Source organism: Nicotiana tabacum, chromosome 6, assembly GCF_000715075.1.
Source record: "Nicotiana tabacum cultivar K326 chromosome 6, ASM71507v2, whole genome shotgun sequence".
Lineage (NCBI taxonomy): Eukaryota > Viridiplantae > Streptophyta > Magnoliopsida > Solanales > Solanaceae > Nicotiana > Nicotiana tabacum.
Genome location: NC_134085.1, coordinates 217901313 through 217973401, shown reverse-complemented (window position 1 = coordinate 217973401; position 72089 = coordinate 217901313). Strand labels below are relative to the sequence as shown.

Below are 72089 nucleotides of genomic sequence, written 5' to 3'. Positions count from 1 at the left end.
TTAAAGGGTCAAGACGAAAAAGACAGACTTAAAAGCACATTCTCGAATCCTTTGAACTCAAAACCTGTGGAGCAGAAGCCGAGAAAACTTGAACCTAAAAACTGTTAATGGCCGCAGGTAAATTGTAGCAACAAAAACAGGAGAATTATATAGTTATTGTAGAGCCAAATCCAAATCCAAATCCAAATCCAAGAAGAAGTAGGATTACTTAGTTCGCTAACTTGGGAGAAAAGAATGAAGAAATGAAGCCACAGGGGGAATTTATTTTATTTTATTTTATTAATAAGAAAGAAGCCAACAGTAAACACCGCCACAAGTTTACTACTTGGGGTATTAAGTGGGCGGTGAAGTTGGTTTCCTTTTCTTTACAATTTTGGGAAACCACAGCACTCTGTTTTTAGGAGCCGACTTTTGTTTCTTTTCCAAATTACTTGCGTGGGAAGTTGTTGCAGGGCGAAAGGTCGTGAATTCGAGTCACCCCAAACAGGATGTCGATGGTCTATTTAGAAATAGCCGTTCTATTTTAGGGTAGGGTAAAGTCTGCGTACACACTATCCTCTTCAGACCCCACTAATAAAATTATACTGAATTAGATTATACTGGGTTGTTATTATTGTTGTTGTTGCGCGGGGAGGCGTGAGTTGGCGGTTAATGGCTCTAGTGGGTTTGGGTTCGTTGGATACAGTACCTATGGTGTTGAATTTCCTATTTTGACCTTTGTACTAAATGGTTTCGTAAAGGATTTGGTCAGTAATGGTTTCAAGTAACGTGTGCCAGTACGTGGACGTGTACAACAAGTGTTTGGTCAATGTTGATTTTTAATAAAATACTATATTTTGCTATAATATTTTTTAAATGAGTACTCCAATTAGTTTGTCTATTTAGATTTTGCTTTGGGATGAAGGAGAAGTCTTAATTAGAGGCTAAGGAAGTTTTTGTTTATTAATTAATATTAAAAGGGTATTATTTTATTGTTTTTATCTTTTATGTCGGTCGACTTATATGTATTTTTTTATCTTGTTTCCAATTGTAGAAAATTGAGAAAGATGATTGTGAAAATTTCTGTGTATTTCTGAATGAATTACTGTACAAGAGGACTATGTATTTATACAGATATTAGTTACCTAGATGAATTATGTATACTTATCCTATTTTTACTAGCTAAATTCTAACAATGTAACTAATTAATATTCCTTCAGCACGTGAGCCTATGTGTGCATGTGAGAAGTGAACGATTCAGATTAAAAACTTCATCATTTGATTTGTTGGTTAAGATGATGTCACGTGACTTGTCACATGGCTTATCAGAGAATGGACTTAGCTTTATTTTGTCCGAAATTATTTTGTCCAAAACCTTTGATCCTTTCTTTCCTTCTTCTTCTTCGTCAATTCTTTTCTTCTCTTCTTCTGTATGAATATCTTGCCGAGAAATCAGATCTTTCTGAGAAATCAAAGAGTGAGATCGATGTATTCCAACACAATGGTAGACTACGGTATTGTATTTCACATGGGGCAGATTTATTATTGGTTTTTATTATTCTTTTGGAAGGGCATTGAAGCCTACTAGATTTTTTCTAGAAATAACACTGACAAAATCAACATGCACACACTGTTTCGTGGATGACTACTTACACAATTTTTAAAAATTCATTTAGGAGCAGGACCACATAAAAAAATTACCGTCTTAAGTATTTAATTTATTAACCACGTGTTTTTTGAGTTCTTATCCGTACCTTGTCTTTACCATTAAAGAGAAGACATCAGTAATTTATGGGGTTATCAGCTATATATCAAACTCGAATGATTTTATTTTCCTTTCCTTTTTCAATGTTAAGCACCACGTAACAATAATGAAAGGTAAAAAGATTTTACAGCATTAAAACAAACCAACTCTCCTTTTGAAATGATAAAATTAATTCATCTTTTACTGTTTTATAGTTCAATAAGAATGTGACACTTTCTCTTCAGTGCACGCTGTGAATTTGATTTCATGAAGCTCCTTCAAATTCACTGGAGGATTAATTGTAATAGAAAGATTGGGTAGAGGATAAAATAAAATACCTTGAGCATGAAATTTCCAATTTAAAAGAACATGTTTGATAATTGTTTAACTAAATTTATGTAGAAACTTTTTAATAATCTTACTAAACTTATCGTTAATGACATAAAACATTAAGGTAAAACTTGTTATTATTTTTTTTTAAAAAGAAAGACTTCCTCCTATTTTCTCAGTATTTGCAACTTTTCTCTAATAGTTCGGTCAAAATTTAGAAATAGAAAAAAACAAGGGAACAATGACGCTGTAAAAATTTTTTATAAAATATATATATATCATGTTATATACAAAATTTATACACTTTTTCGGCTATCAGATATAAATAATTTCTGACGCAGGCTAAAAGTGATAATACCCCAAAAATAAGCTACTAAGTTCGGAAGCCACACTTTATAAAACAAAACAACCTGTACCATATTTTTTCAGTAATAAGCTGATTAAGCAAACGACAGCAAAACAATTTAACCCACCTCGCCATAATCAATCTTTATCATAAGTAAATCGTTCGTCTCATAACAAAATAAATAAACAAGAAAAGATTCTCTTTGGCAATGGCAGGACAAAAATGTGGACCTAATCCAGAAAATTCGAAGTGCCATAGCCATAACAAAGCAAAATGCTTCAACTATGAACTCTTCCACATAGAAAGTACATTAGAGAAAAATTATACATGTTAACATGCATCTGGTGCAGAAACCTTTGCTGCTGCATATGATCTCCTAATATCTTACAAACTGCCTCGTATCGTCACTTCCTTTCTTTCCGTAAGGATTGCTATCACTGAACCCATTTCGGCTTCCCTCAACTTTACGCTTTTTGTTCCTGAACTTGGATGCATTGCTATCTATGTTGAGGTGTACTTTTGGAGGATTAGAGAAACAGAACGAAGAAGCTACAGCCTGCCAATCACCATTTTATCCGTTAGTACTTTCTGGATCATAGTAACTCTTTAACTTATTTTAGAAGTCAAATACAAATGCAGCTCCAGCATTTGGAATTAGTGCGTAGAATATAACATCCTGAATTGCAGATAGCAAATATGGCATGCCCTACGTGTCACATCCCACCAGTTCAGACTTAAGCAACAGAGTAAGAGGCAACTTAAACACTAAAGAGTGCCATACAAAATCAAATCAGAGACAAAAAACTAGAGCAAAAATAACGAAGCAATCCTGAAATTATTACTAGGTACAGGAAGGCAGTACCACTTTCTAAATGATTCCTTTTCATCCTTAAGTTAGAAGACCTGAATTGGTTAACACTATTTAAAAGGGAAAATGTAGGTCTGAAATTTTAAAGGCGTTATACATGTAACATAAATACCCTAATTCAAAGAAAATGCAAATATAACTTCAGCCAGGTCCAACAGTAACAAGATTATTGGCTCAAGCAAATAAGTATGACAAAATACTCCTCCCAGGGATGAGCACAGATAAAAAATAGTTATGGTTTTCATATGGCTTAGAGAAACCATACTTTGGATATGTATTAGTATTACCAGGGGCGGATCCACATGGTTACAAGCGGAGTCACGTGACACCGCTTCGTAAAAAAAAATTCACTAAATATATCTTAAATGAAAAATTAAAAACGATATAGAAGCTTAAATATTATTACAGTGACACCACTTGTAAAAGTGAGGTTCTCCAGCCCAGTGGCAGCATAGTTCATTAGCTTAGTGCATGTCGCGGGTTCGAGTCTGCATTAATTCTAATAACTTTTCTTACTTTTTCGTCACTAAGTAAGCAAATGATACTATGTGATTCGACCAGATATTTGTTTCCTTTTTATAATTAAGGAAACTTCATTATTAAGGAAAAATATTTAAAATCAAGAAAAAGAATTTAATTTTTTTTAGTAGTATTCTAAATGTTTTACATACCATATGAAAAAGAATTTAAATATTTTTTTAATAGTATTCTAAATGTTTTACACACCATATGTTTCTCCGAGTGCATGTAAGACAGTTTATCCGCCGAGTTTGATGTTATAAATTTGTTTACTTTCTTAAGTGTGACACCGCTTATACAAAATCTTGTGTACGCCACTGAGTATTACTTCATCTGTTCCAGTTTATGTGAACCTATTTCCTTTTTGGTCCGTTCCAAAAAGAATGACCCATTTCTAAATTTGGTAACAATTTAGCTTTAACTTACAATTATACCCTTAATGAGAAACTTTTATAACCACACAAATACTCTGGGGCCCTTTTTGCCTTGTTTAGGACCACAAATTGCAAAAATCTTTACTTTTTCTTAAACTCCGTGCCAAGTCAAATAGGTTCACATAAATTGGAACGGAGGGCGTAAATGTCAGTAGTTTCAATTATTCAATCAGGAAAATATAACCTGTTGTATGAAACCATAAAACAGTTGATTAATCAATCCCTAGAGCGACAGGTCCACCCTACCTTTACCATCAAAGTCTAGCTAGAGAGTTTGTAAATATTCTCCATGTTATTATTCTTTACTGCAAAGCATATGTGATCCTCTCTGTATATTCTGTCCTCTTTCTGCATATTCTGTCCAAAATTTTTGCTTACGCCACAATTTCAAGATTCATATCTCTTTGCTGTACAAGCATTGTGCTTATAAGGGGCCTAACTTCACAACTTTTTGACTTTTAGCCTAACTTCACTGTTTACATGCGCGTTATGAGCGGACATAAATACGTCATACACACCAGAATAACCATGTCTTTCTTTCATCTCTCTGTATCCTAATTGATGAAACCATATTACCTTATTTAAAAAGGTATTGTACTGAAATGAAAGTCTTTATAGTTTATAACTAGAGTCATCTGTTATCTTATTTCTTAAATATTACATGTCTATGAGAATGTATCCACCACAACACTGGAAAAGGAAGCAAGATCACATACCTGTAGATCAAGTCGGTGAACATTGAATATTTCCTTCATGGAATGAGAATTATATGCTAGTATATAGGACCTATATGCCTCTTTAGCTGACTGGTTCAAGTAATAGTTGTTTGCGACCAATTTTTCCTGAAATAAATTGTTGCATTCTTTAAACACCAAGGTCCTCATAAGCTATAAGAAACATACTCAGTTGTCTAAATAATAAATAAATAAATAATACAAGCAGCTGTCACAGATTTACCAGGAGTGACTGCACATTGGCCACCTTCTTATGATCAAATTCATATTCTTTTACAGGCACTTTTGCCGCCTGTCGTAAAAGCACATGCATATATGCACATTAGACTATCAAAGCAAACTCACAATTTAACAAAATTATATATACTAAAGAACTCAACTGCTCTACTCAATTACAACACGAAGTCATCAGGAAACAGTTTTAAAGAAATGCCAAAAAAATTCTAGAAAAATTAACTGTCAAAATGGTAAATATCAGTTTGCCGAGCTCCAACTTTTAGCCTGAGCTTTTACCAGATAAAATTAAGCATATTTCGCGTAAACATATTTTCAAATTTCAAGTACAACAACTCCTACTTCAAATCAATGCTTCTGATGACACGTTTAGAATTCTAAGAGATGTTTTGTAATTCTGTAAATATAAAAATGTGATTGTGAAGAGACCTTGAGGTACTTAAGAAACTGCAACTCTTCTGGAATCAAGAATAGTAATGCATTTCCTTTAGCACCTTCCCCGCGCGCTGTTCGACCAACTCTGTGTATATACTCCTGTAAAGGTTTGCATATCAAATCATAAGGAACGAGAATTTCTCCCTTCGTAACCAACTTTGAAGTAAAGCGTTTAATACCTTGGGTTCATCAGGGGGATCAAACTGCACAATCCAATCCTGGAAAGAGAGGCATAACAAGAATCAATACTTCCCATTACTATCTTTCAGAGGGAGAGAGCTGTCAGATATATATTTCAACTAGTTATGAGGAACATGTCACTGTTTTTTTCTCACTTTAGAAGTTGTACAGTAAAAAAATTCTACTTCTAATAACAGTTAAACAATAAAATAGAGAACTACATATGATAGCACGACAAGATAATTGACGCAGAACGAATGAGCACCAACAAAAAAAAATCCCCAACACCGGAAAACCTCAGAAAAGAATCGGAGAACAGTGAAACAAATTCACTCTCCCACGATTTCATATACAGATTCCAGCCAATAGACCAAGGACTGTACTGGTAACGGGTGCAAGGAGGTGAAGCAACATACCACAGCAGGAATATCAAGACCACGTGCGGCGACATCCGTGCATAACAGGATGCCTGTTTTTGCTTCACAGAATTCAAAAAAGGTAGAAGTTCGTTTTTGCTGCTTTTGCTTCCCATGAATATCACAGCATTCAATCTTGATATAGCGAAGTAGCTCGGAATGAAACTTGACAGAGTTGCAAGATGAGAAGAAAACCATTATTTTCTTTGACAGGTTCCTCTTCAAGAATGAATAAAGGAGAAGAAATCTCTTAGCGCTTGGGACAACACAGTATCCTTGTTGCAGCCCTTCGTTTGTAACCTGAATTGCACCATATACTCAAACAGACTTACAAGATGATTTTAACATTAAACAAATATTAGGAGGAAAAAATATGAGTGTGTATATACCCTCCTCCTCCCATCATCCACATCAATGTAGACAGGTTTGTCCAAAGATAAGCGAGCAAGGTCCTCAACCTGAAAACAATGAACGATTGAGCCCCTCAGTGAGCTTTATATATTGCTGTCCATCGTTTTCACTTTCTCAAATCATCATAAATTTATATTTCACCAAAAAAAACACAAAAAGCCTAATTCTCACAAGTTAATGGGGCTTCATTCAGGAAAAAAGTTTTTACCATATATGACATGACAAGAATTACTTTCAGTAGACTCTTAATGGTGATTCTTATTTCTCTTTTCGATTTCCAAAATTATGTTTAAGAAACATGCACTTGAAAGTAGGAATTTACTACTTGCTTTTCAGCTAAGAGGACTATGAAAAAATTGAGGCTTTAGAATACCTTTTTTGTTTGTGTGGCTGAAAAGAGAGCAGTCTGCCTCCCCTGTAGAGCAGCTACCATATTAGTTAACCCAGAATAACAAATACATCAACAGTTGATAATAAGATAAGAAGAATAACTGAGAAACAAGACATGCAATGAACTACCAGATATAGAAACTGCAAACACAATTTTCAGAGTAATAATGTCAAGAAATTAAGCTAGGAAAAGGGTTATACATGAGCTTTTTAACCAGTCATGTCTGGTTTTGCACATATTGGTAGTTAAAGAGTTGGAAAAAGAAAAAAAACTCCGCGTAACTCCAATAGCAAATAAAGCATGCGCATGGATTTAAGACCATTTACATCAACCATGAGTTTCTTTATTTTAATGTAGAGAAAAGTCATCACTGAGAACTTACAAAAAAAACGCAGTCAGGTGCACTAAGCCCCCGCTATGCTCGGGGTCCGGGGAAGGGCCGGACCACAAGGGTCTATTGTACGCAGCCGAAATGTAAGGCTGCATTACTGCAAGAACTTCCAAAATCCTATCACTGAGAACTTACAAGGACAAACAAATGCCTGCTTGTACACTACTTAGTTCTAATTAAAATCATTAAGCAGGCCTAATACAGGAAATTGTACCTATTTTAATCTTAAAATTGACTATCATCGTGGATAACGATTTAACAAAGCTATAGTGTTCAAAAGACTAATAACATAGGTAACAATACCTGCTTTGGTAGAAGTTTAATGATTTGCTGCATGTCTTCCTCAAAGTTCGCTTCCAAAATCCTATCAGCCTCATCAATCATGAGACACTGCAAGTTTAGGCACTAATTTCAGAAACCACATCGACCCTTGGATCCATGCTTGAAAAAGATCGGGTCAAGTAAAAGATATGAATAAATATCATAGGTCGAAATTGAGAACACTAATTGATATCATACTAAGAAGTGACATCAGAAATAAATAACTAGCCGGTTGAAAGATACAAGTACCTTTAGGTTCTTATAAATGAAGCCTTTGGTATTTCTAAGATGATCAAGAAGTCGACCAGGGGTGGCTACTAAGAGATTAGCCCCTTTTGCAATACGCTCTGCCTCTGCTCTTCTTGCTGAACCACCAATAACCAAGGCGAGAGTCTGCGAATGATACTTGAGAAGGTCCTTTGCCACAGCATGCGTCTGAGTCATTAAAACTGTAAGTCAGCCTTGAAACACAAACTCTAGAATGGGCAACAATGAAGTACTTTCATAGTTTACTTAAACAAATTCAATATAGTTTTTGATAAAGAACAAATTCAATATAGTCAAACAAACAAAAACTTGTGATAGTAATGTATGATCTTCAAGAAACGGGATTTGTGCAACAGTTCTGTATGCAGTAAAAAAATTGGGCTATATGCTATGAACAATCTAACAATGGACAAAGGTGAAGTGTGACAAAATGGTGTTGTCATTACCCCACTTCCCACTGATTATATTAGTCTCACAGGAAGTCAGCAAAAGAGATTTTAAACTGTTATAGGATCAATTGCGCTGAAGAATAACTCGTTTATGCTAAGAATTTAAGGCTATTCCATTTTCCTCTATGTAAGTTGTAATCAACTCAATTATCTTTAACTGATAAGACTAGAAACAAGCTACTTCATTCTCCCATAAACTAGACCTAATTTGCCTCAACAGTATGAAGAGTAAAATGTTTGAATGGATTATCATATTCAATTTTGGTTATAAAATGTTTTGAGAGGTGAAAATACTAATTCCTAGCTATTAAGATGTCAAAGTCGAGTTCGAAAATAATCTAAAGCAGTATCAGTTTATATTAGTTTGAAATGTGGATATTTACATTTAAAAGAAGTCAAGTCTGTTTAAGGACATATCGAACAGAGGAAGAAGGTCATTTTGTTAGGACAGAAGAAGCATGCAGGCAAAGGAGATCAGCCATATTACAAACGGCATACTAGCACATCTCCCCCCCACCCACCACACACACACACACACCACACAAAAAAAAGAACAATTTTAAAAAGGCAAAAGCCAAAAGACCAAAAGAAAAAGGAAAGGCAGGGAAGACTGGGTACTTTACCTGTATAGCCAGTTCTCTTGTTGGGCAAATGACAATAACCCCAGTTCCATTACGAGGTGTAAAACGGACATTATACAACAACTCCACGGCTGGTATCAGAAATGCAAGCGTTTTACCAGAACCAGTTCTTGCAGCTCCAAGGACATCTTTGCCTTCCAGAAGAGGAGCAATTGCCCTGGCTTGGATCTTCAACAGCAAAGAGAAACAATTAAGATCCAGATGTTCATTAAAGAACGAATGTTAGCTATTCAGTTTGCCAAAATAGACACATAAATCAAACGGCAATGATCCTCATGGACAATCATTACAGATTTATTTATTCAAGTTCTGATTTTTTGGATAAATTTGCACTTCAAGCAACTGGCAACGGGTGCAGCTGAACAGCAATAGAACGAGAATCTTGTTGATAGCGGACACTCAGTAGACTGAATCAACATAGCCGAAACATCATTCAATTTATTACTAGTAAATTCTCCATTTTCCAAATTAATATCTCACCATAGTGCCAAGTATTTCACTTTGCTAATATCTGCTTATGAAAATACTACAAAACCTTATAATTTACCTGAGTCATGTGCTGAAAGCCCATGTCGTTGATGGCCTTCATAGTGGCCTCAGAAATTTCAAGAGAAGAAAACAATTCCGTAGTCATAATACCGGAACCACTCTTCATCTCTTTCTTAATCTCCTCCTTTAGTTCATTATGCTGCTCTTCTTCCTCATTCTCTTCTTCTTCTTTGCCCTCGCTTTCTTCTTCCTTCTTCGTCTCTTTTTCTATGGCCATTTTATTCTTCTTGTCTCTCTTTCTCTTTCGCTTCTTCTTAATTGACTCTTCTTCTGCAACTACTATATTAGGGTTTTCTTCTACCTCCGCCATGGTACTGACAATTTATAAGATGGCCGCGGCAGGTTAAGCAATTAAAGTCCAATGATACCGCCGGAAAAAGAGATACTGGGGAGTTCGCTGCAGAAAGCCAAAAGTGATGAGGAGGAGGAACAAGTTAGCGACAGAGGAGGGTTTTGGCAAGAATCTACGGAAAAAACAGCGGTTAGGATTGGGCTTCTTTTGTTTGTTTTCCACCCAGCCCATTACATGGAAATTTGGGTTTGGGCCCTCGTCCTAAATTTAAATGGATCTTTGCGCAAATAGTCATTGTTTACTTTTTCTAATTTTATATATATATTCTACATTGATTATATACGATTATGCATATATTAAATATAAATTTTATATAATATTATATTTCTTATCGGTTATTTTTAATTTAAGCAATTGAGTAGACAGCTAATCAGGTTAATTCTTCAAATTTAAAAGGGAATTCTATGGATAATCTGCACAAATAGTATAGTTTTGTCAAAAAGTTATAGAAATATGATACTTTTTGGGTGATATTTTCGGTCATTTGCATCTATACCCGATCTTTGTGTCACGTTTTAACTTGTGTCCGCTTTGCAAAAAAATTGCAAGTGTGCCCGCTTTTTTCACATAACTTCAGCATACGGGGCTGAAGTAGCAAAGGCAATCACGCAAAACTTCAGCATTTTAGTAGCCGGGCCTGAAGTTCCGCTCTAGAGCTGAAGTTTTTGTTTTTGTAACTGGCGAACTTCAGCTCTAGAGCTGAAGTTTTTGTTAAGTTTTTGTTTGTAACTGAAGTTTTTGTTTTGTAACTGGCTTATGGTTTCCGCTATTTCTGAAAATTTCTTGCTATCAAAAGCAAATCCAACCACTGAGCAAATAGTTTCTACAACTGAAAAATGAGAAAATGAAGGTTAACTGCTAGTATTATACAATTATGACACGTCACTGAGTAACTAATCTTCCATATTACGTAATGAGCAATTGTCAAGCTAATGACAACCACATTGCTGAATTACCAGCTCGATGATGTTATAGTTATATACTAAGTTGTTGCCTATTTTGAACAATGTAGTAAAGGTGACATTAAGTGAACTTTTTCTCGTCTTACTAAGCATTGGTTGTCAGTAATTGTGGTGGTAGGAGATATCAGCTCTCTTTTTCGTTGCTTTCGTTGGCTTATCCATTCTCATTGTAGGGTAACAGATTTCTTGCAGAAAAGGGAGAAGATAAAGTTTGAGAAAGAAGAGGCAGATATAACTTTGAGGAGGAGAAGGAGGAGGCGAAAGGGGGTTGAAGTTGTTTAAAAAGTAGGTACACGTTAAAAGTTTTTTAAAAAATGGGTATAGATTAAATGGGGGCGACCAAATAGGGTGCCCCGTGCAATTTTTACGATATTGTCTGCCCCATGGGCAGAGCTTTAAGATTAAAATTTAAAAGTGTTGTTCATGGGGCAAGCAAGTGGCAATACTTATCGAACTTGAAATTCTACCCAAACAGGAAAAAAATTCAAGGCTATCCACTTAGAGGGCGATTTATGTACTTCACTCTAGTTTTGTTACGGGTATATAAATTTTGTCACACTTTAGGAACTTGTGCAAAGATGACTTTGATACCACCAAAGGATGTGGTGCAGTGGATGGGGTTGCTCTTCCTTAACCAGAAATCTTGAGTTCAAGTCCTGGGTATGGAAAAATTCTTGATATGGAGCGTTATCCCCCAAACGGGGCCCTACCCGGTGCGAATTCCAATATAGTCGGGCTCCAATGCGAGTACCGGACACCGAATGGTAAATCAAAAAAACAAACAAAGATGACCTTGGTAAATTTAATGAGAAATTTTTGGACCCCTCAACTCTGTCCTTCTGCCTTGCCTGCTGCGTTACCACTCATAATTAAAACATTGCTCCACTAAATTTCTATCAAAATATTTGACTTTTTGTGTCCGAAACATGTGAAGTACATTCACGTGATAAAATTGCATCCATTCACGTAAGTTTCTAATAATAAAAAGATATTAAATGAAATATAGTAGGCAAATATTCAATAACAAAATGATGTAAAACTGAATCTTATTCTAGATAGTTTTAAAATCTCAAACTAACAGCCCCCAAAAATTATTATTGTATACGGTAGAAATCGGAGAACCCGATTTCGAAGATTTGATTATACTCCGAGCCCGAGTTCTGGAAGATCAAAGTAAGAATCAAGCCAGGCCCAGATGAGCGCACCTTGAAAAGTAAATCAGGGACCCGTCATGATCTGCCTCGAGTGTAGTACAATTTCGAGGACACTCAAGAAAAAGGAAAAATTTCTCAAGAACACGTGTGTCGGGGTATAAATTATAGGATAAGATTTGTACGAAATGGTACGAGTCCGTACTAGGTTGTTATACAGTTGTACTAATAGAATTCCTTACCATAATTGGAAATGTACCTTATTTGGGCTAGGTCTGGGCATATATCGGGTAAAACCGATAACCCGAACCGTTAATTATTTATTGGGTTATCGGTATCGGGTTATTGGGTTAATGGTTCGATAATGGTTTAGAATTTTTTTACTATTGGGTTATCGGTTCGGGCCTCGATTTGCCAATTTTGTTAATGGGTATGTGAGCACGTGATTTTTGCCTTACGAAAACTACTCCAAAATAAATCAAAAAATAAAATAAATTTCTTTTACTGTGTAATTCTTGAATTTGCGTGGTGTTAAATATCTGTGTTATGTCCGTAAATGTTTACTTTGTCATAATAAAATGAAAATTAAAATAAAATACATGTTGCATGCATATAGGATTTAATTATGTATTTGAAAGATAATTTAAATAAAATCACCAAAATATGCATTTCGTTCTATTTTTTTTTATATTCCACTGTGTGATTAATGTTTTATCTGTATGTTGAATAGTTGTTATGAAGTGATTAATATTTTTGTGTAAGGTTAAAAATTGTTTTATAATTTTTGTTAGGATTTTTTAATGATAAATAATAAAATAGAATAAAAAAAAGAATATATAAGTTGTAAAATAAAAATTGGACCTGGATTAAAATCCAGGCCCAAATCAAATTACCCCCCCCCCCCCACAGCCCAATCCAACATCCCCCTGTCCGGTCCAATTCGAACAAGCCTAAACGACGCCGCATGAGATACCTCAAATCTGAGCCGTTGATTCATTGCAATCAAACGGTCCAGTTCAGCTTCTGCATAAATGAAACGACGACGTTTAAGGGCAACTAGATCTGAACCGTTCATCCATCTTGATCCCACGGTCTTAAAAATTCACCCAAATCCGATCCATTTCAACCCCGGGTTGACCCCTTTCCCCAACTTAAATCAAACGATGTCGTTTGGATAAGTGGATTGATCTCAACCGTGCATCTTAATTGATCCAACGGATGAGATCAATCCACCCCACCCCTATATAAGGCTCAAGCCCCTACCCCGGCCCCTAACTGAACACCCCCCCTCCTCTCACTGTTCATCATCGTCCTCAAACCCCACCCCTAACCCTAGCCGCCCTAGAATCCCACCGCCTGAAACCCGGCGGCATCAACGCCGCCGGTCACCAAAATAACACCCTAGAACCCCCTGAACATCCTCTACACAAATCTGACCTTAGTTTCCTTCGAATCAGACCCCAACTCTTCGAAAACTAAATCGAAGGTGGGTCTGAAAACTCAAACCTTTCCAATGGCTTCCAAAATAACACCATAGTACCCCCTAGCATGCCTCGTTATGGATCTGAAGTTTGTTTGGCTCGAATCAGTTCCGAGCTTCTCGAATCTTCTTTTGAAGATTCGGACCAAACAAGAACAAACTCAGATCTGTTCTAAACTGACACCAAATGACCCCTAGGCTACCCTCACCCGTGTTTTGTATTTGGTCCCCCCCCGAATCTGACCAAAAATGGTTAAGTCCCAAATCGAACCTTCAAAAACCCTAGAAATACCAGACTTTTGGATTTTTGCCCAAATTAGATAAAGATTGAGGTTTAATCGACCTTAGTCGAAGTATTTTCAGTGGAAAATACTTCGACTAAGGTCTGTTTGATTTCAAACAAAGTCCGAATCCAAGTTGAGTCCGAGTCCGAATAAAATTGAAGGATTCAAAGGTATTTTTTCTGTTTCTTATGTGTATTCTACATGTATTCTATGTTTGTTTCATTAGTCTGTTTAATTTTTCATGATTTTCTAGTCAATTCTGTTATACTGTCTCATACTCGTCTATTTGATCAGAATTATACTATTGTTTCTATTGTTTATGAATGTTCATAATATGTGTAATCGACTCGATTAAGTTCGTCGATTAGTTGTTTTGTAAATTCTTATTGCCATTAATGCTGTTTGTAATACCCTGTTTATCTGTTTGGAATTGTTTATTGTCATTGAACTCAGTCAATTAGTTCTTCCCAATTAATTGATTCTCGTTTAATAATTCAGAAAGTTTGTCAATGGTGTGTATATATTGTTTTCTGAACAGGGCATTGTCAGTATATTGACAATGCTCCTGTGTATGTTTGATCTTGATTCAATGTTTAAGTCCAGTCTGAATTGTTATAATGATTTCACTGATATGTTGTTATGATGTTAGTTCTGAATTCAGTGTAATTTTACAAATGTTGATTAGATGTAATTGTGTTAGAAGGTTACATTCTTAGTTAGGATTCAGTCCAAAACTTTAGGATTGGTTATAGCTGCTTAAACAGATTTTAAAATCTGTATTGTTAGATTCTGAATTTAAGGCAGTAATAACAGTAATTACAGTAGGAAATCTGGGACATTTTCTGGGATAAAACAGTAAGGGTAATGTGACATAATAGTGGGCTGAAAGTGGTTTGTTAATGGTTTTAATTTAATAGGATAGTGGGAAACAAAGGGTAATGGGCTGCTGAAAAACAGGATAATAGCACTCAATAGGATTTAAAGTATTCAAAAGTAGTTTTAATGGAAACTTTTTGATTTTAAAAGGAGAAAAGGGTCCAAGAAGCACTAAAAGAGTATAGGACCAGCCCTGTATAAATACAGGGAGCTAAGGCTGTATTTTGTCCCGGGCCCGGGCCTTAGTGGGCCTAACGGGCCGGGCCTCGCGGTCCCGGGCTTCGTGGTCCCGGGCTCTGGCGGTCCCGGGCCTGGCGGTCCCGGTCTTCGTGGGCCTAATGGGTGGAACCGGCCCGTGACGGGCCTAAGCCCACATGGTCCTGTGCTTAACGGGCCGGGCTCGTGGGCTTCGCGGGCCTAGCGGGCTTTTTTTTTTTTTTTTTTAAGACAATTTCTTGTAGTATCATGGCTATATTAATATGTAGTATATATGTATATCTAATTATTAAAGTGCTTGACGAAAAAGAAAATAACAAAACAATAGTAAAACACTAAATTGTCATGCATAAATATCCCTGAGGGAGCTGGACTGATTTAAGGGACAGACTTCAGGAGATTTGAGAAAAAAAAAATCAGATTTGAAGAAGAGAGCCTTTTTCAGACAGAAAAGAAAGGAAAGAGAGAAAATCAGGAGTTCAAAGGAAAAATCAGATTTAGATCAGATTTTGAGGGAAAAAAAAAAAGAGAGTGTGAGGAGAGACAAATTTAGATTTTGAAGAGGAAAAAGAAACAGAAAAGAAACCAAAAGAGAACACTCACACACACACACAATCTGACACAGATACAAATACAGAAACAGAAAATCAGGAAGCTGAATTTGAAATAGGAAAGAAACTGAAAAATCTAAAAAAAAAATGTTGTTCTAGAATCTGTCCGTTGTTTGTTTGTGGATATTGTTCGGTTTGAAATCTGAAATTTTCCCTCAAGTTACTGTCACTGTTCATCTGGGTTAACGGGTCTGGTTCAGACTTGCTAAATACTGCTATTCTGCTGATTTTGTTACTGCTGCAACTGCTGAAAACTTACTTCTTCTACCTTCATTTCCAGGTACTTATCTCTTAAATTCTATGTTGGAAAAAAGATTCAGCATGACAAATCAATGAAGCTTGAATTGCAAAATTCTATTTTTCATTTTGTCCAAGTTCATTAGTTTAAATTTTATTTTTTTGTTTCATGTTAGTTAACTAGTAGTGAATTCAATTTGATAGTTATGAGTTAATTGTCTTTATTTGAAATTCATATAAAACTTTGTAATAATGTTTTCCATTCTAAATTTTCATTAAAGTATAGTTATGATTGAATTGTTAATATAGGGAACATGGCATGAAGTTGGCTATTAGTTAAGTCCTATGACATTGTTAGTCAGGTATAGAGTATTCTGAAATGTCAAGAAAATGCATGGTTAGTGTATTTCGATTGTTTGGTTGTGGATTAAGGTTAGATGTTGTTAGTTGAATAAAGAGTAGTATAAAAATGTCAAAAAACCATATTGCTAGTTTTACCTGATTTAGTTATGGATTGAATGATGTGAGTTATACGTTCATATATGGCGTGATAATAGGTATATATATAACCATTAAGGGATGATGAGTTGATGTATCTCATTATGATGTTAAAATGCTATGAATGTTTTAGACATACAAACTATGTTGCATGTAAGGCAATATTATTAATCGATTTATAATTCCCTTTCTTATCAATTTGATGCCTATTTACCATCTTAAATAAATAATTAGGCCTATTAGATTAAAAGCAAGTATATGAGAATAAGATGAGATATACAAATTGCAACACTTTATATCAATGACAATTAGAAATAGGATTTGCACTAATTAAATAATGAAAAATTGTTCAAAAATACTTCTTCCCTTCATAAATCATGTTTGTTAGTTTCATATACAATTCATCCTTTGGCATATATATGTTGTATTTGTTTGAATCATATTTTTATTCTTTTCTTTGAACTTGAATAGTTGGGCTGAATATAATGTATATCCGGAAATTATAATCGACGGTCTATATTTAATAAATTGTGAATTCTTTTAAAAGAATTCAAAGCTCCCTTAAATGTGAATTTCTCAGGATTTTCATATAAAATGTGTAGATATAATAAACAATTTGTGAAAAATCCATAATATTATTACAAAGATTTTGCGCAATTAGGGATGCGTTCGCGCACCCTGATTATATTAAAAAAAAAATCGGATTATGCGTACGCGCAATTTCGAGCGAATGTTTAATAAAAGGATTTTTCCAAGGATGTTAAAATAATTTCATATAACCTGAGGTGTGCAGTTCATTATTTAAATAAAAAGGGTGATGATGTTCCTGATTTTATTTTAAATTTCGAACATATATTTTTTATAAAAACTATAACATGGACAATTTTATTGTGTACACGTACGCGTGGCATGATCCCCGATAATTATAAAAAGTATATAATACGAATATACGTACGCGTAATTCGTCCATATAATTGTAAACAATAAGTAAAAAGCGGTAGTAAAATCATGCAATAAAAACGTATTTCGTAAAATCAAGATAATTAAGCCAATAATAAAAACAGTTAAGCGACCGTGCTAGAACCACGGAATTCGGAAATGCCTAACACCTTCTTCCGGATTAACAGAATTCCTTACTCAGGATTTCTGGTTCGCAGAATAATAAACAGAGTCATATTCTCCTCGATTCAGGGATTAAAATTGGTGACTTGGGACGCCTTAAAATTCCTAGGTGGCGACTCTGAAATAATTAAATAAATCCCGTTTCGACTGTCCTTCAATTGGAGAAAACTCCCCCACGCGCCCCACGGGCGCGGGAAAAAGGAGGTGCGACAGCTCTGGCGACTCTACTGAGGACAAAAGTGAAACCCAGAACCACTGGTTCAGGGTTTAAGAATTCAAGCTTAAAATAACTGTTATAATTGGCTTTATTTATTATCTGATTTTTACATGATATATGCTCAATATGCTAAATGAAATTTTTACTGCTTTAATATTATTTGAATTATGCATATACAATTGCTACGAAACCTCCCTCTTTCTGAGTCTTCTAAATTTATGGTGCACACGTGCGCGTGGCCCACCTTTCTGTTAAAGTCATACCAAATAAGACGAAGTTGGGACAAGTAACTAGGCCGGGTAGACTTTCGTGCTCCCGGTACGTTGCCCCCGCTTCGGCTCAAACTGTCCGTTTGGGTAAGCCAGGTTTAGAACAATCAACCTCCGGTTTTTCACTTAGAATAACTCAGCCATGTACCGGATCCCTAGTAGGAACGTATATTTGCATCATGTACATTTGGCCTTGGAGACTCAACACAGGGGTTGGGTCTGTCTAGGACAGGTGAACCCGAAATAAAAAGACCATCATGATGCATCCTACTTGCTACTTGTGCATTCATTTGCCTCGAACATGCTTGTTGACCAGCTTAAATGAAATCATGGTGAGAAGAGAGGAATAAAATGGGTTGTTTTAAAAATTTCAAAAAAAGAAAAATAGTTTTAAATCTTGAAATAAAGGTATTTAATAAATAAAAAAATTTCGAAAATGATTTTTTAGTATAAATTTTCAAAATGAATTTTGACTTTATTAAAATTAAATTTCAGATACAAAATGAGCACCACACAAAGCCCCTCATCCACGAGTACAGAAGAATTTCTATTTCAGCTTCAAATGTGGTGGTATGATTTAGGCGAAGATGGTCAAAAATGGGTCGTCAAGCATTTGGGAAATCTCACGGACATTATGAAAGTTAAACCCCGTGATGATCTGATTGCGGCGTTAGTAACTTTTTGGGACCCTGTTCACAATGTCTTTCGTTTCTCTGACTTCGAGCTTACTCATACATTAGAGGAGATAGCTGGATATGTTGGTTTTGACGGAAGTCTAAGAAATCAAAGCTTGATATTCACAAAGGCTCCTTCGGTACATCGATTCTTCGGTCTTCTGAACATCAGCAGTCAAATCAGGAAAAACAATGTCATCAATAGATGTTGTTCCTTCAACTTTTTGTATTCAAGGTTCGGAAAGTCAGATGGGTTCGAAATTCATGAGAAAGGCCTTACTAACAAGCAAAACAAAGACACTTGGCAGATTCACCGTCGCTTTGCCTTCATGGTGGCTTTTCTAGGAGTCATGATCTTCCCAAACAAAGAGCGAACAATTGATATTCGCACCACGAAAGTTGTGCAAATCCTCACCACCAAAGAAAATCACACCCTTATCCCCATCATTCTATCAGATATTTATCGGGCTTTGACTTTATGTAAATCAGGAGCAAAAGTCTTCGAAGGATGCAAAATTTTGTTGCAAATGTGGGTGATGGAACATCTCCAACAACAGCCCAAGATCATACAGTATGGGTCAAACAATGATAATTGCATCGAGAGCTATGAGGAAAGAACAAAAAATTATCAGGCTCCATAAGGGATAGAAGCATGGGTATCTCATCTAAAGGCTTTAACGGCAAATCAGATTGAATGGACTTTGGGATGGCTCCCGATGAGGGAAGTAATACACATGTCAACCTCAAATAGTTATCTACTACTATTGGGATTGAGAAGCATTCAGCCGTATGCGCCACTAAGAGTCCTAAGGCAATTAGGGAGATATCAAGTAGTTCCTGATGATGAAGATTTGAGTATGCAAGTAATCGAATTACACCCAGAAGCCACTATTCCCGAGGCTCTACTTCAGCAGATGTGGAATGGATGTCGATACTTGAAAAGTGATACTCAAGTCCCAGACACTACAAAGGGTGAGATAAATCCTGGATATGCAAGGTGGTTTGAAAAACGGTCTCGCGTGGATGATGTACCAGAGCCTGAGCTAAGAAGGCCAACAAAAAGACCCCATGTTCAAGACTTCAATAATAAAATCCAAGAGCGGTTGATCTGGAGAGAAAAGGAAAAAGGGTACAAAGCAACTATCCATGCCCTAAAAGAAAATCTGAGAAGCCTCAGTTTGGAGAAAGATTTGCAAGCACAAGAAGCCGAAGGCGAGAAGAAGAGTCTAGCTTGTGAGAATGAAAATCTTCATGCTCGATTCCAAAGAATGAAAAGAGTTTCTGAGACACCAAAGAGGAGCTGGAAGGATCAAAAAACCATCGTCAATCTTTTTGAAAGAATGCAAGATTATGATTCTATTGTTGCGGAAAATGAAAGGGCATTGAGCAAAGCAAAAGAAAGGATCCAGCAATTAAACGAAGAAGCCAGATCTAATAAGGAACGCCAAGATAGGCAATCCGAAAAAGACAGGGCACAATTCAAGAAGGAAAAAGACCATTGGATGCGATCAGAAGACCAGCTTTGTGCGCAACTAGAAGAGGCAAGAAGATGCAACAGAGAACATCAACAAGCAGACCTCGACAGGGAAAGAGCGCAAGCAAGATTAGAGCAGGCCAGACTCCGAGCTCTATTAGAAGCAGCTCTAGATCGTGAAAACCGTGTCAAAGATATAGCCACCACTCGTCAGCAGCAATTGCAAGACCAAGACCAACGTTTCCAAGGTTTCAGGGCACAAATCCACGACCTGGCAGTCTTCACATCTCAAAGTTATGTAAACTGCCAAGGAATGGATTATGAAAGGTTTACAGAGCATGTGCCCACTTTTGCTCGTCATCTAGCAATGGAGTTGGAAAGGATGTATCGTACACTGGGAGGTCATCCAGGTCAAACTCCACATTGAGCAAATAGTCTAATAATATACAACACAAGTGGAAAGTGGGGCACGTTGTGAGATGTTAAGAATTGTATCTTTTATTTTGATTTAAGTGTGTGTGTTTCAAAGCCATTTTCTTAAAGTTTTCAAATGTAATTCCATCTTTGTATAATGAATAAAAGTGATTGCCTTTAGTCCGAACTACGCAAGGTCTGATTCATGTAAGGGCATGATACGTAGGCAATCTCTATAAGATTCGACCACCACGATAAAAGATATATATAATAAATAGAAGTGAATAACAATAAAAATTTCAAGAAAGCTGGGACGACACAAGCAGCCGAGCAAATGCATAATAGAAAGGGATTATTTGTCTAGGAGCATTGCATCTCAACGTGTGATTATATATGTGTTAAACTCTCAAAACTAACAAGTTTGTTCATTTCCAGAATTCAAGCAGTTAGTTTCTCTAAAGAGTATACTGGCATATTATCACTATCACACAAGATCAAAAGGACCAATACCCGAAAGTATGTCTATCCCAGATGTTGACACAGGTATGGAGCTAGAGGAGATGGATGTCGGGAAAATGAAAGAAGAGATGTTTAAACTCAAGCAGCAAATGGCTGAGATGTACCAAGCCTGGTCTACAGGACAGTTACCCCCATCTTACCCAAATAACCCTGCTCCATCAATGACCCAAACTCAGGATAATATTACCACTGAATTATCCCCAAATTTTTCCATTTACCAGCACTACCGAGGCACCACCTCTCAAACACTGCAGTCTCCACCTCCGAAACCAGTTCCATATTTTCCTCCACCTATGACTCCTGTTTTCGTAGCACCTCCCCCTGCTACATTCCACAAATCTCCTAGTGAGCCTATATTCCAGACCTAGGACAACAAATATTATCCCCCGGAGCCTACCCTCAAAGCCTCCGAAATCCATTCAATTACTCCTCGTTTTGACCTCCCAACCGAAATTGACAAGCCAGCCAAAAATGTTGAACAAGAAGAGATATTCAGGAAGGTCAAGAGTCTAGAACAATCGTTCAGAGATATGCGAGGATTAGACAGGCAAGTCAGTGTAGCATACAAAGATTTGTGCTTATTCCCCAATGTACAATTACCAGTTGGCTTCAAAATGCCCAAATTTGACCTATACAACGGGCACGGCGACCCAGTAGCCCACTTAAGGGGTTTCTATAGCAAGATGCGAGGAGCTGGGGGAAAGGATGAATTATTGATGGCTTACTTCAGTCAAAGTTTAAGCGGATCAGCTTTGGAGTGGTATACACGCCAGGACCATGGGAGATGGTACACCTGGGATGACCTGACACAGGCATTCGCATACCATTTCCAATACAATCTGGAAATCATCCCAGATCGATTATCTTTGACAAAATTTGAGAAGAAACACAATGAAAGTTTTAGAGAGTATGGTTTTCGGTGGAGAGAACAGGCAGCAAGAGTGGATCCTCCTATGAAGGAGAGCGAAATGGTAGACTACTTCCTCCAAGCCTTAGAGCCAACTTACTATGCCCATCTGGTTTCAGCGGTTGGAAAATCATTCAACGAAGTGGTGAAGATGGGAGGTACGGTGGAAGAAGGTCTCAAAACAAATAAAATTATGAGCTATTCAGCAATTAAGGCAACTACTCAAGCTATTCAAGGTGGGGTAGGAGGAATCGGAAGAAAGAAGAGGGAGGAAGCAGCGGTAGTTGATTCAGGAATTTGGTCGGGACCCAGAGGTTCACCGCTTTACTATAATCAACAACGACCTCGCCAATCAGCTTACCACCATGATTCATCCCAACACTACTATCACCCTTCGGAGCCTCATTTCTCCATTAACCATGCTCAAGCATACAATCAGCCACCTGTTCACACCAATTGGCGTGCCCCTGCCACACCAAGTACTTACCCACGAGCCTATCCCGGACCAGGTTTCAAGCCGAGGCCAGTGTTCAGGGGGGAAAGAGAACAGAAAAAGAAAACTTACACTCCATTGGGAGAGTCTTATACTAGTCTGTTCCACAGGCTGAGACAACTAGACATGCTGAGACCAATACAATCCAAGCTACCCAATCCTCCTCCAAAGAATCTGGATTACACCATTAGCTGTGAATATTACTCCGGTGCACCAGGCCATGACACGGAGAAATGCTGGCATTTGAAAAATGCAATACAAGAGCTGATTGATACTAATAAAATCGAGGTTCAAACCCCCGAAGCCCCAAATATCAATAGGAATCCAATGCCAGCCCATCAACAGGCTAATATGATAGAAATCATACAAGCTGATGGGGAGACAAAGAAGCCGTCACAAACTGTCATGATGATCAAGTCTCATGAAGCCAAATCAGATAAGCAGTTAACAGAGGAGAAGCCGGTACCTAAGCAGAACAGAAATGGTGATGGACCATCTATGATAATCGAGGAGGGATCATCGAGCAAAGTTGCCGCAAAACAAGAAAGGCCGAAAGTGATAGTACCAGGGGTTGCTAACAAACCCATTGTATTCGTGGAAGGAGCCCGTACAGATCGGGTTATTATCGCACCTGTAATCCAGCTGCCAGTCATCAACAACAAAGCCATCCCATGGAACTACGAACGGGTGACTATAATGTACAAAGGAAAAGAAGTCAAGGAAGAAGTGTGTGAGGTGCAAGGCTTGACTCGTTCGAGAAGATGTTTTACGCCCGAAGAGTTAAGAAAAACTAAAAACAATCCAACATCAATAAAGAGAGTTGTGACGGAAGAAGAGGCGGAAGAGTTTTTAAGAAAAATGAAACTCCATGATTATTCTGTTGTGGATCAATTAAAGAAGACGCCCGCTCAAATTTCATTGTTGTCATTACTGATTCATTCAGAGGAGCACCGTCTGGCTTTGATGAAAATCCTGAATGAGGCTCATGTTCCTGAAAAGATCTCCGTAAATCATTTAGGAAGAATAGCCAACAGAATCTTTGAGACAAACAGAATTACATTTGCTGATGATGAATTACCTGTGGAAGGTACTGAGCACAACAGAGCTCTTTACCTCACCGTGAAATGTGAAAACTCCGTAGTAACCCGGGTATTGGTTGACAATGGGTCAAGTGCAAATATCTGCCCTTTCTCCACTTTAAGCAAATTAAAAATTAAAGAGGAGAGGATCCAGAAGAATAGTATCTGTGTACGGGGATTTGACGGTGGAAGCAGAGATTCATTTGGCGACATAGTGTTGGAACTAACAATAGGGTCAGTTGAATTCACAATGGAATTTCAAGTGTTGGACATAACTGTCTCTTACAACTTGTTGTTGGGCCGACCATGGATCCATGCTGCTAAAGCAGTCCCGTCAACACTACATCAGGTTGTCAAGTTTAAATGGGATCATCAAGAAATAGTTGTGCATGGGGAAGAAAGTTTAAATGCTCGCAGCAGTACCATTGTACCGGTCGAGGGAACAGAAAATGACCAGGGACCATGGGTATACCAAGTATCCGACACAGTGTCGGTAGAGAAAATTCCAGAGGGGAAATACCTTCCGAATCCAAAAATATCCTCTGCATCAGTCATGGTAGCTTATGAAATGTTAAAGAATGGTTTTATACCCGGCAAAGGTCTGGGATTATCTTTGCAAGGAATTATACAACCAGTATCTCTCCCCGAGAACTGGGGAACATTCGGTTTGGGGTTCATACCCACCGTAAATGACGTGATAAAAGCCAGGAAGTTGAAACACCAAGCATGGGTTCTTCCAAAACCAGTCCCACGTCTGTCAAAATCTTTTGTCAAGATCGGCGTTAAAAACCGCCCGATAACAACAATTCCTAAATCCCGGGTCAATCCTGAGGAGGAATTAATTGAAAGATTCGCGAAATTGTTTAGTGATGTGAATATGTTGGAAAGCGGAGAAGGGTGTAGCAACGCAGAAGTTCAATTCGTTGGGCCAGAAACAAAGCTTAATAATTGGAAAGCCACTCCTCTCCCCATTCGAAAGGAGTCTTGGTAGTTTATTTTGATTTTCTTTCAAGTTTGTTTGGGTTACTTCAGGGTTGTAATCCCAAAGCTTATCTTACAGTTTGTTTGAAGTGTGCAAACCTTGTTATCTTTCATCATCCAATAAAAAGCAGTTTCCTTTTATTATCATTCCTGAAAACTTTTTCATGTACAGTTCTTTTTACGCTGGCTCTAGTGATATGGCATGCATGAGGAATCCTCAACCCAGTCTTAAAAATCAATCTGGTTCCGAAATATTAATTCAAGAAATATATTGTGATTATGAATCAGAATATGATGAAGATGAGGTTTTTGAAGAGATTAGTAAAGAGTTAATTCACTTTGAGGAAAAAATCAAACCTAACTTGAGTGATACCGAGGACATCAATACAGGGGACACGAGTAATATCCGAGAAACTATAATAAGTGTCCATCTGGAACCAAAGATCCGATAGGAGTTAATTAAAGCACTCATAGAATTCAAAGATGTTTTTGCATGGTCATATGACGACATGCCGGGCCTGAGCACTGATTTAGTGGTTCACAAATTGCCCATCGATCCAACGGTGCCTCCTGTCAAGCAAAGGCTGAGAAAATTCAAGCCTGATATAAGTGTGAGAATTAAGGAAGAAATCACCAAACAATTGGAAGCAAAGGTCATTCGAGTCACTCGATATCCTGTTTGGTTAGCTAATATCGTTCCTGTGCCAAAGAAAGACGGCAAAATTAGAGTATGCGTCGACTACCGCAATCTCAACAAAGCCAGTCCGAAGGATAATTTCCCATTACCCAATATCCATATTTTGATCGATAATTGTGCCAAGCATGATATAGGATCTTTCGTGGATTGTTATGCTGGGTATCATCAAATTCTAATGGATGAAGAAGATGCAGAAAAGACGGCATTCATCACACCATGGGGAACTTATTGCTACCGGGTAATGCCATTCGGTTTGAAGAACGCCGGAGCAACCTACATGAGAGCGATGACCACAGTGTTTCATGATATGATACATAAGGAGATTGAGGTATACGTGGACGATGTGATCATGAAATCAAAGCATCAGGCCAACCACGTTGAGGATTTGAGGAAGTTCTTCTTAAGACTTCGCAGGTACAACCTCAAGCTTAACCCTGCCAAATGCGCATTGGGAGTTCCATCTGGAAAGTTGCTGGGATTCATAGTCAGTCGGCGAGGCATCGAGCTAGACCCATCAAAAATCAAAGCCATCCAAGAATTGTCACCTCCAAAGAACAAAACTGAAGTAATGAGTTTGTTGGGAAGGTTAAATTACATCAGCAGGTTTATTGCTCAGCTCACAATAACCTGTGAACCAATTTTCAAATTGTTGAAAAAGGATGCTGCGGTCAAATGGACCGATGAGTGTCAAGAAGCGTTCGATAAGATAAAAGGGTACTTGTCAAACCCACCCGTGTTGGTCCCGCCAGAGCCAGGAAGACCTTTGATTCTTTACTTGACAGTCTTGGAAAATTCATTTGGTTGTGTATTGGGGCAACATGACCTCACTGGCAGAAAAGAACAGGCCATCTATTACCTTAGCAAGAAATTCACAGCCTATGAGATTAAGTATACTCATCTGGAAAAGATATGTTGCGCCCTGACTTGGGTAGCTCAAAAGTTGAAACACTATTTGTCGTCATATACTACTTACCTCATTTCTCGTCTGGATCTATTGAAATATATTTTTCAAAAGCCTATGCCAACGGGAAGACTTGCAAAGTGGCAGATATTGCTCACAGAATTTGACATCATCTATGTGACTCGGACTGCAATGAAAGCCCAAGCACTGACTGATCATTTAGCCGAAAACCCGGTCGATGAGGAATACGAGCTGTTGAAAACCTATTTTTCTGATGAAGAAACAATGCATATCGACGAGGTGGAGCGAATTGAAAAACCTGACTGGAAACTTTTCTTTGATGGAGCCGCTAACATGAAAGGAGTCGGGATAGGAGCCGTAATCATTTCTGAAATAGGGCATCACTATCCTGTTACGGCTCAATTGCGATTTTATTGCACCAATAATATGGCTGAATATGAAGCTTGCATTTTGGGGTTAAGGCTAGCCGCAGATATGGGTATCCAAGAAATCTTAGTCATGGGAGATTCGGATCTTTTGGTACATCAAATTCAAGGAGAATGGGAAACTCGAGACTTGAAGCTCATACCATACCGACAATGTCTACATGATCTTTGTCAGCGGTTTCAATCAGTGGTGTTCCAACATATTCCAAGAATCCATAATGAGGTCGCCGATGCATTGGCTACCTTGGCATTAATGTTGCATCATCCGGATAAAGTTTATGTAGATCCGATACATATTCAAGTCAACGATCAGCACGCTTATTGCAATATGGTCGAAGAAAAATTTGATGGTGAACCATGGTTCCACGACATCAAGGAGTATATCAGGATGGGGATATATCCCGCACAAGCCACAGGAGATCAAAAGAGGACCATTAGACGATTGGCAAATGGATTCTTCTTAAGCGGAGGAGTTTTGTATAAAAGAACACCAGATCTTGGATTATTAAGATGCATAGATGCCAGACAAGCTACAACTGTCATGTCTGAAGTACATTCGGGAGTTTGCGGACCCCACATGAGTGGATATGTGTTGGCAAAGAAGATCCTCCGGGCTGGTTACTATTGGCTTACCATGGAGAGAGATTGTATCAGTTTTGTACGCAAGTGTCATCAATGCCAAATACACGGAGATTTGATTCATTCTCCACCATCCGAGTTGCACACAATGTCGGCACCATGGCCCTTCGTTGCCTGGGGCATGGATGTGATTGGACCGATTGAGCCAGCAGCATCCAATGGGCACAGGTTCATTCTGGTAGCTATTGATTATTTTACCAAATGGGTTGAGGCCAAGACATTCAAATCAGTGACCAAGAAAGCTGTGGTCGATTTTGTCCACTCAAATATCATATGTCGATTCGGAATCCCAAAGGTGATCATCACAGATAACGGTGCTAATCTTAACAGCAACTTAATGAAGGAAGTATGTCAACAGTTTAAGATTACACATCGCAACTCTACCCCATATCGGCCCAAGGCGAATGGAGCAGTGGAGACAGCCAACAAAAACATAAAGAAGATACTTCGGAAAATGGTAGAAGGTTCAAAACAATGGCATGAAAAATTACCATTTGCATTATTGGGATACCGCACCACTGTTCGCACTTCAGTAGGAGCAACTCCTTATTTGTTGGTATATGGCACTGAAGCAGTAATTCCTGCAGAAGTTGAGATTCCTTCCCTTCGGATCATCGCTGAAGCAAAGATTGATGATGATGAATGGGTCAAGACCCGTCTGGAACAGTTAAACTTGATTGATGAAAAACGATTGGCCGCAGTATTTCATGGTCAATTATATCAAAGAAGAATAGAAAGAGCATACAACAAAAAGGTGCGTCAACGGAAGTTTGAAGTGGGTCAGCATGTGCTGAAACGTATTCTTCCACATCAGGTTGAGGCAAAAGGCAAATTTGCCCCGAATTGGCAAGGACCATTCATTGTGACCAGAGTATTATCAAATGGTGCACTATGCTTAACAGACATTGAAGGTAAATGCATAGACATGGCAATCAATTCTGACGCGGTAAAGAGATATTATGCATAACTTTTTGAATGTTTGTATTTAGTATTATTTCGAAGATTGGAATGACAAAGGCAATTTATTCTGCTATCCAAATACTATACCATTTGTTTCCCCTTCGAGCCATATTTGTTTCTTTCTTACCCTCTCTTGGAATCAATAAAAAAAAATCATCACTATTATCTAGTGAACTACGTTTGACCTGATTCCTCAAAGAAGGATACGTAGGCGCCTCACGGCTCGGTCATAGGGTGCACAATATACATAATGTGCACAAAAAGAAACATCAAGCGACCTCAATCACGAAAACTGGGGCAAGAATTGTATTGGAAATAAGAAAATATTCCAAGAGTTGTAATTTTAAACCCATACCAAAACTGTTTAGCTTTTGATACCTTTCCATTTCCAACCACATACCAAAAAGACCTTTCGATCAATCTTAGAAAAATGCTGAGTCGAACAAATGAAGATGGTTCATAACACTCTGGTACAAACAAGAAAAGAAAGTAAAAATGAGAGAGTCTTATAAGTGAAAACCCACACGGGCACCATAAGGCGATGGAAGTTGAGAGAAAGTAAAATGAGAGAGTCTTATTGGTGAAAACCTTCGCAGGCACCATAATGCAAAAAAGAAGTAAGAAATGAACAAATAAGGAGGGTTTATCGGTGAAAACTCTTTGAGATACTGCAAGTCCAACAGGTCTGCAAAATGAAAAATAAAGGACTCAGAATTACGGAAATTTTGGGGAAAACCAAAAAATGAGGCAATTGAAAGGAGATTGATTAAAAGACTGGGTTGATTAATCCAAAATGCATACCCTGATCATTGGCGCCAGTGACTCCAATCAGATAAGTTTATTCCTTTTCCAAACAGTCATCCAAATTCGGATTTTTCTTTTCATTCTATAATTGTCGAAATCAGCGTGTTTCGTCACTAATAATCTTACTTTTATAAAGCTTTGAGATAAGTTTTATTCCAAACAAATAAGAAGGAATGTCAAAGTATACTACCAAGATTCAAGGTTACATGATACATAATACGGCCATGAAAGGCGGGAGATAAAATAATAGGATATGGGTGTAAGAAAAGTGAAATCAAAAGTGGATCAGCAATGTCAGGAGGGACATATGATTACAGCTAAAAGGGTTTGAAGGAAAACATACAGAGGGGAATCCTATAGTCAAGGATCAATCACAAAGACAAAATAGTCTTTTTCAACCATTCCAAGGCAATAAAACAAGACGAAGAAGAAGCCCCACCATCGGCAGGAATACCCCAGTTAACCACCCTGCTTTAAACTAACGAAGTTTTCTTTGATTTAAAACAGGGGCAAAAACAACATTGGTGTCAGGAAACACTTGGTAGAGGATAGGAGAATTAAAGAAGTCAGGCGTCCACCTAGAGAATGAGGATGAAGAATTGAAGAAATCAGGCGTCCACCTGGAGAATGAGGATGAGAATTAAAGAAGTCAGGCGTCCACCTGGAGAATGAGGATAAGAATTAAAGAAGTCAGGCGTCCACCTGGAGAATGAGGATGAAGAATTCAAGAAGTCAGGCGTCCACCTGGAGAATGAGGATAAGAATTAAAGAAGTCAGGCGTCCACCTGGAGAATGAGGATGAAGAATTAAAGAAGTCAGGCGTCCACCTGGAGAATGAGGATGAGAATTAAAAGAAGTCAGGCGTCCACTTGGAGAATGAGGATGAGAAAAGAAGAAGTCAGGCGTCCACCTGGAGAATGAGGATGAAGAATTAAAGAAGTCAGGCATCCACCTGGAGAATGAGGATGAGAAAAAAGAAGTCAGACGTCCACCTAGAGAATGAGGATAAGAATTAAAGAAGTCAGGCGTCCACCTGGAGAATGAGGATGAAGAATTAAAGAAGTCAGGCGTCCACCTGGAGAACGAGGATAAGAAAAGAAGAAGTCAGGCGTCCACCTGGAGAATGAGGATGAAGAATTAAAGAAGTCAGGCGTCCACCTGGAGAATGAGGATGAGAATTAAAGAAGTCAGGCGTCCACCTGGAGAATGAGGATGAGAATTAAAAAGAAGTCAGGCGTCCACCTGGAGAATGAGGATGAAGAAGTTAAAAAGAAGTCAGGCGTCCACCTGGAGAACGAGGATGAAGAAAGAAAAGAAGCAGTCAAGGCACCCACCTGGAGAACGAGGGAATGCAATTGAAGTTTTGAAATCAAAAGCCCGCTCATATGATAAAGGAGCACATTTAGAATCAATAAAGCAGAGAAGTCCAAGAAAATCCCCAGCAAGAAACAACAAGAGTCCCAAAAGAAAATACGGGACACAATGAAAAGGAATACGGAATAAGCCAAATGCCCAAGAGTCACCAAGATATCAAGACAACAAGAAACGCAAGAGCATGATCTAGATAAGATTTTTATAATTCATGTACCATAGTCTAGTTTAGCTTTTTGGTATTTCCTTTGAAGTAAGGTGTAATAAGGAGGTCAACAAGCAGTAAAAACAGCACGAAACAGCAGTAACATCACAGCCCCAAGGTAGTCCCAGCTACCCAAAACTTCCCGAACTATATTGACCTGATTCCTTTATAGCCAAGGATATGTAGGAAACCTTTGAAGCAGAGGTTCGGTCAAATCTTTCAAAAAATGCTTCCCACGGAGTATTCGAACGGGCAAAAATCGCTCGTATCCGCTCACTTTATCTTTGCACGAAAACTCTTCGAGTTTCCGCACAAAGAGGGGCAGCTGTGAGCACGTGATTTTTGCCTTATGAAAACTACTCCAAAATAAATCAAAAAATAAAATAAATTTCTTTTACTGTGTAATTCTTGAATTTGCGTGGTGTTAAATATTTGTGTTATGTCCGTAAATGTTTACTTTGTCATAACAAAATAAAAATTAAAATAAAATACATGTTGCATGCATATAGGATTTAATTATGTATTTGAAAGATAATTTAAATAAAATCACCAAAATATGCATTTCGTTCTATTTTTTTTTTTATATTCCACTGTGTGATTAATGTTTTATCTGTATGTTGAATAGTTGTTATGAAGTGATTAATATTTTTGTGTAAGGTTAAAAATTGTTTTATAGTTTTTGTTAGGATTTTTTAATGATAAATAATAAAATAGAATAAAAAAAAGAATATATAAGTTGTAAAATAAAAATTGGACCTGGATTAAAATCCAGGCCCAAATCAAATTACCCCCCCCCCCACAGCCCAATCCAACATCCCCCTGTCCGGTCCAATTCGAACAAGCCTAAACGACGCCGCATGAGATACCTCAAATCTGAGCCGTTGATTCATTGCAATCAAACGGTCCAGTTCAGCTTCTGCATAAATGAAACGACGACGTTTAAGGGCAACTAGATCTGAACCGTTCATCCATCTTGATCCCACGGTCTTAAAAATTCACCCAAACCTGATCCATTTCAACCCCGAGTTGACCCTTTTCCCCAACTTAAATCAAACGATGTCGTTTGGATAAGTGGATTGATCTCAACCGTGCATCTTAATTGATCCAACGGATGAGATCAATCCACCCCACCCCTATATAAGGCTCAAGCCCCTACCCCGGCCCCTAACTGAACACCCTCCCTCCTCTCACTGTTCATCATCGTCCCCAAACCCCACCCCTAACCCTAGCCGCCCTAGAATCCCACCGCCTGAACCCGGCGGCATCAACGTCGCCGGTCACCAAAATAACACCCTAGAACCCCCTGAACATCCTCTACACAAATCTGACCTTAGTTTCCTTCGAATCAGACCCCAACTCTTCGAATACTAAATCGAAGGTGGGTATGAAAACTCAAACCTTTCAAATGGCTTCCAAAATAACACCATAGTACCCCCTAGCATGCCTCGTTATGGATTTGAAGTTTGTTTGGCTCGAATCAGTTCCGAGCTTCTCGAATCTTCTTTTGAAGATTCGGACCAAACAAGAACAAACTCAGATCTGTTCTAAACTGACACCAAATGACCCCTAGGCTACCCTCACCCGTGTTTTGTATTTGGTCCCCCCGGAATCTGACCAAAAATGGTTAAGTCCCAAATCGAACCTTCAAAAACCCTAGAAATACCAGACTTTTGGATTTTTGCGCAAATTAGATAAAGATTGAGGTTTAATCGACCTTAGTCGAAGTATTTTCAGTGGAAAATACTTCGACTAAGGTCTGTTTGATTTCAAACAAAGTCCGAATCCAAGTTGAGTCTGAGTCGGAATAAAATTGAAGGATTCAAAGGTATTTTTTCTGTTTCTTATGTGTATTCTACATGTATTCTATGTTTGTTTCATTAGTCTGTTTAATTTTTCATGATTTTCTAGTCAATTCTGTTATACTGTCTCATACTCGTCTATTTGATCAGAATTATACTATTGTTTCTGTTGTTTATGAATGTTCATAATATGTTTAATCGACTCGATTAAGTTCGTCGATTAGTTGTTTTGTAAATTCTTATTGCCATTAATGTTGTTTGTAATACCCTGTTTATCTGTTTGGAATTGTTTATTGTCACTGAACTCAGTCAATTAGTTCTTCCCAATTAATTGATTCTCGTTTAATAATTCAGAAAGTTTTTCAATGGTGTGTATATATTATTTTCTGAACAGGGCATTGTCAGTATATTGACAATGCTCCTGTGTATGTTTGATCTTGATTCAATGTTTAAGTCCAGTCTGAATTGTTATAATGATTTCATTGATATGTTGTTATGATGTTAGTTCTGAATTCAGTGTAATTTTACAAATGTTGATTAGATGTAATTGTGTTAGAAGGTTACATTCTTAGTTAGGATTCAGTCCAAAACTTTAGGATTGGTTATAGCTGCTTAAACAGATTTTAAAATCTGTATTGTTAGATTCTAAATTTAAGGCAGTAATAACAGTAATTACAGTAGGAAATCTGGGACATTTTCTGGGATAAAACAGTAAGGGTAATGTGACATAATAGTGGGCTGAAAGTGGTTTGTTAATGGTTTTAATTTAATAGGATAGTGGGAAATAAAGGGTAATGGGCTGCTGAAAAACAGGATAATAGCACTCAATAGGATTTAAAGTATTCAAAGGTAGTTTTAATGGAAACTTTTTGATTTTAAAAGGAGAAAAGGGTCCAAGAAGCACTAAAAGAGTATAGGACCAGCCCTGTATAAATACAGGGAGCTGGACTGATTTAAGGGACAAACTTCAGGAGATTTGAGAAAAAAAAAATCAGATTTGAAGAAGAGAGCCTTTTTCAGACAGAAAAGAAAGGAAAGAGAGAAAATCAGGAGTTCAAAGGAAAAATCAGATTTAGATCAGATTTTAAGGGAAGAAAAAAGAGAGTGTGAGGAGAGACAAATTTAGATTTTGAAGAGGAAAAAGAAACAGAAAAGAAACCAAAAGAGAACACTCACACACACACACAATCTGACACAGATACAAATACAGAAACAGAAAATCAGGAAGCTGAATTTGAAATAGGAAAGAAACTGAAAAATCTAAAAAAAATGTTGTTCTAGAATCTGTCCGTTGTTTGTTTGTGGATATTGTTCAGTTTGAAATCTGAAATTTTCCCTCAAGTTACTGTCACTGTTCATCTGGGTTAACGGGTCTGGTTCAGACTTGCTAAATACTGCTATTCTGCTGATTTTGTTACTGCTGCAACTGCTGAAAACTTACTTCTTCTACCTTCATTTCCAGGTACTTATCTCTTAAATTCTATGTTGGAAAAAAGATTCAGCATGACAAATCAATGAAGCTTGAATTGCAAAATTCTATTTTTCATTTTGTCCAAGTTCATTAGTTTAAATTTCATTTTTTTGTTTCATGTTAGTTAACTAGTAGTGAATTCAATTTGATAGTTATGAGTTAATTGTCTTTATTTGAAATTCATATAAAACTTTGTAATAATGTTTTCCATTCTAAATTTTCATTAAAGTATAGTTATGATTGAATTGTTAATATAGGGAACATGGCATGAAGTTGGCTATTAGTTAAGTCCTATGACATTGTTAGTCAGGTATAGAGTATTCTGAAATGTCAAGAAAATGCATGGTTAGTGTATTTCGATTGTTTGGTTGTGGATTAAGGTTAGATGTTGTTAGTTGAATAAAGAGTAGTATAAAAATGTCAAAAAAACCATATTGCTAGTTTTACCTGATTTAGTTATGGATTGAATGATGTGAGTTATACGTTCATATATGGCGTGATAATAGGTATATATATAACCATTAAGGGATGATGAGTTGATGTATCTCATTATGATGTTAAAATGCTATGAATGTTTTAGACATACAAACTATGTTGCATGTAAGGCAATATTATTAATCGATTTATAATTCCCTTTCTTATCAATTTGATGCCTATTTACCATCTTAAATAAATAATTAGGCCTATTAGATTAAAAGCAAGTATATGAGAATAAGATGAGATATACAAATTGCAACACTTTATATCAATGACAATTAGAAATAGGATTTGCACTAATTAAATAATGAAAAATTGTTCAAAAATACTTCTTCCCTTCATAAATCATGTTTGTTAGTTTCATATACAACTCATCCTTTGGCATATATATGTTGTATTTGTTTGAATCATATTTTTATTCTTTTCTTTGAACTTGAATAGTTGGGCTGAATATAATGTATATCCGGAAATTATAATCGACGGTCTATATTTAATAAATTGTGAATTATTTTAAAAGAATTCAAAGCTCCCTTAAATGTGAATTTCTTAGGATTTTCATATAAAATGTGTAGATATAATAAACAATTTGTGAAAAATCCATAATATTATTACAAAGATTTTGCGCAATTAGGGATGCGTTCGCGCACCCTGATTATATTAAAAAAAAAATTCGGATTATGCGTACGCACAATTTCGAGCGAATGTTTAATAAAAGGATTTTTCCAAGGATGTTAAAATAATTTCATATAACCCGAGGTGTGTAGTTCATTATTTAAATAAAAAGGGTGATGATGTTCCTGATTTTATTTTAAATTTCGAACATATATTTTTTATAAAAAACTATAACATGGACAATTTTATTGTGTACACGTACGCGTGGCATGATCCCCGATAATTATAAAAAATATATAATACGAATATACATACGCGTAATTCGTCCATATAATTGTAAACAATAAGTAAAAAGCGGTAGTAAAATCATGCAATAAAAACGTATTTCGTAAAATCAAGATAATTAAGCCAATAATAAAAACAGTTAAGCGACCGTGCTAGAACCACGAAATTCGGAAATGCCTAACACCTTCTTCCGGATTAACAGAATTCCTTACTCAGGATTTCTGGTTCGCAGAATAATAAACAGAGTCATATTCTCCTCGATTCAGGGATTAAAATTGGTGACTTGGGACGCCTTAAAATTCCCAGGTGGCGACTCTGAAATAATTAAATAAATCCCGTTTCGACTATCCTTCAATTGGAGAAAACTCCCCCACGCGCCCCGCGGGCGCGGTAAAAAGGAGGTGCGACAGGGTAAACCGATAACCCAATAAGAATTAATAAATTTATGACTTTACCCTTAAGTATATACAAATGCTAGGGCTTCAACTCATTCTCTCGTATTCTTTCTCAACCGCACTCTTTGGTTGCTTCATCTTCATTCTTCATAGACCTTACCAGTTACTCCTAGCGTAAGTCTTTGGTATATTATATGTGAATTCTTCTCTTTTTTGCTTAACTCCGGCGAATTGTCTTCTCTTTCTTGCTTAAATCTGGATTGAGTTATCTTATCGGATAAATCGATAATCGAACCGATAATAATCGATAACCGATTAACCGATAACCGATATCATATCGGTTCGGTTATCGGTTTATCAAATTTGTAAACCGATAACCGATAAGCTAAACCGATAATATTCATAACCGAACCGACCGATGCCTACCCCTAATTTGGGCTTTCCCCTCCTATATAATGGGGACCCCAATCATTTGTCTAGCACACAAAATGCATCTTCTCATGACAGTGAAGGACTCAAAGAAAATAGCGGTATAGGAGTCGATGGACCACCCATAAACCCTGAGAAAGTGCCAAATATGGAGCTGGTTGATATCAGCTCGCATAACGCTCTAAACGCGGATTCAGGTCAAGGGAATGCGCACAGGGAAGCCCGGCTCGATGACCAAAGAACACAAGGAATGGAAGAAGGAGGAGTCAGCCTTCAGATGATATTCGAAATGTTTCAAGCCTAGCAAGTCGCCATCGCTCAACTTCAGAGTTAGAATAGAACTCCAAACACAGCCGAACCAGTAAACGTCCGGCACACTGGACCAGCACTTGAAAGACCCAATGAAAGCGGCTCAGGGCTGACCCCACAATCATGAAAATGCTCGAGGAACTGATTAAAAGGATCGAGTTAGGAGAAAAGAAGATAGAAGACAATAATGAGAAGGTGGAAACTTATAATTCCCGAGTAGATCAGATACCGGGAGCACCTCCACTTTTGAAAGGTCTAGATGCCAAAACGTTCATACAAAAACCTTTCCCCATGAGTACTGCTCCAATGCCTATTCCCAAGAAGTTTCGCATGCCCGATATACCGAAATATAACGGAACAACTGACCCTAACGAACATATTGCTTCATACATTTGTGGAATCAAAGGAAATGACTTGAATGATGATGAAATCTAGTCGGTATTATTGAAAAAGTTTGGGAAAACGCTATAAAAAAGAGCTATGATTTGGTATCACAACTTAGACCCTAACTCTATTGATTCATTTGCTATGTTGGCAGACGCTTTCGTGAAAGCACACGCCGGGGCCATAAGGTGGCCACAAGAAAATTGGATATTTTCAAGATAAAACAAAGGGATGACGAGATGCTAAGGGAGTTCGTGTCCATATTTCAGATGGAAAGAATGGAATTGACGCCAGTCTCTAATGATCGGGCAGTTCAGGCCTTTATGCAAGACTTGAATGAAAGAAGCTCGATTGCATCTCGATAGCTAAAGTAGAACTTGATCGAAAATCTTGCTTTAACATGGTCGGATGTGCACAATCGTTATCAATCAAAAATTAGGGTTGAGGACGACCAGTTGGGAGCCCCCTCGGGATCAGTTCATCCCAACAGATTTGCAGCCAAGTCCCCGAGGGACACATGTTGGGAATCAAGATTCCACAAGAACGGTACAAGCCGTATGCCGAACGAAGAAACAACGGCTCGAGCCATAACCCCTCTCGGAACGATAGAAGAAATGGTCAAGGTCGAAATTCTCAAGGACTCATGAGTAAGAGCAGGTTCGATAAACACACCGACTCCGCAGAGGTTCCCCGATTATCAGAATACAATTTCAGCATAGATGCGTCAGGGATTGTCTCAGTTATCGGGAAAATCAAAGACACCGAGTGGCCCAAGCCAATTCAGTCTGATCCTTCTCAAAGGAACCCGAATTTGATGTGCAAATATCATGACAAGCATGGTCATCGAACAAAAGATTGCAGATAGCTGAGGGAAGAAGTGACTCGTTTGTTCTACGAGGGTCACTTTCGAGAATTCCTAAGTGATCAGGCTAAGAACCACCTCCGAGAAAGAGATGCAAGGAAAAATGAGCAAGAAGATTCACAACACGTAATCCACATAATCGTTGGCGGAGTCGATGTTCCCCAACGACCTGTGTTCAAACACACCAGGGTTTCAATTACAAGAGAAAAACGGACTCGGATCCATGAGCCTGAGGATGTCTTATCATTTTAAGACAGGGAAACTGAAGGCATATTTCAGTCCCATAACGACGCTCTGGTAATCTTTATCCTTTTAAATAAAATTTAAATTAAATGTGTTTTAGTGGATCTAGGTAGTTCAGCAAACATAATCAAATTGAGGGTCGTGAAACAACTCGGCCTGCAAGGTCAGATCGTACCTGCATCCTGAGTCCTGAATGGCTTCAACTTAGCAAGCAAAACAACAAAGGGAGAAATCATCTTGCCAGTAAACATAGACAGGACCATTCAAGATATGAAGTTCCATGTGGTCGAAGGCAACATGAGGTACAACGCACTCCATGGGAGACCGTGGATACACAACACGAGGGCGGTGCCTTCAACTCTTCACCAAATGATAAAGTTCTCGGCGGAGGAAGGAGTGAAAACAGTCTATGGAGAGCAACATGATGCAAAGGAGATGTTTGCTATCGAGGAAGTGGTACCGGTACCTGAGCCCCTGATCTCGAGCAACAAAGGTAAGCAGGCGGCTAAATAGCCATCGCAGCAGGTAACCGAACTTCTTAAATAGGGTCTATTCGGGGAGTAAAACACCCCGAAAGGTTAGTCAACATGGTTCTAAAAGGGGAAAACAAACTTAGAATGTGCATGGATTATAAGGACTTGAACCAAACATCATTTCCCCTTGTCAGGCGTCGTTCGCATGATCAATGCCGCAGTTGGCCCCGAGACCCTAACTTTTCTCGATGACTACCCCGGGCACCATCAGATTCAGATGAACCCAGAGGGCCAGGAAAATGCTTTGTTTGTTATTCAGGGCGTTGTAGCCTATACTTACAACATAACGCCCTTCGGGCTGAAAAATGCAAGAAGCTACGCCTAGTTAACAAAATGTTCGAAAAACGAATAGGCAAAAAAATGAAAGTTTGTATTGATGATATGTTGATTAAGTCCCTGTGCGCAGAGGACAATTTAGTTTATTTACAGGAAATATTTGCAATCTTGAAGAAATACAGCATGAAGCTTAGCCCGGAGAAATGTGCAATATAATAGTTGTCCATTTTTTTTTTATTTTTTTTTTGAATTCAACCCTCGAATCTAAAGGGATACATATTCCCTTGAAGAGGTGTATGATGCGACGTCTAGTGCGTTAGAGAAATATGCTGGTTAAGCCCTCGAATCACGGAGAGCGATCTAGAGAAAAGAATCAAGGGAACAAACAGAGTTGTACCCGCATCATTTTTCCCTCATATTTTTCAAATATATATATATATATATATATATATATATATATATATATATATATATATATATATATTGTGAATTGTTAGATAAAAATATTAAAGGATGGATTCATAAAAATCCAAAACCTACCAAAGTTGAAGAATTGTTGTAAACCTTTTTCCATAATTCAAACAGATTTCGCCATTAATTTCAACTTATCCGAAAAATATTGTTACAAAAGAAGTAACCCAAGCACTTTATCGTCAAAAGCTTTTCTATAAGCTTTTCCTTACAATCTCATATATATTTTTCCAAAATGGAATTTAAATAGGTAAAAGAAATCATTGTCCAAAAGAAAAGCAATCAAAACTGAAGATTTTTTTTTACAGAGATTGAAAATTAAGGGCACAACATTAGATTGCAAAACAATCCATTTAGGGCCCTATGGGCCAAAACTCAAGCTCAATAAACCTTTATGGTCCGTGCAGAAAAAAGCGTACAATGACATTATGCATGCAGCCATTCTAAAGGTTTATTATTTAGGAATTAGTCAGTGTGTTTTCAATTTTAGCTTTAAGTTTTTTGGGATATAAATGTTTTGAAATGTCATTATATTAAGATTTTTAGTTTAAATTTTCAAGACAAAATCAGGATTGACTAATCCCTGAATAGCATCCCTAGGAATGACCGTTTGTGTAATTCGCTCGAAAAAAACTTAATGGCCCAAAACTCGTCAAATTCTGCGTTATTTCTGCTTCAGTGATATATATTTTTATTGGAAGTCACTCATTTTGTTCAGCTTTTTAATTTTCTGTACCAATGACCTTGAAAATAGGACCAAAGAAAATAGAGGCACTGAGTTATACCCAACTTTTTTTTTAAAAAAAAATTTTCTTTTCACATTATTTTTCCTGAATGTGCTGGCTGGATCGGAAGATTACAACATCAATATTTTGCTGGCATATCTGAACGTTACCATTGTTAGAATCTATATCTATATTTATATTATATTATATTATATTAAAATGAGAGTAGTAAAGCATGTGGTTAAGCCAAGTGGCAAGCTAAAAAGAAGTCACTTGGCAATTTAAAGACAACATTACAAATTTGAATCATAAATGGAAACATAATTAATGAAAGTAGTTAATGAATCTTATACTTAATCTAAATAGATTTTAGACAAATTTAATCTATATATCTACATTTAAATTTATATTTATAAGTATATTTATATCTATATTGATTCACCCATAGATTTTTTTTATTAGCTAGAGAAATTGGAGGTAAAAATTAATTAAAAATTCTAATCGAAAAAATAAAAAAAATATAGAAAGACGTAATTGAGATAACCTACGACTATTTATACATTAGAGTAAGTTAAAATATAAAATAAAATTAAAATTTACTTAAGTTATTAAAGATATATTGAGTTTAAAAATTAAATAAATTCAAGCAGCAAAATAAGATCTTAAATAAAGTATATAAATTATTTATAAGGTAAGAAAAAACTTAAATAATCAGTAAAAAAATATTTTAAAAATAAGAATAATAAAGTCATATTAATATTGATAAATCGGGCAAACGAATATTTTATACGTAAATATTACTACAACATTCAGATATAATGTGTTCAAACAATTAAGAAAATATTTTTTTATTAATATTTGAATTGAGTACAGTAAGTTTAAGTTTGAAAGTATAACATAATTCTTTAAAAATGTAGTCAAATATAGAAAATAGAATAATAAAACTTATTTGAATTTGAGAAAGTTTTTTAATTTTTATCTATATTATATTAGAATGAATGTAGTAGAAATAAATATTAAATTCAAACAAGCTAATAAAAATCCACATGACAATGTAATAATATTAGATATTTAATAATATAATATCAAAAATAAATAATACATAGAGAAAAAATAAAAATTCAGATTTTTTATCATAGAGAAGAAGGGTAAAACTTATTTAAATTTGAGATGGGAAAGTTTTTTATATTATGATAAGAAAATTCATAATATGGATAAGTCCACGTAACTCAAGTCTAATGGATAAAATCAAAAACTAAAAATATTGAATAATAGAAATAAATTAGAGATAATATGAGATATTTATAAATCATAAGTTTAAAAAATAAAATAAATTAAATATACAATGCTTAAAATCTTATTAAAATTTAAATAATTTAAAATTTTCGAGCAATATTTTTAAAACAAAATAAATATTTATTTTATGATTAGAAATTATATATTTATCTATATTATATTAAAGAATAGTAGATTATAATGATATTAAAAAAAATTATAAGTTAATGAAAAGCCACATAAAACGTAATAAGACTATGTAATAGATTAAAAATTAGCAAAATTATTAAAAAATTATTATTAGAAATGAAAGGGAAAGGCTATTTGAATTTGAAATTAGAAATTTGTTAAAACTACGATTAGAATGTCCAAACTATGGATAGTATCACGAAATTGAAGTCTTATTTATGAAAAAAATATTAAAATAGAAAATAAATTTCTAATATAGGTAATTTTACTAATAAAAATTAAATATTAAATTTGTATTAAATCTAAAAAAGAAAGAAAATTTACGTAAGAAATAAAATGATAATGAAAATATTACTACAACATTAACATATAATGTGTTCAAACAACAAAAAAAAACATTTCCTATGATTAATATCTGAATTGAGTGCAGTTAGTTTAAGTTTGAATATATAGTATAATATTTTAAAAATGCGGTCCAATTTAGAAAATAGAATGATAAGAATTATTTGAATTTGAGATGAGATTTTTTTTATTTCATAAGTTTTTATTTTTTAAAATATTATGTAAAGAAATAAAATGACAATAAACATATTACTACATATATATAATATGTTCAAACAATTAAGAAATTATTTTTCTATGATTAAAATAAAATTTTAATAATATAAATAACTTTCTAATATAGGTAATTTTACTAATGAAAATTAAAAATTAAATTTGTATCTTAAAGTTAAAAAAAATAACTGCATCTAATACAAAAATAGTTATAAGAGAACTCAATATATTTGTAACATAATCATCAAATATATGTATTAATATTTTAGACTAATTCAATTTTACAATTTAAAATAAAATATGATATTATTCTGGTTAAAGGTAAAAAATTAATATAAAAATAATTAAAATTTATAGTAGGGAAGAGAATGTAGTAAAACAATAGAGATAGTTTGAAGATACTTATACATTAAATTAATTTAAAAATAAATAAATTAAAAAATTTAATTATATTTAAAAATATTACAATAAGTTTAAATGATTAAAAAAAATTAAATGCATAAAAATATACCAAATTTCAAGAATAAAATATTTATAGTTATTAAAGACTATTAAAAGAATAATAAGAAAGATATTAATTAAGATAATAAAAAATTATATGATAGTAAAATAATTTTAAATAATAAATAATACAATAACTATAAGAAAAAATAAAAAAAAAGAATTTGCATAAAGATAATGTGATGAATAAGACATATTTAACTTTTAGATAAAAGCAAAGTGATAGTAAGAAGTTTGTTAAAATAATATGATCTAATGTGCTCAAACAAGACAAATCGCAACATGATATGTTTAGTATTCTTTGATACTGACAGCAAAATGAAGTGCAAGTACTAAAATCAAGTAGTTAGGTTGCTACAAATAAAAAACAAAATAGGTTGTGCACTACGAGATTTGAACAATAATTTAATATCCTACTTCATAATTAATATCTAATGTTATATAATTTTTATCTGAGAGGTTTATATTTTAAGGTTATTTGCACGTGATTCAAATAACCAACATCACAGTTTAACATGATTTGTGTCCGCGCATCGCAATGGTACTAATACTAGTTTACTTAAAAGGAAGAAAGTCAGCCCTAAGATTTTGCCAAGTGTCGTGTGCATAAAATGCCAAGTAGCAATTTTAAGACAAATTAGTTATTTTAGGTAAAATTAGTTTTTCTTTTTAAATTTTGAATTTGAATAGGTATATTATTTTTTAAAAGAAAAAGAAATAGTAGTTACCGTTTTTAAGGAACACGGTAATTTGGGAACGCTATGTGCCCTAAAATATCAATTCTGCAGAAACCCCACCATCTCTCACCGCGATTTCAACTCCTCACCCAACGCAATGCCTATTTGCCCTAAAATATCAATTCTACAGATTTGGTTCTTCAATCCCACGATCTCTCACCGCGATTTCAACTCCTCAACCACAAACTCTTTTGTGCTCCATTTTCAATAATATGATTTCATAGTTTTGTTAAATTAGTTTTCTATTTTTACAGTTTAGTTCTATTCTTTCTTCCAAGTGTGCATATCAAACAACAATTTTGGACTACAAGAGGTGATTGATATGATTTGTATTTTATGAACAATCTTTTAATTTTTTTAATAGATAATTAAATACAATTCTCTTTATTATTCCAGTTGAGATTATATTTCTATAACAGATATTTTCTGTGAAGTTTGTTGACGATATATGTAATATAAAAAAGATCAATTTTTCATAATCTATATTCCTGCTTGCGTATTGGTTACCACTGATCTTTGAAATGTGTTGAAATTTTTGTATAGGAGGTTATGTATTCACTATGATGTTTGCTTAATTTTGCTGGCTACTTTATTTTCTAATGCAAAACTTTCTTGATTGTTTTTGAACTATGTAAAGTTAATGATTTTGTCTATATTGCGATAGCATTCTCCCAATTCCTTGGATTAGATTATTGGAGTTTTCTTGCTTATTTTGCCTAAGCGCATACCATAATATATTACATTTTGTGTTAATTACCTGATTACTCTCTGCATCAATGTCTTCATTTTGATGTACACTTCTACTCAATTAATAACGGATTTAATAGCGGCTCAAATAAATTTCGTTACTGAAATTAACAGCAAGTCAATGAATTGGAAGTTAAAGGTTCGTATTGTCAAGCTTTGGGAAAATCAGGATCGCAAGAGTCTTGATAGCCCTTTTCAATTGAGATTATTCTGATGGATGAAAAGGTATTATTTTAAAGGCGTACTTCTATTTTGCATTGTTTATATATGCATAAGTACATTATAGTTATATATAAAATAATTTTGTCATTGTGACTAATTGAGTATTTTTGTAGGGAGACCGCGTTCACGCAAGTATTGACAGGTCTTTTATCCAAAGGTTCAAACAACGAATTAAGGAAATGGGTTGTACATCACGAAGAATTTCGTGGTTTGTCCAAATAATATGAAACTGAAGACTAAAAATCACAAGTTTAAGTTGATGTTCACGCAAAAGTCTTTTGTTGGTGAAATACAAGATCCACATTTCAACGTGCGTATCTTCATCAAATTTAAAACCTATGAGCAATTGTCAAATCCCCAAGAATTTGACACTATTGAGTTATTCGGTAATTAACTTTTTTCTCATTTTTTTCCAGTTTCATTTTGCTTTTCGTTATTTGTTTTCTATCTTATGAGTGCTAAATGATAACTAAATCAATCTTAATTATAGTACAAAAGATTAAAGTTTAAGTTTTACACTAAAGCTGAATTGTTAACTTTGTAATTAGATCCTTAAGCATTTATGTGGGTGATTAGTTTTGTTTGTTGTAGCTTTATCCTTCTTTCCTTCATCTGTTCTCTCTGTCCTTCTAATGAAATTTTAATAATGAAGTTATACTTAAATTGTTAGAATTCTCCAAAAGATCACTTTTTTCATATGTGTATTATATTTTATGATAAAATAAAATAACAAAAGGCTGTGTTTATTTATGCTTGAGTAAACTTAAGTACCATGGAAGAAGAATTATAAGAGTAAATGCAGATAGTATCTTAGGCCAGATGCGCATAGTAATAAATTTTGCCACATATTTTACATAAGTTGTTATATATACCTGAAAGGTAACTACTTGCTTTTGTTGAGCAAATAAAAGTTATTGTAAAATTTACGTGTCCTCTATCGAAAATAACAATATGATTTCTGTCTTATAAGTAAATATAGATTTTTAGTTTCATTTAATATTCTTTAATCTATTTTCTGTCTTATATGCTCGGTATACCAATTGCTATATCTTGGTAGATTTTGAAACTTATTAATTCTTTTACATTCTTCATTTATATTGTCTATAATGATTATCAATTTTGCACAAATTTCCTTGGGTCAATTTTATTTTAGATGTTATTGGTGAAATTGTGACCTATGTGGACATACAAACTATCAAACAAGATGATAGCATTCGTATGTTCACGAACATTGGGATACAAGATAATGAATAAGTTTGCCATAATTAATTAAACAAAATAAATATTTCAACAATTCTTTATTTTGATTTTTGTGCTTAATCTTATAATAATTGTAGGAGCAATAACATTTTTGCAACTTTTTGGGGAGACGTTGTGGAACAGATCAAGCCACATTTGAATGGATCTAATGAGAAACATGTTGTCGTTGTCATGCTGTTGATTAGAGCACACCGATATCGAGGTTATTAAATTGTCTCTTTACTTTGGAATACAATGTCTGTATACAATTATTAAACTCTTACAAATTACTTTTAGCGTGCAGAATAATATTCGGTGAGGAACACTTGGCACGCGTCAAAGCTTTGCATCAATTCAAATATTCCTCAAGTTGTTGACTTTTGCTCCGGGTCTCTATAAGTTATACTAAGTTTATGGTTATTTCAAATTAAATTTTAGTCTTAATAATTATTAACATATCTTAAGTTAAAAAATGAAATAGAATCGTTTCTGTGCATGGAGAAAGCTCACAAAGAGTTACTCAAATTTCATCTCAGAAAACTTATTCTATTGCTGATGAGATAACATTTGAAAGTGTTGGAGTTAAAACTATTGAGGATTTGAGTGACTGTAAGTACGTGCGTACCTACGTGCGTACCTATTTTTTTTAATTTTGTTAATATTTAATTAACATAACTTTTATCTTATCTTTCTCTATATAATAGTTGTATATCAAATTTTTATGCATAGCCCGGAAATTTCTGGATTGTAGCAACTATTGTACACATGGAATTAAACCGTGGATGGTGTTATTTAACATGCAAAAATTACGCAAAGAAAGTGGCCAAAGAGGGGAACAAATTCTATTATATGGTGTTATTTAACATGCAAAAATTATGCAAAGAAAGTGGCCAAAGAGGGGAACAAATTCTATTATAAAAATGCAAGCAGATAGGTGTGACCATAATTTATAGTTCCTTAACTATTTAAATATTAAGAATTTAAAAACACAAACTCTTTCGAGGTATATGCTCCAAGTTAAAGTGATGAATAACACATGTACAATTTCTTTGCTTCTGTGGGATCGAGATGCAACAAAGATTATCGAAAAGTTGATAAATGATTTAAAGGACGCTATATTTGAGGTATAATACAATTGTTTAGAAAAATAAAACCATCAACATTGAAAGAAGTGGTACATGATCCATTCACCTTCATCTCCATTATGCTTATATATATCAAAGAAGTGAAATAATGAAAACTGAAAATATTATTCTGTATTAAGGAATACTTCATATCCGATTAATCACTAAAAAAGCACCAGACTCAAAGAAATCTACTTTTATTTAGAAGTGTTGTATGGAAGTTAGAATACGTAGAGTTTAATTCTATCCGAAACTAGAAGATATAAGACTCATATGTTAATGAAAAAAAAATCAAAACCTATTCATCCTTCAGATTATATCATATCAACATCATGTATTCTTTCACGTATTGTATATTCTGAAAATTACAGACTATGAATGTCTGTTTTTTTTTTCAATTATTTTTATTGGTCTAATAATGTGGTTTAATGTGGTCCACATATGAGGTGTAAATTACAGGCAAATATTGTTACGCTTACTGACGACGGGGAAATTATAAAGAAATACATTCCTTCTCCACGTGAATAGACATTCAAAGTATATTTCTATACTCAAGTTCTTCTCAATTTTCCTATTTGTGTGAATTAAATTTTAATTATGATACACAATTTTTTATAGGATCCAGATTTCAATAATAACAAAGTCAGTCATGAAGATAACGAAATCTCGGCAATTTTATAACTCATTATTAATATTTTATATAATCCATTCTTTTAATTAAATGATTTGTAGGTTATAAAATAATAAAGCAATAAGAACTATATATTAACTACTGATTTTGTCAAGTTTTTATATTTTAAATATGTAGGATTCCGCTGAAGATCATGGGTTGATCGATATTGAAAATACACCTGCCAAAATAGGTATAAATAATCTTGCAGTAGTGGTTGAAGAAGATTCGAATGCACAATTATCAGAAAATAAGATCAAGAGAGTATTTAATAAGAAAAAGACAATATAAGCTTTTGCATACGTAACAATTGGAGAATCTAAAAACTGTCTGATTAGTTAGTTTATTAGTTTTATTATTTATAAACAAGATGGTTGAATCATTTCATATTTTTCCTGATATTGAACTTTTCATGTTTAGTTAGTTTGGTAATTTCATTTATTATGGACAAAATATTTGAATTAGTTCATGGTTCTTTCAGATACTAAACTGTTCCTTATCTAAATACATATGACGTTTCATAGATTTTTAAAACTCCATTGATGTTTTACTTAATTAGGCTTCTTGGTGGTGTTGGTTATTTTTTTTTTACCCATTTCGCTACTATGGTGGTTTTATATGTAGTCGATGAATTTTTCTCCATTCTTGGTTGATATATTTATCCATTAAGCTATCTATAATTGATATGAGAGTAAAGGTTTGATGTGCGACAGACATGCTTGAATAGATGTGAGTGTGGAGCTATTTAATTATGTTGATAGATTTTTACATTAAACCATTGATAGCTTGCATCTTCCACCAGGGATGGATCATAAAGTTAGTTGAAGAAGATTTTAGCTATATGACTGAAGTACTTTCCATAAAGTGCAGCATCACTCTAAAAAAGTAAGGAAGAAATTTATTTTTTCATGGCAGGTATATTTTCTTAGGTCTAGTGAGAGCGTTGGAGTCGTGACAATCAATATTGATTTCAAGGTTACTGGATATAATTTGTACTTAGCAGTTGTCATTACTTGATAGGACCCTATTTTGTAAAACAACTTAGAGTTGAGATACTCTAAGTTGTCCATGACACCAAGTACAACTGCGATGGAAATAGGAGATTTTGTATCAAGACTTGGAATATGTTATGATGTATATGAGAGTACTCAATATTTTACTATTGATAAAATACAGCAGATGGGGGCATTTACAAAATTTATAGTAGTTGAGGAGGAATTGGTGGCAATGAAGCCAAAAAATATTTCATTTGAGGAAGCAACAATTTTGTGAGTGGCACATGACCAGGAGGGAGCCAGAACAGAACATGGAGAGGAAAGCAATTTGGCAAGAAGTTACTCTGTGCTTCCTTGAATTTGGAAATGTAAAATCTTTGCTAATTTAATTTATACTGAATAACATAAAGTAGTATTGTCAAATTAATTTCATTGTGTATATTTATGTGGAAACCAAGTACAACTAAAAAATCTAACCAGTGCCTTTTCAAGAACAAGTAGCTTTGTGACTCCGCTCCTCTCCCGTCTCTCATGTTTACCTACCCAGAAAACCTGTAGAAATTGCAAATGTTAGAAAAGATTTACAGATATTCTTTTCTTGAGCTATTCTTAAACAACAACATGAAAGCGATTTTAACCCCCCCCCCCCCAATTTCCTAAACCAAAAGGGGTAACAAATACCGCTATATTTTATATTTACTTTTCATATTTCATTTGAGGAAGCAACAATCTTGTCAGTGGAATATGATGGTGCAGAGTATGTTGAAATAACATGAACATGGAATAGTCGTGAACATATCAGATAAGAAAATTCCATGTTAAAAATCTCATGCTAATCGTAACCTTTTGAAAGTTTATTAAACAATAGGTGTTAATTTTTAATTTTTATTCTTATAAGCAAGTTAGAATGACATTTATATAATTTCGCTATTTAATTAAGGGTTTCATGCTTTGAATATATAGATAGCATATAAGGGATAAAATGAAAAGTCACATGAATAAATAGATTTGGTGGCTGGCCAAAAAGAGTTATAGAGACTACCCGATCAAATTCTTCTTTTTGTTTTTTTGTTTTAATTGTTTTGATTGCGGTCGATAAATTTAATCTGCAATATACATATATTTTTATTATCTCCCTCCACTCTTTTTTCTTTGAATCGATCCGCACATCGCGCGAGTACGTATACTAGTACAATAAATGAGTGGGAGGACAACTATTAAATTGCACAATAAATGGAGAGATCAAAATTATGATTGCAAAAAAAATAATATTGTGATTGAATATTAAGGATCTCTCTTTATTGAGTTTTATATAAAAAATGTTAAAATATATGTATAAGATGAAGGAAAGAAGAGGGTTATAATGAGTTTGAATTATCACAACCAACTCTAGAGGCTTTAGTGAAATTAAGGAACCTTTTAAGAATGCTTGAAATAAAACAAGTAAATGGTTGAAACTGAAAGAGAAGTTTTGAGCGTTTTTTTCAGATTGAATTCGCTCAGTTTGTATTGTGAAAAAACAAATGTGGTCAAAGTTAAAGTATAAACGAATGGAATCATTTAAGCTAGAAATTAAATTCCTAATATCGACTTGATAATAAATATCGAATTTCATGTCCCTACATGCCTACATATCAAAGATGAGCTCGTTATAATCCAGATACCTTGTTGATATAAGCTCTTGCTATTCATTTTTTATTATGATTTTGCGACCAAATAGATAAATACTAGTGTTACGAAATATGCTACGTCCTTTAAACTTTATTATCTTGTAACAACTCAATTTTTTTAAACCTAATTCTATTCTAACCTAATCAAGTGCAACATGGCACTTTAAATCATCAAAAGCCATTTTGATAAAGGATTGTTTTGTATGAATTTTTTTTCCTTTGAATATATTTTCCAATGTTTAGTTGGTACGTAACTTATGTTATAAATATTAGAGTACGGTTCTCATGTAAAATATAGAGTAATTTTTTTTAAAGAACCACCGTCATGCATGGCTCACATAGAATTTGTCACACTTGAAGAAACAAGAAAATACAATGCCTTTTGACTTGTGGAGTATGCTTACCTTGAAACCCTGAAGTTATATTATTATTATTATTATTATTATTATTATTATTATTATTATTATTATTATTATTATTATTATTATTATTATTATTATTATTATTATTATTATTATTTGGTAACAAGCACTTTAAGGTTAACAAGAAGAATACAAAGGGAGAAAGAAATGTTCAAAAGGTGAACTAGTTTGTACTTCATGAAATATAAGATTCGAAAGAGGCCCTTTTTTAATTTAATTTTATCCAGAACCACTGTACATTTGTGCTTTCCTTCGGGGTGCTTTGATGAAATCATAATGAATTAACCAAAATAATCACCCAACGGCTTAAACGAAAAATAGCTGGTAGAGGTATATCCAATGGGCGTTAGAGCATTGAGATGAACTTTACCTAGTACGAGAGGACCGGGAAGGACACACCTTTGATGTATCAGTTATCGTGCCCATGGTAAACACTGGGTAGCCAAGTGCGGAGCGGATAACTGTTGAAAGCATTTAAGTAGTAAGTCCACCCCAAATAAACAATGAATATAACCGGCTATTTGTGTAAAGCTAAAAGTTTTCTCCGTTTTAATATCAATATCATACAAACACAGGTAGAGTTAGGTGGGCGAAAGGGGGCCCTAGCCTAAATTATGCTGTATATGTAAGATTAAATTTTTATGTATATATATTAGATGTTGAATTTACTTTTTTATTTTTTAAATCTCCCTTTTTACCATAGTAAATAATAAATAAAGAATTTTCCTTTGTTTTAATATGGGGTATCATATAGTAATAAATAAAGGTAAGATTTCCCGTGATGGACCCCAATACTCGCTATAACGGACCTTTCACAATCTGACACTATTTGACCGTTACAAATTATAATTTTTAAAAATTATTCAAATTTGGCCCACATTATTGCCACTCCAACTTTTGCTTTGCGCAGATACTCAACTCAATGTTCTCTTTCCCTCTCTCTCAAATCCTCATTTCTTCTGTTTACTCAAGAACCAATTTTAGCTTCCATCCCTCAATTTTCCATCAAGCATTTTGAAGTTTCTTAGTATAAACTCAGCTTTCTTAGTAAATTATTGAGAATCAGGAAAGGGCATGTTTGGGATAAGGGGGTTTTATTCATAAAATGCCAGTTTCCACAAGATCTCAGATTACTGACTCTCAGGTAAAAAATGATCTAAGAATTAGACCAAGAACAGATCAAGAAGATTCCCAAATGTCTAGAAATATGAGAAATCCACACCACGGGTTGAAAGAGAAGATGAAAGCACTTACTCTTTTATATGAACAGCAAAAACAAGCCGCTGCTGCTACCAAGAATCAATATTTCAAGCCTGAAGAGCCAAGATTTTCGACTCATCCTAGTGTAGACCTACTCAGCTCCGGTAGAAATGTTGAGAAAGAGCAAAAAAATTCAAACCCCATTATTAGTCATGTGATGAGGGAGAACTCTATGCATAATACTTCAACTGTGACCAGAACTTACGTCGCGCCACGGCAGCCTTCAGTGGCGGAGGATTCGAAGGAGAATGTCGCGGTGGCGGCTGGAGGTGATAGAATAGTAGGGTTTTCTTACCCCAAAAGGGGGAATGCGTCTACTACTGTGGCAAGAAAGCTTTCAATGGGAAGTTCAGCAATGCCACCGCATACAGAGCCTAAAGTAACTAGTAGGAATACTAAAGACAATGTACATGAATTGAGTACTATTTCGGAGAAAGTCAGCAGCAGGGGGGGTAGTGGTGATGATAGTGGTGGTAGTAGAATTCTTGTATTTGTAAGGCTAAGGCCAATTTCAAGAAAGGAGAGAGAAGCTGGAGCAGGCTGTTGTGTGAAAATTGTGGATGGAAGAGATGTTTATCTCACCGAGTTTGCCACTGATTTGAATGATTACCTTAGGCTAAAGAGGCTCAGGGGTCGCCATTTCACTTTTGATGCTTCCTTTCCTGATACCGCTACTCAGCATGATGTTTATTCCACTACGTGAGTCAGAAAACCTTCACAAGTTTTTTTTTTTGTTAATTCCACAAATTCCATGATCCATTGATCAAGAAAACATTTAAACATTTGTCAAAATTATCAATACTATGATTAGTTTAGTCGTAGTAACTTGATAGTCTGTGCCAGCAGTGTCATTTCTAGTATCTTTTCTAGGTGTTTGTTTAAGGCATCTCACTTATGTAGGCATCTCTTTTTAGTATCATTTCTAGTATTTTAGAGATGGCATTTGTTTAAGGCTTCTGACTTTCTGTAGTCTTTCTTGAGCAAAAACCAGTTCTTTTATGGCAATAGAGTATATTGTCTGTCTAGCATATCTTACCTAGTTGTAACTTTTGGTAGGCTAAGTACTCTCACATTAAGGCTTTTTACACTGAACTATTGGAATATAATGGACTTAAATAGAGAGCGGAATGAATATAGATTATTCATATATCAGACCCCAATTGATTTGGTAATGAGTCATAGGGATTGGTTCATTGAACACAGTGAAAAACTAGACATCATCAAAATAGTCAAAGCTTAACAGATTTTCTGAGATTTAATAGCTTCTTTAATGAGAGGGGATTTTCTTTTCTTGGGATCAATCTTTTGCTATCAGAGGTAAGACTCTTAAGTCTACTCCTCTTCATCGATAAAATGTAGATAGAACTGAACACTTGGAATCTTGTATCTTCCAGAACAGCAGAGCTTGTGGAGGCAGTTTTGCAGGGAAGAAATGGTTCGGTGTTTTGCTATGGTGCCACAGGTGCTGGAAAGACATATACAATGCTCGGTACCGTTGAGAACCCAGGGGTAATGGTATTAGCAATAAAGGATCTCTTTAGCAAGATAAGGCAAAGGAGCTTTGATGGGAATCATGTGGTTCATCTTTCCTATCTAGAGGTCTACAATGAAACTGTGAGAGATTTGCTGTCCCCGGGTAGGCCTCTGGTCTTAAGAGAAGATAAACAGGTTCGTGTTTATTTCTAAAGGATGATCATCCTCACAAACATTAGTGTTTCCCCCTTGTTTCTTTATTGAATAAACTGCACACTGCTCGATATGCTTCTTTTGGTTGTGCACCTTTTATACTTGTCGAGTAGTAGTACCTGAAATAGGAAATCAGAGAGATGCCTTTAAAATGTTGACTGTTCAAAGCCATATATAGAAGAAAATTGACAAAAATATGATGAGATTTCTCACTGCTTGTAATGCAGGGAATAGTGGCAGCAGGGCTTACTCAGTATAGAGCATACTCCACAGATGAAGTAAGTATCATTCTTGTCTTCTGGAATTGTCATAGTAGAGTATTAGTTGCTGAATCAAAGTTGTTGACCTGTATTTCTCTTATGAGAACAGGTAATGGCATTGCTCCAACAAGGAAACAGAAACAGAACGACAGAGCCCACCCGGGTCAATGAGACGTCCTCACGCTCTCATGCTATTCTTCAGGTCATTGCAATTTTTGGCATATTATTAATTCATGCGCCACCGCCATTTCTTGACTTTTAATGAATGTTTTTTTCAACACACAGGTTGCAGTTGAATACCGTGTCAAAGATAGTTCAAATAACATTGTAAACCGAGTTGGAAAGCTGTCACTTATTGACCTTGCTGGTTCAGAAAGAGCTCTAGCTACTGATCAGAGAACCCTGAGATCACTTGAAGGTGCTAATATAAATAAGTCACTTCTCGCATTGAGCAGCTGCATCAATGCCCTTGTTGAGGGGAAAAAGCACATTCCTTATCGGAATTCTAAGCTCACTCAACTACTCAAGGACTCACTGGGTGGTGCTTGTAACACTGTGATGATTGCCAATATTAGCCCAAGTAGTCATTCATTTAGTGAAACCCAAAATACACTGCACTGGGCTGACAGAGCGAAAGAGATCCGAACAAAGGTTAGAAATTCAAAACTACTCCTCTGTGACATTGTTTTGCAGCCTGGTTCTCATCATAAGTAAAGTACTTTTAATGGCCATCATGATATTTTGCCTTCACTATGCAACATCTACTTTGGAATTAAGGTGTGATTGTTTGCTTTATCGTTCATTGTTTACTGCCTCTAATGCAATTTATCATTTTAGAAGTTACTAGACACTAAATCACTGGCCCTTTGAGGTTGTACTAACATTCTGCAGCTTACTTTGTACTCTAATACATTGCAGTGTGTGTAATGCCTACTTATCTTCATGCAATATCATGAGATTCTTTTCTTTTTTTTTTAACGAATATTGTGTTTCTGGAGGTTATTTCATACTCCAAATTTTTCATAGGCGGCGCAGTCTATAATGACATGCTGTTGACACATATATATTAGTTGTGAAGCATCTATAATTTTAAGTATTTAGGGATTTGTTACTGTCCTAATATCTCCTTCTAACAATTGCAGGCTTATGATGCGCATGAGGAAATACAAGTGCCTGATTCTGGAACAGATCAGGCCAAGTTATTGCTTGAGCTGCAAAAAGAGAATCGCGAATTGAGAATGCGTTTGGCTCGTCAGCAGCAAAAACTGATTACAATCCAGAAGGAAAATTTGGCTGAAAACTGTTCCCCTAGCCCATCTACAGTTTCCTCTATCTTATCACCAGCACCGTCTTCTGCTCAGCTAAATGAAAGACGAAAAGCAAGACCCTCTTTCTTTGGTGGAAATTGTTTTACCCCCGAATCCAAGAGAAGAGGTCCAGATGAGTCCGTTAGAGATCTTAAAAAGGCAGTTAAGGGATTGGAGGCAGAAATTGAGAGACTGAAAAAGGATCACGCATTGGAGATAAAGCAGAAAGACGATACAATCCGTGAGCTGTCACGAAAGAGTGCAAAACCAGCAGGAGGGGCACAAGTTGGTGTAAAAAGGATCGTTACAAGGGCAAGCTTGCGGCCTAAGGAAGCACGTGATGTTGATTTGAAGAGTCCAAGTCATCGTTTTCACTCTCCAGCTCCCACGGCTAAAAAACGCAGCTTCTGGGATATAACAACAGCTAACAGCCCATCAGTTGTCACTTTAAATGGAAGAAAGACCAGAAGCCATGTTAACACCGAACAGGCAGCTGCTCCATCCATGCTTCTCCAGGTACATTTGATATCTTCTACATTCATTTCACATGGCATTTATTTCATCGAGTTTTTGATTATCCATGCTTCTTCAGGTATATTTTCATATCTTCAACATTCATTCCACATGGCCTAATTAGGTCATCAACTCTTTAGTTATGTTTTAGATATAGAGTTATGTAAGTAAACAGCTAAACAATGATCCATAGACTTTAATTTTTAGCTTAAAGAAAAGGTTAGATGTTTCTTGAAAATCCCAGCATCATACTACAACAACAACAATACAACTACCCCTCAATCCGAAGCAAGTGAAGTTGGCTATATGAATCCTCACTGTGCATGTCACTCTATTTAAGCCCGTCTCAGTGCAATATTATTAAAACATTAGTCTATCTTGCACTAGTAGTTAATCTGCATGTTCTATTGGCACAAGAACCAACATCATAATCATGCTTTAAAGTGTACCTTTGAGTTTCTATCTTCTGCAAACTGATGCAGCTTGCATATCCATGTTTCTGGTTTGTGTTCATGTTTGGGCCACATGTCTTCAATTGCACCACTCAGCCAGGGTTTGCTCGCCAGAATGTAAAGCACTAAAGAAGGCAGATCACTTGGCAATTTCAATCAAACTACATCTTTCACGCGGAGCAAGGCAATGGAGGAGGCATTCACTTTGTATTTGACAACAGACTAACTATCTAACAGTGATTATATCTCTAGTTCTTCTTCTAGATTGCCTGGTCTATTGAAGTCATGATATTAATATTATTTCATTGTTTCGTCACCATCAACCTAATTTTGAGTTTGAGTTAGTGGGTCTGGGGAGGGTAGTGTGTACGCAGACTTTACCCCTACCTGGGTAGAGAGGTTGTTTCCAAATAGAAACTCGGCATCCTTCCCTCCAAGAACTCCCCACCTCTTGGTTGGAAGTGGAGGTTGCTTATCATCAGAGCAACCCCTCTTATCCTTACTACATAACAGTCTAACATACTATGGACTTGCTCTGAATGATCTCAGAATAATTTAATAAATCTTTATTCTGTTTTGTCTATTTGTTAATTAACTTAAAGCGAGGTGGTTGGCAGTTATGACTAAAACCAGAAAAGAATTTGTGAAGATATTGAACATGGATATTGTTGTTGAATGAAGAATTTTCTTAGAGGGCCCTGTCTATCAATCTTAACTAGGAGTGAATTGTGATTTGGATACAAAACAAAAGACTCAGAAGATTTTAAGCTTGCAGCACCTATTTAACTATGGTTAACTATTTGGGTGTGAATGAGAAAAAAAAAGGAATTTTAGCTCCATTTCTTTTGCTAACGACAACTTTGGAAAAATGAGAATGTATAGCCGCGGTAAAATTAATAGCCGAAAAATGTATAAAATTTGTATATTTTTTTTTTTATATATATACATTTGTATGTTATATATAAAAATTATACAAGTTTTATACACTTTTTCGACTACTAGATGTAAATAGTTTCTGGCACGGGTTAAAAGTGATAATACCCCGACAACTTTCCAAAATGCTACAGAGTCGAGAAAAAAAAAAGGCAGCCCGATGCACTAAGCTCCCGCTATGCGCGGGGTCCGAGGAAGGGCCGACCACAAGGGTCCATCGTACACAGTCTTACCTTGTATTTTTGCAAAAGGCTATTTCCACGGCTCAAACCCGTGACCTCCTGATCACATGACAGCAACTTTACCGGTTCCTACGGAGACGAGACAGAACTAGATAAATATGGCCCAAACACAAGTTTGTTGTGGCACAGTAGTATTACCATACGAAAAAAAAGAAAGAGTATTGTTGTAGGAAAAAAGACAGAACACCATTCTTGCTTTGAAATGAAGTACATAAACTGTTAAGGAAAAGTTTGTCTGAAAAATCAGACCATAACTGAAGTTGATGACAACTCTTATCATATCATAATAGACATAACATCAATTAAAATTACTACAATAAGTTTGTATTGGTAATAAAAGAGAACCTATTTCCAGATTTTTTGGCGATGATCTGACCCAAATGGTAAGCTGCCTACTGTTATTCAATGGTCCACAATCAATTGCTTTTGATGTGTGCTTACCAACCAACTTGCAGGTAATTTAACTCCTTGGAAACAGCCTCTCTGCCCCTCGGGTAGAGGTAAGGTCTGCGTATATATTACCCTCCCCATACCCTACCTGTGAAATTACACTGGGTTGTTGTTATTGTTGTTGTTGTTGTTTCAGTCTTTTCCTTTTTGACGTTGAAAGGGAAAAAAGGGATTATTTTCTGAACAATAAAATTCAGAGGAATTAAAACTTATAAAGTTATCCAGCTAATATTACCATGTATAAGCCTAATTAGGAGTTGGTTAACCCATTGGCATCATTATGAATGATGTTTCCTTTTTTAATAACGTCCTGTTTGGAACATGTGTGAGGATCCGAACGAATTCTGCTTTCATTTCCCCGTATGGAGCACTGAGTTACTTACGTTACGGTTTTCAGCAGGCAGACTGCACTCTAGGCGGCTAGGAAGGCTCGCTAAACCAGCAGCCAGACCAAGAATGAATGTGTAATGATGGTGATTCCACACCAGGCTCAATAAAAAATTGAATGTAGAAAGGGGATCCTAAACAAAAAAGGAGTCCATGACCCCTTTTTAGAGCGTATAAGGGGAGCTTGGGCACACTAAAATTATTTCACTAAGTACCTACTGCTCATAAGCACGTTTGCACGTATATATGTATTAGGTAATCCTACCATTAAAACTTACTCGGATGAGAAGAAATTAGAAAAAAAAAAATTGTTTGTGATGAGATTTGAATTCTAGTCTCCCTTGGTCAGGGGCGGATCTAGTGTAGTAGGTGCGGTTTCAGTAGACCCAATAACTTTTGCACGTACCATATATATATATACTAAAAATTTCATTAAATATTTGATTGCAAACTCAATTACTTATATATTTACTTGAGGTCGCCGTGAAAACCTATAAATTTCAAATTGGATCCGCCTCTGCCCTTGGTCCAGCGTTATCTTTTTTTTTTTTTTTTTTTTTTTGCTTTTTAGCCAAAATTTCTTGAATGATCTTTTAACAACGGTCCTAAATCCCTTTTGGCCCAACATGACAAGGCATGAAGATGTGTAACTAGGCACACTTATTTTTGGTGTGATATGCAAAAAATAAAATGTTTAAACAAGATGGTGCATAAGCACCAAAAAATCAATTTTTTTAACAAGTAATGACCCAAATGAATAAAAGTAAACTGCACTGTACTTTTTCCTAATAATTGAATAATTAGTAGCAGACTGATAATAATCATAACATACCTAAAACACCTATTTGGTGGGGAAAGAGGGATAAAATGATGTTTATATACCACTTTAAACCGTGTCATATCTTGCTAGGACCTGTAAAATCCTTGAGATTTTCATTTTTGTTAGTATTTTCCTCCTTTATATATATCAAATTGCAACAGAATATGCAAATTATTACACATGATTAGATGGGACAGACTACAAAAAATAGAATTCCTCAGCAATTTTTGATCATATCCTCCTTAAAAATTGATTTGATTAAGTAAAAGCAGCACGCCAGCAACCAAAAGATTTATGTGAATCAAACAACTATTGAAACTTTGAATAATGATAACAACATGATCAAAAGAAAACCTCGGTTACTGTGAAATGTAGTAATAATCTTAATTTGTTCTCTACCTTTGATTGTTGTACTCCATGACACATCCACTAAGATCATGGCCCCTCAAACATCAACCATTTTCTTTTTACTTTGTATAAAGGATACCAAAAATAAAACAAATGAATAGAAAGCCTTGAAACTAGGAAAATAATCATTGCATACTGTAAACAAACTTTTGTTTGAATGAATATATCTTTTCTCCACATAATTAAGTTCTAGTAACATCATATATTACCTACCCCTTAGTTATATGATATGACGAGGGAGCCACGGTAAAGTTGTTTTTGTATGATTTATTATTCACGAGTTCGAGCCGTAGAAGCAGTCACTAATGCTTGCATTAGAATAAACTGTCTACATTACACACCTTGGGGTGCAGTCCTTCCTCGGATCCTACATGAATGGGGATGTTTTATGCACTGGGTTACCCCTTTAGTTATATGATATTGACCTTCTCTTTCAAATGAATCTTGGCGCAACAATTGAGTTGTCTTCGTGTGACCAAAATGTCACGGAATCGAGTTGTGAAAACAGTTTCTCGCATAAATGCAAAATAATTTGCATACATATACCTAATGTAATTTCGGTTCTTTTCCAGACTCCTCGCATGGTAAGAGTTCCATGAATCATGCTGCCTTTTTTAACCTTCTTTATTGAGCTCCTAAACACGGGCGGTTTATATTTTATGGTGTTCTTTAGTCAAGATTGTGATCTAATCCTTATTATTAGATGTCTGTCAAATAAAGATACAAAAATCTTGAATTTTTTTGAAACATCTACTGGTTTAAAGGGAAAGAAAGTTTCGAAGCTGAGTAACATGGCAGTCAGTGAAGGAAACTTTGAGTTGATTTTTGCTTTTGAGGACTTCTATGATTGAGCTTTAGTAGTAGTTTAACTTCTCGGGATTCTCATGTTACTTTGATCAAGTCTAGACCAAAATATGCACCAAAATCAATGATTGGAACATGCAATTTTTATACCCTTTGGATCAGATGCCAAAAATTTATGTAGTATTGTATCAAGCTAGTTGCCAGGTAAAGGAACCTAGCAAATCTTTGAAGTTTTGTGGAAAAAAGCAGTCAACAAAAGAAGGAAAAAGAAAAACAAAGCCCCCTATTACAGTCTCTTATCTGCTGGGAATAACTTTTTGTCATCACAAATTCAAAAAATAATGAAGAAGTTAGCAAAGAGATGATTGTGGTAAAAGACTCAAGAACTTAGTGATTAGAATTTCCAGAATCCAAACAGTTGGCCATGCCACAGACCAATCTGGAAAGAAAAAATTGTAACAAAATGCCAAACTTTGATGGATAAAAAGGGCAGTCGTGCACTAAGCTCCCGTTATGCGAGGGGTCCGAGGAAGAGCCGAACCATAAGGGTCTATTGTGCGTAGCCTTACCCTGTATTTCTTTAAGAGGTTGTTTCCACGGCTCAAACCCGTAATTTTTGGTTTTTGGAACTTTACCAGTTACGCCGAGACTCCCTCCTTCCAGACTTTGATACAGGAACAAATATTGGGCCAAAATGCCATGGCATCAGCAGAGAATTAGAGGACAAAAAGAATAAATATTTGTCTTATCTGATCATGCAATATTCAATCAAATGAGAATATTATGCCAGTGAACCTGCTTAATATATTTCAGTAATATAAGTAACATATATTTCCATTCCACCCAAGAAAGTGAAAAATACAGTAAACCAGTTTCCATTCTCCAACCAGATTTTGTTGTCCAAATAAAAGACAAAAAGAAAATAAAAAACATAGAACATTGCTAAACCCCCATAACCATGACTCCAGAAAAGATTATATTCAGTTGAACATGACTTAATCTAAGATTCTAATAAGTGGTTAAGACCTTAAACTCTGAGCAAATAGACACTAAGTTCAGGAGCTCCATTACTATCAGGATTCATCATGTAAAATGCCTCGGAATCTCTAGACCCAATAACTCTCTCAAACTTAGCCCTCATATACATAATCTCCCCAGAATCAGCACTCTCTTCTCCTCCATTCCCTGGCAAAACACCAGCTCCCATTGATATTGGCTCAACTGCTTTTAGAATCTGTAATTCTTTTGGCCCACATTCCCTTCTGTTGGCAAAACCACATTTTTTTCCATTGCAGTAAGTTCTCCATATAGGCTCATCTGTGAGTCTAGTTGCTTTCTTCTCTTCCTCTTTGTCACATTCCAATGCAATTCGAACTAACCCGGACGCCATTTCTTGGACTAATCCACTTATAGGAGTGGCTAACTCAACTAAGAAAGCTGGTTGTGAAGTGGAATCTTTCTGAAATGCAAAATGTACATGTCCACGCTTGTGACCAAATAGGGTACCTACAACTCTGGTTCCAAGACCTTGTTGTAAGTTTCCTCTGTTTCGTCCGAGTGAAGTTAGAACAGATTTTAGCCTGGCCACTGCTATAGTTTGCAGCTTCCTCCTTGTTGCTGAAGCTGAAGCTGATTCTTGTTTTAACTGGTTTTCCTCTGTCTTGTTTTCATGTATAGCGTTCAAAGTAGAAGACTTTATATTCTCTGTTTTCCCTTGTTCATTTCTGTTGATGTCTGAGGAGGGCTTTGAGGATGGATCTTTATGTGCTATTTCATCTTGTTCTTCTTCATTGCTGACTTTAGCTGTCCAGTGGAACTGCCTCTTAGAAGACAAGTCTTGGAAACTCTTAGCCATGATTGTCTTCATCTGAGAAAAGAAAAATCAAGAGTAGTCTGCACTTTTAAAGTGGAGAGTGAGGACTGAGGAGGGGTAGAAAGATTCTGGTTTCTTCTTTATTAAATGGATTTCCTTTTTCTTTTCTTATTTGTTCGAGCAAATAGGAATCTGACACAAGCGTCCCCACATACTGTCGTGGGAATTTGGGACTTAGGAGTGTCAAAACAATAGGGAAAGGAGAGAAGGCTTGAGGAGGGTGTGGGGAGAGAAAGGTAAATGTTTTGAAATAAAGAAAGGAATCTCAAGGAGACATAAGATGTGTTATTTCACTTTCTTGTGGGGTATGGTGAGAAAGAAGTAGCTTGACTGGCTCTTTTGACCTGAACCAAAACAGTGTTTTATAAAAAAAAAAAAAAAAAAAGGTCACGAAAATCACAGTGAAAGAGAGAACCAAAGAAGCATCACTATTTGCAGTAGACATCCTCCCAACACAATGTTCTGCTTCATGTTTTGTTCGTATGATAAAACCTGCACCCCATATCTAAAAGGGAACAGACCGTGATAATGTTTGCCTCAGCTCAGCAATCACTTAGATTCTCATACCATACAAAAAACATGAAATATAATGTCTCGACTCAAGACACAGTAACCTGCGATACACAGTGCATCAAAGCTGACACTCTGATCAGGATTTACAGTTCCCTCATCCTCTTTCATTTTTTTAAAATTTCGTCACGCCAACCTTCAGACCTGATATTGTGGGCCTGAATGAAATGGAGAAACAGAGGCATGTTTATTTTCATTTCAGTGTTTAATTTCTTTTAGTTTCCCCTCTCCAAGAGGGGTTGCTCTGATGGTAAGCAACCTCCACTTCCAACCAAGAGGTTGTGAGTTCGAGTCTCCCCAAAGAGCAAGGTGGGAAGTTCTTGGAGGGAAGGATGCCGGGGGTCTATTTGGAAACAGCCTCTCTAACCCAGGGTAGGGGTAAGGTCTGCGTACACACTACCCTCCCCAAACCCCACTAAGTGGGATTATACTGGGTTGTTGTTGTTGTTGTCCCCTCTCCTGGGTTGTTATTGTTGTTGTTAGTCCAAGGTGTGGGATTATACTGGGTTGTTGTTGTTGTCCCTCTCCAAGAGTCCAAGGTAGGGGAAACGACTTGCGACTGGCAGACAAAGAAGTGAGTGAAAAATATAGGAGATTAGGATTCAAATGCCAGCAAAAACGAAGACAGTTAGGAATAAAGGTGAATCAAAAGTATACCAATTAGGCATCGTTGAGTTGTAAAGCCTCTACAAGTATGACCATTCGCATTCATCATTCGTCCTACAATTTTTATTAGGTAAAAGTAATAAAGATGCAAACCCGGAAGAAATCAATTACATTGGTCCTGGTGGGGGCTGAGTCGACCAATTAGTGTGAAGAGCCAACTGATGATAAAGAGCACTAGCAATTCCCACTCTGACGAAAATAAATATACTAAAAGCACTGACATTCTGAAGCAAATTTACTAATTACAAAACATATGGACATAATTAAAAGAGTACAAATTGAACTCATGTTCACAAGCAGGTGCCAGGATCTTTTTGTACATGATAGAAGAGAAACCACCTCTAAAACGACTGAAAGGTGCTGATTGCCTACAGAAAAAGAAAAAAAAAAGGAGGTCCTAAAGTTGGCTATCCAATTTTTGCTCTGCTTCTGAGTCTTGTTGTTTGGGCGGAGCTGCAACAACTCTATTCATCCTCGCACGTGCTTCAGCAAACATCCTCTGTTGCGCAGCCAACGCTTCTTCTTCAGTCATTTCAGCTACATTGCTACACTTCCCAGCTCTCACAGTGTCCTGCGGAAGAAACACAAAGCAAAGGGCAATCGTCAATGAAAATCTTTTCACATTTCAGATGGTTGCAAAAATTATCGGATTCAAAATAAATGTCAGCTAGCACGACAATCGGCTAATTCTCTAGCCATGTGCAGAGGTTTATCGATCAAAGGTGAGAAGAAAAAAAGAGAGGAATAAATATAACACTTTGTGACGCATCCATGAAAGGTTGGATACTTCCGTTCAACAGCAGAAGGATGTCTTAAAATGTCCTAATTTTAGGCCATTCATAGATTCCAACTCATGTAAGGAGACAGAAATGAGCCCTTACGTACCACAGTCTCCAGTTTGTGTTGTTCATATGCAGCATAAACTTCTTCAATATATTCCCCAAAGCCAAGAACCTGAAAGACAAAAGCTGTTCACAATTCCAAGGAAACGGAAGGATATCCAACAAATTTTCACAGCTTAACATATTAAAATAACCTAAAAGTATACTGTTTTAATTAAGGTTTCTTGTTACTCAACATACAATTGAAGAAGTATTTGTACCACGCTTAAAGGTTAAAACTGGTAAACGGATTTCACAATGAAAGGTTGTTCCTGGAGACGAAAAGAAACTAGAATGTGATCTCTGCAATTGATAAGGCCTAACATCACGTTTGGGGGAGAAACAAACTAGCAAACCAAACATGAAAGTAATTAACAACATTTGCATTTCATCATCCTTATTGGCATTGTGCAACTTCATGAGCTAGGATGAGAAGTAGGTTTGAACTTCTTTAAATCAACTTCAAATGAGCTCATGCTAAGGGTGATTACAGGTGAAAAAGACAGAGAATTGCAAAAGAAGCAAGATGAAGATGATGAACATAATAGAGAAACTGCAGGATCAAGAAGTACCTCTAAAGCCTTGAGTACATGCTCTGGTGCAATTGTTCGTTTATCTTCTCTATTACAAACTTCATTTGATTCTGATGAGATAAGATTGATGAACTCTGCACAATAACAATGAAAGGCAGAACACCATGCAAATGAGAAAAATAACCATATTAAGAAGATTCGACATGTATGAATTCAAGCTAAAGAGATGATATTATATAATCAAGTATAAGGAAAGAAGATAGGAGAAACTTCAATGCTGTTCAAATAGCAAACAAACATCACCCACCAAAACATTAACGGAAATATGCTTATCAAAAACATCAATGGAAGTAGGTAAATAAAAGCACTGTAGCGAAATGAATTATTACACTTTGTTTCTGCCAACCACATCCCAAAAGATCTTGAATGAACAAAAAGATTAGGGAATAGGTTGTCTTATAAGAAAGGATTAAGGAATAGGTTAGTATAACAGAGTAATGATCAAGTTTCATTAGAACTCTCGCTTTTTGAGTTACCAGGAGTCATCGACGGAGTACAACTTAAGATGAGTTAAAAAGAACTTGAAAGCCTTTAATAGTTACCTGTCTACCCAACTATGTCCTATTCTTCAATGCTTATCTCATCCTCTGTCTTGTGTCTCACAACACTAAATCGGAAGAGTGACAAGTGACAACCAAGGGCTAACAAACAACTAGAGAAAAAGCTTCCTAGTCAACCGTCGTCCTCCAATGTAAATACAGATTATTACTTATTCCCCCTAATATTCTAGAGGCATAGATGCTATTAGAAGCAAACACAACGGCCAACACTTTAAATCACATTAACAGAACTTTAAAGAACTTTAAACTAAACTCAAAAATTAAATCAGACACATTAAAATCAACTCACCTACACAACATTCAATCAAAAGATCCTGAGCATCTCGGGCAACCCGGACATCAGGAGGCAACATCTCTTTAATAATCTTTGTCATAGTTGCTGAGAATAGAAAATATTACAATCAGTATAATATTCAGCAAATCAAACAGATAAGTAACCATCAGGAAAAATCACATATCTATCCCAAATAACAAGCACATGATGACAACAAAAAAGATTATAAGGTGAAACCAGAAGCGCAAAAAAAACTTCAATATTACCACTATTTGGATTTCGCAACTGAAATCATGAATCTCATTATCTAATAAATTCAGATTTCTTTTCAGAAGCAGTTAGTATCACTTAAGTCGCGCACAAATCAATTTTTACCCTCTTCGGAAATATTTCACAAAATCCCCTTTCCCTGCAGGGGAGGAACTAAAGGGAGGCAAGAGGGTTCAATTGAACCCCCCTTCCAGAAAATTTTAGAGTGAAAAAGGCCAAAAATGATTTTTTTTGGTTATATATAACTGTTGAATCCCATTTCCATGAGGGAAGATTCTAGTGTAATGGTAAAGGGATTTAGGGGGTTCAAAAATTGCTATAGGTCACATGTTCAAATCTTAGGTATGACACTTCAAGATTTTTTTGAATCCAGCTCTGCCACTATCTCACAGCCTTGTAAAAATTGCTACAATAGCTTTTATTAACCCTAACCCCTCCTCCAAGAGAAATTAATATCACTCTCTGCTTACTCCTTATTCATCCGCTCAAAATCTCGTAACATTAGGTTTTAACACCAAACCAAACAGGAATAACATGATAATTCGCCAAAAAATATATTATAAAAAATACAGAATCACGATAGCTACAAAAACAGAGAAACATAGATCATTCTATGAATATATACCACACATACGCAGCTGTAAAAGGAGAACATGGAGAAGGAAGAGGAAAACCTTTGGGAAGCGAAGCATCCTCCTTTGTTTTACCAACGATATCCATTGGATCCATTTTAACCCTTCAAAACCAAATCAAAATCTCGAATTTAATACCAAACTCATAAATTCTTAGATAAACAAAATCGAAAGAGCTGAATACGAGAAAACAAATATAAAACAACTATTTTTACCTTACAAGGAGACAATGCGAAACTGGCAGATCGGCGAGAAAATTGAGCTGCAAGTCGGCCGATTTGAAGAAATCGGAAAGGGATGGAAGTAGGTGATCGGAGTCGCTGACGGTGGTGGTTCATGGTGGATATAGAGAGAGAAGGGTGTGTCCGCAGACGACTAGGGCAAAGCGCATTCAAAGAGGGATTCTCCACGCGCGAAACGGAAGGTGTCGTGCATAATCCGCGGGTCCCATCTTTCTTGTGGATGCTAAATGGGGCGTGGTACGCACGCATGGGCGAAGTGTGTGGGATTGCATGTAACGTATGTTGCTTATATAGTTTTCAGCAAAACGAAAAAAAAGGTCGGGTGGATGGAGTTAGTGGTTGCCAATTAAAGGGAGAGGAGACGAGAAAGTTTCCGACTCTGCTGGATCTGCCAATTATGTGATGCCAACCCCATTTCGCTCAATATGGGCCTTCTGTAGTTGGGCTCGGGGCTCCATTTTGGAATAGAATCATTACACAAATAGCCTGACTAATTTACTGTTTATATTTCTTAACTGGTTAAGTGATTGTCTATTTAAATTAAATCTTCATTAAAATCTGGCATTTTGGCTACGACCTTTTCGGTTTGAGAAAATGATCAAAAGGGTCTTTAATATATAGGGGTTGGACTACTTTGGTTTATTGTATTATGCATTTTTTATGGAACTAATATATCGGCACCTGTTGCTTTTTTTGAGCCGAGGGTCTCCTGTAAACAGTCTCTCTACCCTTCGGGGTAGGGGTAAGGTCTGCGTATATATTACCCTCCTCAGACCCCACTTGTGGGATTATACTGGGCTGTTGTTGTTGTTGTTGTTGTTGGACTACTTTGGTCCTTTTTTTTATTAGCAGGGATCTATTATATATAGATCATAAAATAGAGTTTACATAGTTAACATTGCCCAAAGGGACATTACCTATTTGGTTATTACATAACATACTAATGTCTCGCATGACATTTTTGTTTCCAAGGGATGCAAGCTTAGTGCTTGCATCTTTGCTAATATTTTTAACTAGGTAGATAGAACCTTCATAGTCAGAGGATAAGACATCGGTTACAAAAGATGGTGGATAGTGCATAATTTCGAGATCCCAACTATTGTTTACATGAAGAGCATGCTTAACTACCTTGTGAGCTGGTTTGTTGGCCTCTCTGAAGTTGTGCTCGATTGTTTGAACTCTCACCTGGTTTATCAATAACATGCATTCATGAATAATATTGTTAAGCAATGTGTTACCATTTTATAAGTAGTTAATGACATCCGTAGAGTCCGATTCCACTTCTAAGTTAATGAAAGCTTGTTCCATTGCAAGATGTAGGTCTGTCTTTAGTGCCATCAACTCAGCAAGCAATGGTGATAGGCCAGGTAGAGACCCCTGGAACCCAAGCACCCATTTTTCGTTATTATCCCTGAAGAGGGCAGCAAAGCCTACATCTAGATGTTTCTTCCTTAAAGGAGTCGTCAATGTTAAGCTTAATATGGTTATAAGTAGATTTAAGCCATTTTACTGAGATGTGGATTTTTTATTGTGGCATAATTTCATTTTCTGTGAGGAGTTTATATTCCACTATATGTTTGTGAGTATATTGCATGAATGATTTGTTAGTAGTGTTATTAAATAGGTTATTATTTATATTGACCCAAATAGACCATATAGCAAAGGGAAACATTTCTTTCCAATTAATGGTTTCTTCTTTTAGTAAACAATTATGATCACGAATGTTTGTCAACCAAATACTAGTTGTATCCCAGCTGACTATGTCTATGCCTAAGTGTTTCCAAAAGTCTTTTACGGCTGTGTAGTGCATAAAAATGTGGGTAATTGTTTCCTTATCATTCTTACAAAAGGTGTAAGTATGGTCAATGTTTATACCAATGCGGTTTAAGTAAGTTCTAGTAGGAAGTTTGTTATGGTAGCATTTTCATAGTAAGAATTTTATTTTATTGGGACAAGTCAGCTCCCAAATCCAAGTAAAGTCCTAAGCTATGTTTGATTGGGTGTCTAATGGATTATAGCACGACTTGCTAGTAAAGTGACCATTTGTGGTTAGTGACCAAATAGGAGTGTCACAATTATTAGAATTAGGAGTGGTGGCTTTTATTTTGTTAATCAAGGAATGATGAAGCTCCATAGAGATTTTTGATAAGGTCCATTGATTGTTAATCTATATGTCCTTAATGGTTAGCAAATTATCAATCGGGGCAAGGGGACCATAGATGCATTGACGTAACGGTGGGGATTGGTGGATCCAACGATTATTCCAGGCGCTGAGAGAAGATAACTTATGGGATATCCAAGTAATACCTTTACTACAAATATCCCATCCTTGGATAATAATATACCGAATAAACGAAGAATTTTTAATATTCTTTCTGTATGAAGCTCGTAAATTGTTTTTACCCAAGAGGAATGAGTGTTTGAGATGAGTCTCCAAGATAGGTTGGCTAGGTTTACTATATTTTTACTCTTGGCCGTATGAATCCATAATCCACCGTCCTTTTTTGTCCTTGGTGATATTGTCCCATTTTATAAGATGAAGTTTTTTGGAGGTAGTATTTATGCTCCATAAGAAGTTTTCTTGTATTTTGTCAATATTTTTTAAGAATCTTTGAGGGCAAGAGGGTATACTGCATAATGTGTTAGGGAGTGAATTAAGGCATGAGGTAGATAGTGTGCACCTGCCTTCCATTGTAAGGCAGTTTTTTTTCCAAGTGGCTAATCTTGCTAGCATGTTGTCAATAACAAATTGAAAGTCAGTCACTCTAGTTTTTGAGTTTGTAATGGGAAAATCTAAGTATTTTCCAAATGTGTGACTAATATTGATATTAAGGACACTAGATAGGTTGTTGCATTTTTTGGGGGGGACAGTGTTTGGAGATAATAATTTTCAATTTGCCCCTATTGATAGACTATCCTAACAAGGAACAAATAAATCAAGTCAATGTTTAATAGTGTTTATAGATTTATTAATCTTACGATCATCCGCGTAGAACAAATGTGATAATTGATAGTTGTTTTTTCCTACGGTTATTGGATCCCAACATCTCATATTGTGATGACCCAAAAGGCCATCTTATGTTTTAGAACTCAATTTCGTGTTTTGAAGCCTTCAAAATCTTATTTTAGTCATTCTCAATTTGCGTGTGCATTCTGGACGTATTTTCAGAAAGCTTTTATGTCGAAAGTTGATAAAAATAATAATTTTTGCTTTTAAAAATTGATTTAGTTGACTTTGGTCAATGTTTTGAGTAAACGGGCTTGGACTTGTATTTTGACAGTCCCGATGGGTCCGTATCAAAATATGGGACCTAGACATATGCCCGAAATCGAATTTCGAGGTCCCTAGCTCGAAAAATAAATTTTTGATGAAAATTGAAAGTCTGAAAATTTATTGGTTTTAAGAAATTGGTTAATGTTTGATCTTATTGGTATCAGGCCCGTATTTTGGTTCCGGAGCTCAGTACATGTCCAAAATAATATTTATGCCTTATCTGTGGAATTTTGTGAGAAACGGAACTAATTTGACGTGATTCAGATGTCCGGGTGTGAAAATAGGAATTTCAAAGTGTTCTTAAGAATCTCATGTGATTTGGTGCTAAATTCGTAGTTCTAGGTGTTATTTTGACGATTTGATCGCACGAGCAAGTTCGTATGATGTTTTAAGTCTTGTGTGCATGTTTGGTTTGGAGCCCGGAGGGCTTAGGTGAGTTTTGGGTAGACTACGGAGTGATTTGAATTTAGAAAATTTTGTTGGCATGCTTTAGGTATTCAGACTTCGCAATTGCAAGGTCTGGCTCGCAAATGTGAGCCTCGCATTTGCGAAGAAAATAGCAATTGCGATCAGCACTGGCCACATTTGCGAACAATTATTCGCATTTGTGATGTTAACATGCCCATGACAATCTTCACATTTTCGAAGGGAAGTTCGCATTTGCGAGGTTTGCATTTACGAACCCCTGATCGCAAATGCGATACCTGCAGCTGGTCAAAATGATTTTGGACGGGATTTTTCATTCATTCTTCAGTTTTTCAAAACCTAAAACACAAGAGGCGATTTTCCAAAGACTTTTTCTTCCCCAAATCATAGGTAAGTGATTCTTAACTAGTTTCTTTCAATATTTCACTTCATTTTACAAAATTTTAACTTAGAATCTAAGGTTTTCATGGTGGAATTGGGGATTTTTGGATAGAAATTAAGGATTTCGAAATTTGGGGATTTAGACCTCAAATTGAGGTCGGATTTTAAAACCAATTGTATATCCGGGCTCGGGGTGAATGGCTAATCGGATTTTGGTCCGAATTTCGGGTTTGGATCAAGCGGGCTCGGGTGTTGACTTTTGTTGACTTTTTCAAAAATGGCCTAAATTGAATTCCTTGCTATCGTGGGTAGTTCCTAAGGCTTAAATTGAATCGTTTGATTGGTAATTTGCTAGATTTTATTGGTCCGGAGGCTTGTGTGAAGGGAAAAGTTGTGATTGAGCTTTGAGTTTGTTCGTGTGATCGAGGTAAGTATTGTGTCTAACTTTGACTCGAGGGATTAGGGATCCTGGACTTAATTGCTATGTGAAAATCCATGTGAGTGGCGTATAGGTGAGGTAAAGAGTACCCATGCGCCGCCAATTTATCTCTTTTGCCTGTTTTCTTCCCGTTTTTATTGTATTTTCTTTCCTGCTTTAACTACTAAATGTTTTACTGGTGTTTCCATGCTAAATTGCTATTTTTCGGACATTGTTTTCCATTATTGAAGGTATTAGCTACCCCGTAGTTTTATTATCTCATATTATTAGATTAAGCTGGTTTATCGTGCTTTATGGTATATTTTGGATTGATTTCAGTGAGTAGCATTATTGTGTGAAGTTTCATAATGTATAAGTTTTTCATTTGCTTTGGTTTGAGGTTTGAATATTGTGAAGAGTTTTGAGCTAATTTGTGAAATTTTGTACTTGTTGAGTAATTTATGTTGATATGGTGGGATCGGGTTGCGCACTGCAACAAGATGAATAAGGGTGATATATTGAGGAGGAATAAGGGTGAATTGCTATTATATGGTGGGATCGGGTTGCACACCGCATCATGAAGAATACGGGTGATATACTGAGGAGGAATAAGGGTTCATATTGATATTGATTATATGGTGGGATCGGGATGCGCGTCGCATCAGTTTATGTGTTTATGTATCTTTCTTCTACTGTAAACTTGTTCTTTGGTTTTGCATTTTACTTAAGGACTTATTATAGATGGGTTTTGATGAGATAATTGAGTTATGTATTCATTCCTTGCAAGTTACGATTTTATTTTGTTCCGTTCTCCTTCCTGCTTTTATTATACACTGTATGCATGTTATATTGTAATTGCCCCGCCGTAGCCTCATCACTACCTTATCAAGGTTAGGCTCGGCACTTACCAGTACATAGGGTCGGTTGTACTGATACTGCACTCTGCACTTTACGTGCAAATTTCGGAGCAGGCAGTGGTTGATTGAGAGGTTGGCTTCAGGTTATATGGTGTGGAGACTCAATGTAGTCATGTTGGCGTCCGCATACCTTAACGCCCCCTTTTACCTCTCTACATTACTATTTTCTTTATTTTCAAAACAGTTGTAATTTCTTTCAGACTATTGTTTGTAGAAAATCATAGTATGTTAGTAGATTGTGACACCGAATTATGGGTAGTAATAACAACAATATTGGTAATAGTATATAAACAAGGAGGCTCTTTACTTACTTCTACAATTATTTCTACTTGTTTTAATTTGTTTATCCTTACTCATTGAACGTAAAGGAAATTGGTTAATAATACTCTAACATTGGCTTGCCTAGCAAGTGTGATATTAGGCGCCATCACGGTCCCGACGGTTGGAATTCCGGGTCGTGACATATATCTACTTTGTGATTGATGAGTGTGGACA

The 72089-nt window shown here is 35.8% G+C and overlaps 5 protein-coding genes across 6 annotated transcripts in view; 1 reads left to right on the top strand and 4 right to left on the bottom strand.

The window, feature by feature from the left end:
* LOC107806418 (putative inactive poly [ADP-ribose] polymerase SRO5) overlaps positions 1–370 on the bottom strand; it is a 3296-nt gene extending 2926 nt beyond the window's left edge. The window contains exon 1 of the mRNA XM_016630573.2: positions 1–370. This exon is cut by the window's left edge and continues 796 nt beyond it. The gene's annotated coding sequence lies outside the window, so the exon portion shown is untranslated.
* A 2146-nt stretch (positions 371–2516) lies between these two features.
* LOC107806417 (DEAD-box ATP-dependent RNA helicase 27) lies at positions 2517–10097 on the bottom strand. Its single transcript, XM_016630572.2, has 12 exons — positions 9638–10097; positions 9073–9258; positions 7983–8168; positions 7716–7802; positions 7004–7045; positions 6609–6677; positions 6220–6519; positions 5803–5841; positions 5618–5722; positions 5178–5246; positions 4937–5062; positions 2517–2955 (listed from the first exon to the last, which is right to left on the bottom strand). The coding sequence occupies exons 1-12, from the start codon at positions 9947–9949 to the stop codon at positions 2776–2778; spliced, it is 1701 nt and encodes a 566-aa protein (XP_016486058.1). The 5' UTR covers positions 9950–10097; the 3' UTR covers positions 2517–2775.
* A 40878-nt stretch (positions 10098–50975) lies between these two features.
* Positions 50976–55894, top strand: LOC107807261 (kinesin-like protein KIN-8A). Of its 2 annotated transcripts, none has more exons than XM_016631614.2 (7): positions 50976–52054; positions 52750–53023; positions 53269–53319; positions 53411–53503; positions 53587–53952; positions 54444–55124; positions 55670–55894. In XM_016631614.2, the coding sequence occupies exons 1-7, from the start codon at positions 51201–51203 to the stop codon at positions 55700–55702; spliced, it is 2352 nt and encodes a 783-aa protein (XP_016487100.1). In that variant the 5' UTR covers positions 50976–51200; the 3' UTR covers positions 55703–55894. The 2 variants fall into 2 exon arrangements, with proteins under 2 accessions (XP_016487100.1, XP_016487099.1); XM_016631613.2 differs by having other exon boundaries at positions 55604–55894.
* Positions 55895–60424: 4530 nt separating this feature from the next.
* Positions 60425–61582, bottom strand: LOC107807262 (protein MIZU-KUSSEI 1). Its single transcript, XM_016631615.2, has one exon. The coding sequence runs from the start codon at positions 61482–61484 to the stop codon at positions 60645–60647; it is 840 nt and encodes a 279-aa protein (XP_016487101.1). The 5' UTR covers positions 61485–61582; the 3' UTR covers positions 60425–60644.
* A 1370-nt stretch (positions 61583–62952) lies between these two features.
* LOC107807263 (protein Dr1 homolog) lies at positions 62953–66541 on the bottom strand. The gene is made up of 6 exons (XM_016631616.2): positions 66152–66541; positions 65979–66040; positions 65050–65139; positions 64180–64274; positions 63612–63680; positions 62953–63297 (listed from the first exon to the last, which is right to left on the bottom strand). Exons 2-6 carry the CDS (start codon positions 66031–66033, stop codon positions 63124–63126), a joined length of 483 nt encoding a protein of 160 aa, XP_016487102.1. The 5' UTR covers positions 66034–66040; positions 66152–66541; the 3' UTR covers positions 62953–63123.
* Positions 66542–72089: the final 5548 nt, after the last annotated feature.

What these genes read in the sequence shown, in the direction of transcription:
- LOC107807261 (XM_016631613.2), top strand. Translation starts at nt 51,201, where the DNA reads ATGCCAGTTTCCACAAGATCTCAGATTACTGACTCTCAGGTAAAAAAT. An exon ending in TCTTAAGAGAAGATAAACAG is followed by an intron (nt 53,024 to 53,268) that starts GTTCGTGTTTAT and finishes CTTGTAATGCAG; the next exon opens with GGAATAGTGGCAGCAGGGCT. An exon ending in GAGCATACTCCACAGATGAA is followed by an intron (nt 53,320 to 53,410) that starts GTAAGTATCATT and finishes TTATGAGAACAG; the next exon opens with GTAATGGCATTGCTCCAACA.
- LOC107807263 (XM_016631616.2), bottom strand. Translation starts at nt 66,033, where the DNA reads ATGGATCCAATGGATATCGTTGGTAAAACAAAGGAGGATGCTTCGCTT. An exon ending in GGATGCTTCGCTTCCCAAAG is followed by an intron (nt 65,140 to 65,978) that starts GTTTTCCTCTTC and finishes TTCTATTCTCAG; the next exon opens with CAACTATGACAAAGATTATT. An exon ending in TTTGATTGAATGTTGTGTAG is followed by an intron (nt 64,275 to 65,049) that starts GTGAGTTGATTT and finishes GTTATTGTGCAG; the next exon opens with AGTTCATCAATCTTATCTCA.
- LOC107806417 (XM_016630572.2), bottom strand. Translation starts at nt 9,949, where the DNA reads ATGGCGGAGGTAGAAGAAAACCCTAATATAGTAGTTGCAGAAGAAGAG. An exon ending in CAAGAGAACTGGCTATACAG is followed by an intron (nt 8,169 to 9,072) that starts GTAAAGTACCCA and finishes TTAATGACTCAG; the next exon opens with ACGCATGCTGTGGCAAAGGA. An exon ending in TTAAACTTCTACCAAAGCAG is followed by an intron (nt 7,046 to 7,715) that starts GTATTGTTACCT and finishes GCTGCTCTACAG; the next exon opens with GGGAGGCAGACTGCTCTCTT.
- LOC107807262 (XM_016631615.2), bottom strand. Translation starts at nt 61,484, where the DNA reads ATGAAGACAATCATGGCTAAGAGTTTCCAAGACTTGTCTTCTAAGAGG.